Source organism: Phoenix dactylifera, chromosome 11, assembly GCF_009389715.1.
Source record: "Phoenix dactylifera cultivar Barhee BC4 chromosome 11, palm_55x_up_171113_PBpolish2nd_filt_p, whole genome shotgun sequence".
NCBI lineage: Eukaryota > Viridiplantae > Streptophyta > Magnoliopsida > Arecales > Arecaceae > Phoenix > Phoenix dactylifera.
In genome coordinates this window covers 27,392,199-27,453,146 of record NC_052402.1, presented here as the reverse complement: position 1 = coordinate 27,453,146, position 60,948 = coordinate 27,392,199, and the positions used below count along the sequence as shown (strand labels likewise).

Here is a 60,948-nt window from a genome sequence, read left to right as displayed (position 1 = left end):
GAGTCTGTAAACAAGTTAAGACACCATCACGGATACAACACTGACATTTTTGTGCAATTTGTCCATAAAGATAAGCTGTGAATGAACGACAACTTCCTATCACAATGAAACAATAATTTTAAGTAAATAACACAGCATCTTAAATCATGAATATGTACTACCTGGAACCTCCCATCCAATGCAACATTTCAGTGCAATTCGCCCATGAAGATGAACTATGAATGAACAGCAATGTCTTATCATGATGTTATAATGAACTGAAGTAAATAGCACTGCATGTGAAATAATTTGGCAATGAATGTTTCAGAAACAAAGCATATGAATCTGAAACAAAAACTAGTGGTATATGAGAGCCCAGTCATATACAAACATGAGTAAATTAAGACTGTAAAAGAAATAAAATAACAATAAAATAGAACAGTCTTGCTAGTATAAAATGTTCGGGCACCAAAGAAAGGGAATTGCAATATTTTCCAATACCTAGATCAAGTTGCCGAAACTTTTTTCAGATAACTGGCTCTCTAACTTCTGTACATGTAGAAAAACATGTGTTAAGAAAAACAGGAAGAAAAGTAATTACTCAAAAAATTTGGTTATCCAGGCACCCATACACTTAAAATGCAGTCAAGGCGGAGATCCATCTTTCCATAGATCAAATAAGGCATAAGTCAAGGATGCTACAGAAACGAGACTTTAGCTGGAACCAACATTTTGCATTTGATTTCTATTTCATATTTGTAATGGAAAAACAAATATTGTGTTTAATATGATGATAATAAAACTATGAGACCATAGGGAACAGTTAAGAGAATATACGTCAACAATCAGCAACACTATTCTAGAGAACACAAAGTGAGGATGCGAATGCAATAGTCCAACCTATTCTACTAATCCCCCCTAGAATTACCGAAGAACCTAACAAGATCAATATATAACCAACCATCCTTCCAAGATCATACAGCTGGTATCCAACAATGGCTACTCATCAATACTTAACCAAGAACCTAACAAGAATGATATTTATGCAGCATCCTACTAAGATCGGTTAATAGGTATCCATCAATTCAAAAGGAAGAGAAGAGTAATTAACTGGTGTAACTTGTCCACAAAGATAAACTGTGAATGAATGACAACTTCCTGTCACCATGATTCGATGATTTGCAGCGAATAACACTACATCTTGAAATCAGTTGACAAAATAAATGTTTCAAAGACAAAATAGGTGAATCTGAAAAGATCTCCTGTGGAATAAGAGAGCCAAGTCATATCCGAAAGTGAGTAAACTAAGAAGTTTGGAAGAAAAAAAAAAAGAAAACTGTAATTAAATAGCTCAGTCCGGTAAGTGATAAAATATTGCAGAACCAAGATTTCAGCTGGAACCAACGTTTGCATTTGATTTCTATTTCATATGTGTAATGGAAAAACAAATATTGTGTTTAATATGATGATAATAAAACTATGAGACCATAGGGAACAGTCAAGAAAATATAGGTCAACAATCAGCAACACTAAGCTAGAGAAAATAAAGTGAAGATAGGAATGCAATAGCACACATACAGCAGACAAGCCAGGTTTATTCCTCTAAACCTAGTCCCTGGAGGAAATTAATTAAAAAACTCCAGTAACAGATACCATAAAGAAGTTGATTATAGTAAAAGTGTTTACAAAAAAATGAAATTGCGAAAGGATCAGATGATTTAAGACTACTAATACCATAAACGAACTGATACAAAGCAAAATCTTTAGTAAAAGATACTAACATCAGCAATAAAAACAGGCCAACTATCAAATCAATACAGCAGAAGTTCAAACCAGAATACACCTCTAGAGAGTGCTGGTATTCCATTTCTCCAGTGTTATCAGCCAACAGAGCTTTGTATTCCTCTTCCAAGGCATCCTCATCCATTTCCATCAAAGGAAACTGCATGAACCGGCACGTCATATGATAACATTCATGAAGCAGACCAGACTTCTGTGGACTGACCTTGGAAGAAATGATAGCCAATCATCTATTAATTTGGTTTGATGGACTCCCTGGAACACTCTTAATTTGGTGCTTTACTTGCTAAACAAGCTGCTTTGACTATTAAGAAAGAAAATCATTTGCATTTTCTTATTGTAGCATGCTCGACTTATAGAACATGAGACCCCATCCATAATTGTAAATTGATTCCACCAATTGTAATCAAAGAATGCCTTGCTGCTTGATATATTAATTTCAGATTTTTTTTGCTTCTACTTCTTCAAACTTATTCTGCAACTGAGTCATCAGGTCCTTGGATCTCCCACTCATCTCATGTCCCTGCTGTTAAAGAAATTAATAACACATGGTAATTTAGAAACATAATACCAGCATCTCATGCCATATTATCCAAACTTGCTTTTTTGCAAAGCATAATGCTTCTGTTTCCTGCATATAAACAGTTAAAAACATAAATAGCAGCAGATTGCCCAACCAAATCAAGAGAGGACTTTCCGAAGAATATTACAAACATTTTCATAAGCAGCTGTTTCTTCGGTATTAACTATCAAGCATATAAACTCTGATAGAATAATACGTAGTTTTATTCTTCCTCAAAGGAGAAATAAGAATATCCAGCTACACTATTCCACCACATTCTGCTAACGACAAATTACATGTAAACCAACAAGAAAATAATATGCATCAGAAGAATCATACCATCAATATAGCTACCCATTGGCTTAGAGGAACATTCCTCGATCTACATTAGCAACATCATCAAATTAGTGGATAGAACCTGTAATATTCTTATCTAATTAATAGAATAATGATTGTTCTGTGAAAGAAGAAATTAAACTTTATTGTACAATCAATGCTTTTCACTGGAGAAAAATGAACTCATAGAAAAGATTAGCTGAGCTTAGTCCAACTTGGTGCAACAAGAACCGCAACTGAGGACTCCAACTATCATGATCTTCCTGAAAGTAGACCTTAACAAAGAAAGCAATTTGGTACTGCTCCTATTTTCACGTTAAGCCGGTACAGCTTAAGCGGTCATTATAAATAGAGAACTTATAATTCATTATTGCATAGTAGTGTATAGAAGGTCATGTGACGGGTTCGAATGCGACAACCTTTGCCATGGAAGCTTGTGAACTATAGGCACATCGAGAAGCTGTATAGGGTCATCCACTAAAGATCCCATACCTCTTGTTAGACTTCGAGGATATGATCCTTGAGAATCTACCAGATAGACTCACTCCCATGCAAACATGCAGCACGCTATTGATCTTGTATTGGGAGCTTCATCATCCATGCTATATTAATTGTAGAATGCTAATTAAATTATTATATGATAATTAAATTTTATGCTATATTAATTTGTATTCTTGAACCTATTCAGTATATTTTATGCTAATTAAATTATTATATGATTACAATTTCAAATGCAAGGAACCTTTCAAATGCTAAACTCAATATACAGGCTTGACATTTAATCATAGGTATGGTAAATTAAGATCGTGATATGAACCTTCTCACACTCAGATGAGGCACTTTGCCATCCCTCAACAACTCATGTCATTTACAAGCATCCAGTATGGATCAGGCACAAATAAAATCTATTTGGGAAAAGCTCATATTAGAAAGGAATGGTATTTAGCACTTAATAAGCAAAACATGAATGGTTACAAGGCATTTCATTGACACTACTAATTACAATAAAAAAATAAGAAAAGGACTTCACTTCTAGTGCTTCGCTGGAAAGAACATTGACTAGGGGATCAACAGAGAACTAACACCAAACTTATGCCTCAGAAACTAGGAGTGACCTCCGTTCGATCCTAATAATTTCAATTTCAGACATCAACTTAAATTTTCCGAATCTTTTCTGCCTTCACGACAGGATTTTCTTTGGCTATATACTGTCGACCAGCACTCTTGTAGTCAAACGAACATTCATGGGTCTCAGAGTACCGGTGAGCTGAGCAAAATGTGCCTCCACACCGGCATTTAAACCCAGTCAACCCAATCTTTTTCCGGCATAGCAAGCAGCGATTTGCTGGTTGCTTGTTGCAAGCATCCTCTGTTTGGTCTTTGCAAACATTCATGAGATTGCCTCCATCCAACTTATCAGACTTTTCAATACTAGGTTCCAATTGCACAGAAGAAGATGCAGTAGGAGCTGCCTTCTCAACTCCTATAACAGGCGTAGCAGCAACAGACTGTTGCATCATGATGAAGTCTCTGTAGCACTTGGAGCACAAATTATTGGTCATTGCACTCCCAAAAAAGCCACAGTTATTGGCACACAGAATCGGACCTTCCGTTGCGCAGCATTCAGTCTCCTCGGTCTCTTTGTTCCAGCTATCTTGTGCCATGCTTCACAGTTTATAACAACCTAACAGTCCAAGAATGTATCTCAATTTAGATATGAATCAACCTTGAAGGAAAAAAAAAAAAAGAAGAGGTAGTCCTTGAAGTAATTTTCTCTTTGCTTCAATGAATTCTCAAAAACTATAACCAAAATTCAAATATATCCAGCATTGAGAATTATAAGTGCAATATCAACTGTCTGTCTCTTTCGATATTTTAAATACTTATATCACCATGTAAAAATTTACAATGTAATGAAAGACTGATAACTTAGGAGCAACTTGACACCAATTAGGGAACAGAAAAGAATTAAGACAACAAATCGACATCCTTAAACCCTTTACTGATACCAAAGTTTCAGAAACTGGGCATCGATCCCATACATAGCAAGAAAGACTCAATTAATTGATCACGGAACCGGAAATACTACCCGGTTTTTCTAATAAATAGGATCAATCAGATGGAAAGGAAAAAAAAAAAAGAAAACAAGAAAAAACCAATCTTTAGGATAAAAAAAAAAAAAAAAAACTTCTTCATCTAGAATCAAAAGAACCCCTTATCTAACTCATGACAGCATCGACGGGTGCAGAAGAAAGACAAAAGAAATCACAGAGTCCCAAACCAAAGAGAGACTGGATTTTGTCGAATTAGAAGCCAAAATCCATGGATTTCTGATCATCAAATGATACCAACACAGTATTTACAAATTAACTATTTAAAAAGAATCAATCTATTAAAACAGAATTCAAGAAGAATCAAGAGAAACGCAGAGATAGAAAAACGCCAACCTCGTTTTTTATCTAATCCGGAATAAAAGCATCGGAAGCAAAACGATTGATCGAACGGGAGAGAGATAGGACTGACCTTGCTCGGAATCGAACCTATTATTCGGGGCGACGGCGGAGGAGGGACGAGACGAAAGAATTCTTGTTTCAAGTCTGGGTTTTGAGGTTGGGAGGCTGTTGTTGGGGTTTTAAATAAATAGATAGAAACTTACCAAAAATAAGTACGTAGATGCGAAGTAGGATTGAAACGACAGCTCATCGGTCGCGTCTGCCCGACCTGCCCGGGACCTCCCGATCAGCCGTCCGGGGTCTAGCCGCTTTTTTTTTTCGTTGCCGAGAAGGAATTTTTTTTCCTTTTTTTTAATATTTTTTTTAGGAGGAAGGGAATTTCTTTATTGGGCCTGGATTTGAGATTCTGGAGAAAGACAACAACTTTAGTCAATAGAATTAAGTAGGGGTGACGAGGAAATAAGGTCAATTTGAGGTAAAGTTCACCTTAGGTCCAAACATCACATGTCATGCCAATGTTGTTATTCGATTTTTCTAAGTACTAATGATCTAAGTTTGATATCAATGTAACATAGTAAATTTATAATTAAGTAATAAAACAGTAACATAAAAATAATGATAATAAAATAATGGAAAGGATAATTATTGCTTAATTTATTTTAAAACTGTTTTTACATTAGCTATGTACCCTGTTTATAGTTATGGAATCCCATAAACATTACCATGATTTTTTCCATGCTAAAAAAGGTAGAAGTCAAACTTCTTTTCTTACTGAAAAATAATCATAGAAAAAAATTTATTTTGTTAGAGATGGCAACAGGTGTATAGATTGTGTAAGCCATTACTCATTCCTATCCCGCAATTGGAAACTATATACTCATATCTACCGGGCATAGTCGGAATGTTTAGATAGGATGAGTTGGACGGATCGAAGAGGTAAAGTTATAAAACTCCTTTTTTTTTTGCTCACAAATCAAACACCAATCATTTTTTCAACTATTGCTTTTTTCATTGCATTAACAATCAAAAGAATCAAAACATAGATTGGGATGATATTTTCATGAACTAATTTAATAAGTGTTTTTGATTATAGCATGCAACAACCTTCAATTATTCCCAAAAAAAATTGCATCTTAAAAAAATAAAAAAGAACTTCAAGCTGGGATTAAGGCTGCAAATGGGTCGGGTTGACCCGTGACCCATGACCAGACGGTAAGAGTCTTAGGGTTCCTAGTTCCTTGAAGGCGGAAGCGGCTCTCTCTCTCACACACACAGTGAAAATCATAAGGGTTTCGCCGTTTCGAGCCTTCGAGTTCGAGGTGGAGCCATGGAGGCAAGGGAGAGGGACGGACGAAGAAGGCACAAGGGATAAGGGAGAGAGAAGAATGGTGGGAGAGAGAGAGAGCAAGAGAGGGGAGGGCGGTGGTCAAAGGCGGAGCTTCTCCGCCAGTGGCGCTTAGGGTTCCAGCAATGGCGCTTAAGGTACCGGCAGTGTGGGGGTCATAAGCTTCTTCAGTTCTTCTATAAAACTGTAATCCCCCCTACATTCCTCCTTATCAAATCACTCGTAGGTCTTTGCTTCATTTCCTGCATTTGATATTTGGATTTGGTTCGCTTACTTTTCTTGCTTTCACTTCTTGGAATGGTCGGGCTTTTTGTGATTTTTATTTGATCTGATGGTTTTGGTTTGTGCTATTGGTGGTGGGTGGAGGAAGTAAGATTGGATTTCGATCTTTCTTCCTCCGATGTATCTAGCTTTGCTTCCTTCTTCGATTTATAGCTCAATTTTTTTGTGTTTTCATGGCTTTTCATCCTAGATGGTCAGATGAGAGTTTTTGCCTTTGAATGGGTTTCTTGTGATCGGAGTTGCATCCCTCATAATCTAAATGGTTGCCATATATCATTTGTGAGGGGTGAGCTTTTAGATATTGTTTAGTGAGTTAGAAGATCTACTCTTTTGATGCTCAGGATTAATACCCATCTATCTATACTAATCAGGAATATCTGCTCTAGTAATAATGGTTCCGTTGAACAAGAATTTCTTCGGAGTTGAGGTCCTCCAAAATTCATCTTCCACTTCTGTTTTGTTTATGGAACATATGGAAATCATCTTGGCACAAGCAACAGATAAATGCTGCCTACAGAATTATACAGCCTTGAAGTATTTGAACTATTTGCTCTCATACAAGGGCATTTCCTCTAGTAATGTTCAAGGCTCTGGAACCCATTCCACTTAATTTGAGGTCCAAATTTCAGGGAAGTTATCACAAAGAAGTTAATGTATCAGTTTGGGCTCTTGAAGAAACCAATGCAGCACCAGAGAAGTGAAAATTTGTCTGAAGCTTGTAATGCTTGTTTAGCTAGACTTTAGGTTATGGAAAATCCAAACATCATTTTCCTAAAATTGAACCATGCACTGCATCCATTTACAAGTTTATTCTCATATGAACGTACGTTCTGAACAATTCTCATCCTTGATTTGTGAGTTCTTATGGATCATTAAAGGTTCTCTATTAGTTCTATCATGCTCTGAAAAATGAAAATAACATTCTAGATACTACATTTTTTTAGAAATTGAAAACTTGTCGAAATGTATTCTTAAGTGCTTTTGGATATAAGTTAATGTCTATGATGGGTAGCAATGAAAACACAGCTGAAGTTTCAAGTACACTTCGTTCTGAAGCTATGGAGCCCTCTAATACAGAAAGTTTCCAAGCGAGCAAAAAAAGGAGGTCAGAGATATAGAATCATTATAGTGAGGTAGAAAACCAAAACGAGAAGGCTAAATATAATTATCACCATTTTATTTTTTCAGCCGATCCTAAATATGAGACAAGTCATTTTCACAAACAAATAAAGAACTGTAAGTCCAAAAAAAGTCTTGATAGGAGGCAGAAACAGTTAATAGGTAATGTGACTTTAAAAGATGGTCTTACCATTGAATGAGTAGACTCTCTATTCATTTGATCAAAAGAGAATCCATGAGGATCTTGTAGGAATGGTAATTCTACAAGAGTTGCCATTTACAACAGTCGAGAACTCTCTTTTCGAAAATTTGTTATGAACCTTAGACTTGAATTTCGTATTGTTTCAAGGACAACATTGACATCTAACTGCTTTAAAGCATATGAAAAGAAAAAAAGAAGACTTGATGGTTTGTTTAAGGCGAACTGTGGAAGAATTAGCTTAACATTTGATATGTCGACATCAAATTAGATAATGGGATATATGTGTCTTACGACACATTACATCACTAATGATTGAAAACTTAAAAAGCACATTATCAATTTTAAGATGGATTCTTCACCACATATGGGCTTAGTCATTAGTGATTGTATAGCTAGCTGCAATTTATTTTGAAATATTAAGAAAAGGTTGGGTTCAATCACCCTTGATAATTTTTCAGCAAATACAACTATGGCCATGGAACTTCAAAGATAATTTAGAAGAGATTTACTTTTGGATGGTAAGTTCTTTCATGTGCATTGTTGTGCACATATTCTTAATTTAATTGTGAAGGATAGGTTGAAGGTAGTGGAGGGTGCTATTCATGGGATCCGTGAGGCTGTTAAATATGTAAAATCATCCCAAGCAAGATTGAAAACATTTATGGCAATTGTGAAACAATTAAAGATGCATAGTAAGAAAAGGATACGCATAGATGATGCTATACAATTCAAGAATATGTTTATGTGACTTGAGGCACGGGATTCTAATTTTGAAGATGCACCAACAAAGCGTTTCAATTTTTAATTTATAATTTTTTTTCATTTGTAGATGACCCACCTCCCTAAACTAATTATATGGTTGAAGATTACAAAACAGCTATTGTTATGAGTACTGATGATTAGCTTATGCAGGTAACAATCATCTTCATTATTATATTTATATTATTAAAAATATTGTAATTTTTATGCGTAGTTAACTATACATCTGTTACCTAAGGAAAAAGAGAAATTTTTTTGTAGCTATTTTCTATCAAGTCCATACAACGTCGGGGCGTGGCTTTGCGAACTGAAGGGTAAGAGACTCCGTTTTTGAACACTGCCATGTTTCATGTGTGCCATGTGCTATCTACTTCACTTGACTCGTTGAACTACGTTTTTTTCTCGTTTGACTGTGATGTAATTCATTTTCATAGTGTCTTGGATCGGCTCATGTCAATGTTCAAATGAACTACTGGAATATTCTCTTAGTTAAAGTGAACCGATCATTCATGGATGTCTAGGTAGTGTGTCTTTTTGTTTAGCAGTCCTATCAACTACAGAGAAAACAATTATACTGCAGATGGTCTAGGTAGTTCATTTGGTTCATTTGGTTCAGTTGCAGGTTCATAATTGACAATTGGCCCTTTATGGATGATTTGGGCTTCAGGTAGCTTGGGCTTGTGAAATGCTGCTCGCTGTGGGTGTAGATGTGGTCACTGTAAGATGTAGAATTATTAGTCAATGACAGGTTTCAACGTTGCTACATCTCTTAGATTAGTTTGCCGATGGAAATAAAGATATACACTTCGTTTGTACCCTGTCGACCCGCTCCTTTTGCCCCATAAATCATCCAGTGAATGTGCTGTGCGATGTTACAGTATTCCGTAACGAACAACCTTGCTGGTGAACGCAGACTATATCCATAGAGACGCCAAGACGTGGGAGGAGCCCGCAAAATTCAAGCCAGAAAGATTTGAGAATAGGAAAGGGGAAGGGAAGTGGATGATCCCATTTGGAATGGGGAGGAGGTGCCCTGGGGAAGGGCTTGCAATAAGAGAGGTTGGGCTAGCACTTGGGACGTTGATCCAATGTTTTGAGTGGAAAAGAGCTGGCAGAGAAGAGGTGGACATGGGTGAAGTCTCCAGATTGACCTTGCCTGAGGTCGTTCCGTTGGAGGCCATGTACTCTCCACGCCAAGCTATGATCAACGTTCTTGCAGGACTTTGAATCACTCGGATATCATTTATCTATTTTGATTTCTGAATCTCTAGAAAATAAAGCTAGATTTTTGTAAATTGTACATCAAGCGACATATACGTTGCTCATGGTGTGAAAAATTAGATATTCAATAAATAAAAGGAAGCACAGTCCCAGACCCGATCCAACCTGGATCCAAACCATATCCGAATTTTTTGGATTGAATCCGGGTTATACAAGAAACCGATGATCCAAATGATCCGTTGGGTCAAAAATTGTAGTGGTGGACCCGAACCGACCCGACCCGACCCAGGTAGGTACGTGTAGGTTTTTTATATTATTGGGTGTAATTGTAATTTATCGCTAATCTCAGGAAGGTTTTTGTAATTTACTCTATAAAAAAAGATGTCAAAAAATGTTCTTCTATCAAAAACACCGAATTTCTTTAGGTTGAAAGAATAGAAGAAATTTTGTATTTTCTTAATTTAGACCCCCTCTCTAAGATGTTAAATCCTGCCTCCACCCCCAACTCATGACCTACCTTACTAGCATTAGAACTTATTACGTCCATTTTCTCTCAAATCATTTTATAGATCCCTTATCATGGTGGTCATATGCATCCAATTGCATTGGCCATCTGCAAGTGTCTAATACCTGTAAAAAGTCAATTCTCTCCTCAGTTGGTAGAAATAAACAAATAGTGGCAAAGCCTCCTGCGTATCAACTCAAGAGGAAGGTACGTACTTCCACCAATTGTATCTTACAGATTTTTGGTTCAATCTAAAAATATATATACTAGCTACAAGATGATCCCATGGTTATTAATTATGAAAAGAATGATGCTAGAAAATTAGATGCTTGTTTATTGTATTAATGACTATATATTATTTCCTATATTTCTTAAATATTAGATTAGTTTTATTATACTTTAATCATTTGTGATCAAAAGAACTTGTTGGCCTTGTCTATTTTCACAAACAAAAACTAGAGTGTTTCAACCCTAACCCACATATTATATATTATCTAATCTAAAGTAACCTTAAATTGTACCTTGATAGAATTATATTATAAAAAGGCTAATATAAATAAGAGTAAATTACAAAAGCCCCCCTTGAAGTTTATGTTTGTTACATCTATACTCACTAGTTTGTAAAATCTATACTTACACTCAATTAAATTAACGACGTTATCGAATCCATTTATCTCATATAAAAAGTCAAAATTATCTACGAGTGATGAATTACAAAATGCACCACAAAATTAGGAGTAAATTATACTTACATTTAATAGTTTGAAAAATCTGCGCTTACCCTCCTGAGATTTATTTTCATTCAACACTTTAACCTATAACTTAATAGAATGTTAGCCAAACTATTAACTTTAATGGGACCTAAATGCCACATAAGAAAAAATTCAGGTGCCAAATCAAATAGAACCCGCCATTGATCTGATAGTTGATAAGGTAAATACCCAGTATTTGAGGATGAGATTGGACCAAAATAAAGGTTGGATAAACAACCATTCCATTCGAATTTGAATATTCAATTCTATTTGTAACTTTATTTAAATATATATAACATTTATAAATTTGGGCCCAATCTCGTCCTCAACCCTAATATCCGGATAGATTCGAACACATTTTTTTTTTGGCGATTTCAAAAAATTGTTATGTCATTTTGGCAAGGGATTGCAAAAATAAATCTATCAAGATTTTTTTTTGGGTTATATTTCACCATGACCAACAAAGACTAGTGTAGTGTTGGTTGATACAGCAGATATTATTCCCTAAATTGCATGACATGCCACCACTCACCCAGCTGCATTACTATTGGTTACATCCATTATGTGCTCATCTCAATAATTGAGCCCATAGGAATGCGTCTCAAAGATTGGTAGCATCAATAACCGTGCTGGCGCATGCAATACAGACCCATTCTTTTTATTTCATTGGGCAATACTCACACCCGTTATATGTGAGCCACCGGTGCACCCAAAAAAATTAATAATTTCAGCAAACAGCTACCAAATAACAAAAATTTGCCCACTATTTTTTTCAAAAAACAAGATGGTTGTACCATCTGGGTTGGTCGGTTGAATGGATTTTGCAACGTTTTGGGTTTAAATCAAAACTGACTGCCTGTGGATGGCGAGACAAATGGGACAGATTCCAATGGATTTATATCGTTGGGTCCAAACAAAGGGTTAGGAAAAAGCACGTTTAAATCAGCCATCGGGATCATCAAGTTGGACAGGCATCATAGGTATAAATTGGCTAAAGGACTGTCATTGCAATTTCTCATGTAAAACTCTGTAGATTATGTTGCACGACATTATGCTAAACTACAAACCATTCATATAAAAGATTATTGAACCATTTAGGTGGTGATCACAAGCAAAAACTAGTGGGTTACTCCAATCTGACAAGATAGGTTGGATGGGTGATGGATCGAAAGAGTTTGATCAGGCTTCAAACAATTGTATGATTTACGCATTTTAGAAAAGAGTTGCCAAAAACTGAAGGTTTAACCCAAAGAAACGTCAATATTATATGCTCTGCGTCTTAAAATATGACTTTATACAGTAAAATCAGTAAGATCGAACTAAATATGACTATGCTCTGCACCATCAATCTGTGCAAAACTTAAAAATTATCTACCTAATCATTAAAATCAATTCAAATTCGATTAATCAATTTTTATCTTTCCAACTTTGATCAAATTATGGTTGTGAAATTATAAATATAAAATTTTTAAAAAACATGTCTGAAGATATGCTAAACGGATCCAGAAGTAAAATGATAGCTAACTATTTAACTAAATATAAAATTTTTGAAAGTCGTGTCTAAAGATACGAACCGGACCCATACAGTGAGTCGTATAAAATACACATGATTACGTATGGTTGTTTCTTTTACAAAAGGCGGTTGAGCAAGGAACCATGGACTACGAATACCATGGATATGACTGTATCCTAAAATAATTATCACTATTATGTATTGCTTATAAAATTGATCAAACAAGTGTTCATATGCAAATAGAGTCCAAATAAAGAAGAGTCATATGCAATAGAAGTAACTTGTTGGCATTCTCCCTAAATAAAAGAGTAGTCGACCTATCCAAATATTAATATCGTCACGCCCCCGATCCGAAATCGCAAGCCGGGGGAACGCGCCAACCGCTGTACACCCATAGAAAACTCTTCCCACGAGCATGCAAGGCATCTTAACCAACATCTCAATTATATAAATCCAAAATAATTCAGCTAAATAAATGCAATCTTATTTCATTGACTAACTCAAGTCATAAAGTCTCACAGTTCTAAATACGCAGCGGAACAATAATTTACCAACATTCAAAACTTAGTTCTTAAAATAACAAAATCTTGCAATGTCCAACAATCTTAATGAATGTCCAAGATAACAGTTCAACTTAAATAACCCTAATCTAAGATAGCTTGTGCCACAATCCTTCTAGTCGCTCTCCCATTTTGGAACCTCAATAGACTAGTTCTCCAAATCTGTAAAATAACAAGAAATTGTATAATGAGTAAAACAGCCTAGTAAGTAATGAACACTCTAGCTAGATAAATCAGGCAATAATATGTAGAAAATAAATATATATGCAGTTCCAAGGTACAAGTCAAATATTTCTTAAATTTTTAAGATTCTTTTCACGGATTCGAGATTATTTCGCATATTCGATTCAAGTTGTCGATCCTAGACTATGACCATATATTTCCAGTGGCAGGGTCATCAAAACCGACTAATCTTCTTGCGGCGAGTCCTTCAGGACAATCAATTGTCAACGTATCTATCCCCATTGGCAGGGTCCTCAACATAGCCAGGTCGAAGTTTAATTAGTTCTCTATTTTATATTTCAGTTATGAAAACATGCAGTGTCAAACCAAATATCATTCATATCTTAATTTCTTTCAATTTATCATATTCAACTCAACAACCAGGAACTAAGACCACATATTTTATGTGGCAGGGTCATATCACCGACTAATCTTGCGATACCAATGTATTAGCCCCCATTGGCAAGATCCTCAGCATAGCCCGACTGCAAGTCCGAATCTATTACGAGTTATTATTATCTTTTCTTGCATTACGTTCAAGGTTCTAAACCGAAAATATGATATCGAATCAATCAAACATAATCCAAGACGAAAGCAAATACGTTCAATCGAAATTATACAATATTCTAAAAATAGACATATAACACCATGCATCGAATTTGTAAATCAAGAATAACTCGACTCAAGAAAATATTTATAACTTGCCAATAAATCTTGAAAAAGATTACATTACTTACTTTGAGAACGCGATCGACAACAAATCCAATTAATTTCGCAAATCCCTCTCAAAACCTAATATCCAAAAATCACATTCTTCTTTTAAAATTCATCACAATATATGCATACAAAAACTTAAATTTTAATATTCTCTCATGGTTGATCCTGCAGAAGTGCCTAGCACCCCGAGTTCGGATTCATACCCGTAAACCATCTCCTCTCTTTATTTATTTATTATTCTTTTCTTTTTCCTTCTTTTCTTTTTCTTTTTTTTCTTTTCTTTTTATTTTCCCTTCCTCTCCCGACTCCTCTCTTCTCCTTTGGCGAAACAGGGGGCCCATGACCCCTCTTCTTCTTCTTCTTCCCTCTCAGTCGGACTCAGGGGCGACCGTGGTGGCCGGCCCCGACGGCGGCAGGAGGTAGCGGAGCAAGCCCGACCACCCCCGGTGGCTGCCGGCAGCGAATACGCCGCGGGTAGAGCACACAGGCCGAAGCAGAGCATCCCGTTTTGGACCCAAATCCGGCGCTTGGCCGACTCCAAACCACAACACCTCATGGCCAAGCACTGAGAGAAGAGGAAAAGAAGGCTAGGGACTCTTACCTCCGCTCCGACGAAGATCCGGCACCTCTCTTCCTCTCCGACGGCAAAGGAAGAAGAAGGCTACCTGTACCAAAGAAGACCGACCCAACGGCCCTCTCTCTCTCTCTCTCTCGGGCGGCAACATGAAGAACCCCCCCTCCCTCTTCTTGGGTGTGGCGGCTCTCCCTGATACCACAAAGGAGGAGAAGAAGCCCTAAAACAGGGGCTCCTTCTTCTTCGAGATGGATCATTCCATCCTGTTGCACGTGAGGCTGAAACTTGGGACTAGGCCGGTCAAGTTGACCGGGCCCAGGTCCAAAGTCTCATATTCCCCCCCCTAAAAAAAAATTTCGTCCCTGAAATTAACTCATTTAAGGCTTCAAATTTTGAAAGTTTGGAAACATCATATCATTCCCGAGCTTCTAAACAATCTCCATCTCGAAATGCAACCTCACAAGATTTTGGCAAAATCATGGCATCTCAAAACTTAATCCTTTCCATCTATGATTCATAGCAAGTTTTTTTGATCTCTTTCAAAATAAGACTAACCTTCCAGCCTTGGATTAAAATGCCATAATTCTTTTCTCCAAGAAATTAATTTCTCTTGATTAATTCCACATAGAAATTTAATCGGTTAAATATAAGTAGGAGAAAGCTTTAGTATCAAATGCTCCTCATTTTTTCCCATAATGTAATGATTAATCTTTGTCTTAGGAAAGCCTCAAGCCCCTTTCAAATAGCCAGATTAACAATGTCAGAATTAGGAATAGAAGATCCATGTTAAAACATTTCAGTTCTAAGTCCAACCAAGTAACCATCAATCCGTTAACACTAAATTTAAGATACCCAAGATTCTCCCAAAAATTGTCAACAATAGAAAAACCCACTGATGAAAATTACATAGCTACCTCCAGATTATTCATAGAACCAACAACATTCTTCTCTACTAGAAGACTAACTCAAGTCTTCCAATAATTCTACTTATCAATACAACTTTATCTTATCATAAGAATAAGATCCAATACCTCCAAATTTAGTTCTTTTTGTAGATGATGTAAGTCAAACTTCTCTCTCATAAATAAAAATCGAAGTTTGAATAAGAACATCAATTTTTTTTTTGGTCAAAATATCAACTGCTCTTGATTAATCGATCTATCACAAGATTAGATCAAAAAACAATTCTAATCCACTCCTTATAGAATATTCATCAAAATCAATGGATAACCTTGATTTCTTTCAATCAGATAGAGGGTTGATATTAATTGAAGAAGTTCAAGCTTCAAATTCAAAAGAAAAGAGGTCTACACCAAAATATTCTAGACTGAAGGTCAAAATTGATAGCCAATTAAATCTAGTCTCAAGATGCTAAGAATTTCTTTAGCATGACATAAAATTGGAGAACCTAAAATAGTGCAGCGATATCCAAGAATCAAAACATTTGCTTTTCGTTTATCAAAAAAATCTTACTACATAAGAAAATAGATCAATTCTTTTGTTTTTAAAACTTGCCGAATCAAAAAGATAATACTTCTGACCAATTTAAAAAAAATAATTCAGACCACTACGCTTTTGCTGCGCACTCTGATTCAAACCACCAAAATTCTTTGGATTCACTAATAATTTTTGATCAAAATACTGCTTTGTATTATGAACTAAAGAGATCCAAAATTTTAATTTCCACGTAAAGCCTAAAAAGAAATCTTTGATTCTCGTCCCCTAATTTACCTCGAGCACATCCGTCTAGATTCACCCTCGAGTCAATTGATGCATTCAAACCATCATATAGGCTAGTTACTATGATTCAAGATTGATTGAATCTTAATTCTCTTATTAGTTCAGCTAGTGGATTCTAAGTCAAACTACAAGTAAAATCAACCCGAAGAATTCTCTCAATGCTCTTCCAAACTAGAAGACGTTAAATCAATATGAATGAATAAAACCGACTCAACCATCTCTCCTAAAGTTTTCTTCATCGAGATCTTCAGCATTTATCAAAAATCTTTCATCATAACCATGTAAGCTTCTAAAATTCAAATTCTTTATGCAAATCTAGATTTGATTAGCAACCGCAACAATATTGACAAAAGACCCTAGACCCGCTTAAATCCAAACATTGAATTGAAGTTTCATATACATCACATAATCTCCGATAGACATGAACAAGATCTATTATTTGGATCCAAAGACGATAATTTAAATTATTAATAATTCCACCGAGATGAATACTTTATAATCTCCAATAAAATTATTTCTTCAAGATTGATAATTATTCCTTAATTCTTTCAAAAGCATAAGCTACAAATTTAAAAGAAAAGAGATCTATGCTAAAACATTTTAAATCCAAGATCAGCTAATGCAGAAACCATTAATCCTAGACTTGGGATGCCAAATTTCTCTCTCTTATTTTCATAGCAAATAGAAGAACCTACTTATACCTCTAGTAGCCGGGGTGGTGCCAGGTGTGACGTACTCACACGTGGGACTCGAGCCAGAGCCCAGAGGGGTAGCTGAGCCGGGCCCACGGGTGGGAAGGGTATGAGTAAAACCGGTCGGGGTGCCCAACACACGGCCATTTCTGCCCGCATCGAACATTCTCCTGGCGGGGCGGAGGCCCAGTGAGAGCTGCTACGTGGGGATGGGCTTGTCCCTTCCTCCCCCCTTCCCTTCTGTTTAGGAAAAAAAAAAGAAGAAAAGAAGAACCTACTAATAATACGATAATATCCGTATCAGTCAAAATCAAAAACACTATCCTTTTCATTGACAACGAAATTCTCCTCAACAAGAAAACCCATCAGAAAATATTTCTCAATCACAGAGTTAATATCGTTGACCATCTTAAAATAATTTAAACAACCAATATTTTCATAATTTACTAAATCACTTCCAATCAAAATCCCAATTTGCATTGTAATTTGAAAAGATCTAAAATTTCAAATTCGAGGTAAAACCAAAGAATAATTCTAGAATTTCATCCCAAATATATTTTCCATCTACATACATGATCCACGTATAGTTTTCAATCCTCAAAGAATATTTCAATGAATATCATCAAATATATATATATATATATATATAGCCCAAGCCTTAAACAACATTTCGTATGTGAACCTTAACTTGTCACTGAATTAATTAACTTCAAGCTAGAAGTAACATCATAGTATTCGATATCAATCTGAACTTCCAAAATACCTACATTGCACGATAATATTCGATAACTAATACTCTTTCACTTAACTTAGTCAAAATCCAATTAATCATATCTTGGAGTACAAATTACTCCACCAAGAAAACTCTCAAAATAGCATATTCATACTTTGGCTATAAACACAGCTAGCATTCTGATTTCAGCATCACAAAATTCAGATAAGATAACACAAATTTACCACTAACAAAAGTAAACAAAGATATTTGTCTTCTTGCCCCATCTCTCAAACTTTTCGACGAATCCTAAGAATCCTAAAAGCTAAGCTCTGATATAACTAATCATTATTCCCTAGTAATCTTAAACCTAAGCTCTGATACCACCTAAGTTGTCACGCCCCCGGCCCAAAATCGCGAGGCGGCGGAACGTGCCAACCGCCGCACACCCGCAGGAAACTCTCCCCACAAGCATGCAAGGCATCTTAACCAACATCTCAATTATATAAATCCAAAATAATTTAACTAAATAAATGCAATCTTATTCCATTGACTAACTCAAGTCATAAAGTCTCACAGTTCTAAATACACAGCAGAACAATAATTTACCAACATGCAAAACTTAATTCTTAAAATAACAAAACCTTGCAATGTCCAACAATTTTAATGAATGCCCAAGATAACAGTTCAACTTAAATAACCTAATCTAAGATAGCTTGCACCACAATCCTTCTAGTCGCTCTTCCATTTTGGAACCCCAATAGACTAGTTCTCGAAATCTGTAAAACAACAAAAAATTGTATAATGAGCTAAACAGCTCAGTAAATAATGAACACTCTAGCGAGATAAATCGGCAATAATATGTAAAAAATAAATATATATGCAGTTTCAAGGTATAAGTCAAATATTTCTTAAATTTTTAAGATTCTTTTCATGATTTCGAGATTCTTTCGCATATTTAATTTATGTTGTCGATTCTGGACTATGACCACATATTCCCTGTGGTAGAGTCATCAACACCGACTAATCTTCTTGCGGTGAATCCTTCAGGACAGTCAAGTGTCAACGTATCTGCTTCCATTAGCGAGGTCCTCCACATAGCCAGATCGAAGTTCAATTAGCTCTCTATTTCATATTTCAGTTATGAAAACATGCAGTGTCAAACCAAATATCATTCATATCTTAATTTCTTTCAATTTATCATATTCAACTCAATAGCTGGAAACTATGACCACATGTTTTCTGTGCCAGGGTCATATCACCGACTAATGTTCTTGCGGTACTAATGTATTAGCCCCTATTGACAAGGTCCTCAACATAGCCCAACTGCGAGTCCGAATTTATTATGAGTTATTATTATCTTTTCTTGCATTATGTTCAAGGCTCTAAACCGAAAATATGATATCGAATCAATCAAACATAATCCAAAACGAAAGCAAATACGTTCAATCGGAATTATACAATATTCTAAAAATAGACATATAACACCATGCATCGAATTTGTAAATCAAGAATAACTCGACTCGAGAAAATATTTATAACTTGCCGATAAATCTAAAAAAAAGTTACATTACTTACTTTGCGAACGCGATCCACAACAAATTCAATTAATTTCACAAATCCCTCGCAAAACCTAATATCCAAAAATCACATTCTTCTTTTAAAATTCATCACAATATATGTATACAAAAGCTTAAATTTTAATATCCTCCTATGGCTGATCCTGCAGAAGTGCCTAGCACCCCGAGTTCGGGTTCATACCCGTAAACCATCCCCTCTCTTTATTTATTTATTTATTTTTTCTTTTTCCTTCTTTTCTTTTTCTTTTCTTCTTCTTTTCTTTTTCTTTTCCCTTCTTCTCCTGACTCCTCTCTTCTTGTTTGGTGCAACAGGGGCCCGTGACCCCCCCTTCTTCTTCCCTCTCGATCGAATTCAAGGGCGACCGTGGTAGCCGGCCTCGATGGCGGCAGGAGGCGGTAGAGCAAGCCTGACCACCCCCGACGGCTAGCGGCGGCGAACACGCCGGTGGCTAGAGCACACGGGCCGAAGCAGAGCACCCCGTTTTGGACCCAAATCCGGCGCTTGGCTGACTCCAAACCACAACACCGCATGGCCAAGCACTGAGAGAAGAGGAAAGGAAGGCTAGGGACTCTTACATCTGCTCTGACGAAGATCCGGCGCCTCTCTTCCTCTCCGGCGGCAAAGGAAGAAGAAGGCTACCCGTACCGAAGAAGACCAACCCAACAACCCTCTTTCCCTCTCTCTCTCTTGGGCGGCAACACGAAGAAGAACCCCCCCTCCCTCTTCTTGGGTGTGGCGGCTCTCCTTGATACTACAAAGGAGAAGGAGAAGAATCTCTAAAACAGGGGCTCCTTCTTCTTCGAGATGGATCCTTCCATCCCGCTGCCTCACGTGCGTTTTTGGGTGTGGCGGCTCTACCTGATACCACAAAGGAGAAGGAGAAGAAGCCCTAAAATAGGGGCTCCTTCTTCTTCGGGATGGATCCTTCCATCCCGCTGCCTCACGTGCGTGCACGTGAGGCCGAAACTTGGGACTAGGCCACGTGAGGCCGAAACTTGGGACTAGGCCAGTCAAGTGGACTGGGCCTAGTTCCAGGGTCTCACAAATATAGTGCTTATACATGTTGTCCAACTTTCTTAGGTCACTCATTGCCAACCATGCAACATACAACAATTAATATGCAAGTAAAGAAAAAGAACACATTACTGGCAAAGATTTGTTACGTAAAGTGGCCTGACATAATTTTCCATACAAGTATCATGATAGGATAATGAGCCTCATATGCAAGCATAATTATAGAAATACACACCTACACACACAACTTACTCAAATGAATATTACCAAAAAACTTAGATTTGGAAGGAATGAGAGGGCCCAAAAGGTAGTTGAACCTACATAGCGAAAAGGGGGATCCCCTTACGCACGTGAAATCCTTTTATGCCCACCCGCCTAATCGCCAGGGGCTAGCTGGCCTATAGCTCTCTTTGCTTTGGCAGAAAGCACTCTGTTAGATCGATAGATCGAATTCATTCAAGAAAGTGGAAAGCCGAACGAAACGAATACTTTCTTTTCTTGTTTTTCCTGGGACCAACTCGACCTTAAGGGAGAGGGGACCTCATAAAAGGGTAAGGAAACCAGAAAATAGAGGAGTAGAATGAAAAGAGGCGCAAGCTTGTAATCTTCGATTTTCCGCCTTTGAAATGCACTTTTGCTTTTGTTTGATGTGACAACTCAGAAAAGTTCTTTGCCAAAGCTTTCTATAAAAAAAAGGGGCAATCCAGTAAGTCAATGCAGTCAAGGTGGCCTATTCCAAACATGCCAAGGGCACCATCAAGCACTATATCCAGGGACTCGGTTCCCTTAAATTTGAAAAAGAAAAAAAAATGATCCATAGATGCACTTGCACTCCGTCTGTTCAGCTTCTCTTGGTTCACTCTGACTTTCGAGCGCTGTTTTTGACTAAAAAAGGGAGGGAGGGATTGACCTTTCTAACGCATATTCTGTCGTACCGGCATGGCCCCACTGATTTGTTTTTACGTCTTTCCCGTTGCTGAAGCGCCTGCACTCTAACACGGCGCTCTTTTTGAATCTTTTTCTCTATATTCGCGTGACACTTACTTTACGTGATGTCACAGTTCGATTAGAGCTAGCTCGACCAGCCCGTCGATCCTAACTCTTCGCTGCAGCAGGGGAGAGTCATAGATTCCCTTTTTCTTAGGGCCAGTCCAAATGCTTTTTTTTCTTGCATGGGCGGAGATCTAAGTGCGAAAGAAAACCTATGTCCGGCTAAGCGAGGAAATGGGGAATCAGATGGATTGAACCTTCTTGAGTTTCGTATATCGAGTTTCTCTTCTTTCCGGTCTCATTTGCTCTTCGCTTGGGGGAACCCCTGAGTCCCGTATGGAATCCTCTCCGTCTCTGCCTGCCCAATCCTTCCCTTAAGCCTATCGGTCAGGGCCTAATGTCTTTCATCGTGGAAGGGGCAATGCTTTTCAATCTGGTATCCTTGTAAGCCTTCGAAGCTGTCCATTCTGCTATCAGTTTGTGGATGATTTATCGTTGGAGTGATGAAATCACGTTATAGCGCGATTTCGTCTAACAAGTTATGAATCAATCAACCAGTTTTTGACCCGTGTTCTTTGATTCAGAAGATAAGACCACTGTTTGAACTCGAACTATGAATAACGGAGTACCTTTGCCAAGAGCGGAAGGTTCCTCAGTTCTTTTTCATTTCAAAATGAATTTTCATTTCGTTATTCATCTTTTATATTTATGTGGTCGAAGCACCACTACACCAGGTGGTAATAAATTGAGTGTATCGTTCGCAGCCTTCATTCCTGCCTGTGCTACCCCCCCGCCTAAGGTTTTAGAGGTTGCTGAGTGGAGCACTTCCGGGGAATGGGCCGTGGGCGGGTAGAAAGAAGAGAAGGAACCCGACTTCCCTTGATAGATAAGGGAGGGACTGTTCATGTCGCTATTAGGTAAATCGATTCATAGGTTGATTCCGGCCCGGAAAGTTTGTCCACGAAAAAAAAAAGTCGTTCATGAGACCTCGAATTCCCACATTCCAGCATGCATTATGCCAGCAGGTCCCACCCCCAATTTCGAATGATGATCGCTTTTACGCGAGAAAGGGGGATCAAAAAATAGTGGCAACGCACACAAAAACACATGCATATTATGTGCACAAGGTATGAACACTCTAGGATTAATAAGTAAATCATCATATACAGTTAATATATTTCGATTCCCTACAAAATGATAAGCTAGGAAAGGGTTAAGGATTCTTTCTTCAACGGGGAGAGCTTTTTCGGTTTCTTATCTGCTATCTCATTGTCCTCAATATCATAAATTGTTGTACATAAAACATATAGACTGGGAATCTAATTTTAATGCTTAGGGCATATTTTCTAAGTGCCATCAACTGTTCTTGTGAAACCCAAAGCATCATGCATGTGGCTAAAAGAATACTATGCTGGACAGGTGTCAAGCACTGGAAGAAGGCCTACTATGCTCTTGGGAGCGTGAGTAGATAAATAGAGGGGCAGCAAGAAATATAATCCCACCATTTCATCGTCAACGTGCCGAAGAATACCAGTTTGGCTAACAATAGCATTTAACTTCATTAACTTTGTTTTGTCCAATTAATCAAATAATAAAAAAAAAGAAGGAAGGAAAGGAAGAAAAATTGCCTAAAGACAATCGTCACGGCCATTAACTACAAAAAAACTGGGCATACCTATTAAAGGCTTTTATTTTCCATATAGGAGCCATAAATGGTAGGAGCCAGGACTATAATAACTGGACTAAGGCATTACTGAGAATTGAAGTTGCTACTAGAATTTGTCATTCTCTTGCTGAAGTGCCCTACAAAGTGTGCAGGCAGGAAAAAGTGACAAACTTTTTGAAGCAATAGGATAAATAAAAAGAAAAAAATAATTTGATCATTGTTCTAGACCAAGAAGTGAGTTTGTCTCAAACCAACTCATTTAGTAACTTCTTGTGCACGATCCAGAAAAGCAAGTTACTGGCTTTAGCTGATGTCTCGCTCAAGTTACAGAAGATCTATTTGTGATCACCTATTCTCTTACCATTTGAATGTCTAAAATAATCTTCATAAGCAACTATTGCGAGACTTGACAAGCACAGGGTTTGAAGTGATTGATGCTCTTCATGGTTATGAATACACACTTGACACCAATTCCTAAAGTATTGCCTGTGCTAATAGCGTAATACACAGTATCAGTGGATTAATGGCACGAGTTAAACATGTCTTGACTCATCCTAATTAAAATTAAGTATTAGTTATGAGATTACAATCTGCTCTGACACATTCTACGACATTCAATATAGTATATAGTAAAATTGAGAACATAAGTATGTTTTATATTGAAGTACGCCGCAAAGGCCATTCAAGACAAAGATAACATTTTTCAAAATGGAAGGTCGTGAATGGAATCAAAATCAAAAGGAGAATTAACCCGTCGTTGAAGACTACAACATCTTCTCATTGCCTGAGCATTTTACCATATAGGACAGAAGATCAAAATCAAAAAGAAAGGGGGAACAAATTTCTCATTAATCAACATTCGATACAATTGTGACAGTTGTGTTATTGATTTCAGCAATTAGGTAAAACCTAATCAATCAAGATGTGTTAAAAATCATATGATTGCAACATATTTAAATCCACTAATTAATCTAGTATCCTCTATATTATGATGAGGAATTGAGGATAATGATCAAGTTTTTCTAGGCAAACAAAAGAAAGCTAGAGCCTTTGACAAATCCTTTATTTACATAAGTATATCATGAACAATATCAGTTGTGAAAGGCAAATAAAAGTCAGCTTCTCAGTTACTTCTTCCAGTTAGAACCATTGCGATAGTCAAAAGCAAAGGAAAAAGTACCTGCACAAGCCCTTGCATTCAAGCAAAATATAAGAAATGTTATTTGTAGTGATGGGTTACTGTACCACGTGCAACATCAACTTCCATGGTTTTTCCATCGCGACACACCTAGAAAAAAAAGAAAAATCCAAATAAACTTTCAATAAGCATCACCAGTAGCACAAGTACTCTAGAACACGTACAAGAACCAGACAAAGTAAGAGGTAAAATATGTCTAAAGCACTACCAATATGGACATTTGTAGATTCATAATGTCCTTATATATGGGTATGACGAGGCATCTCTTGCCCAGGAGCCTAGTCAATAATTTAGTTCTTATTCAAAAAACTGATTTCCTAGGATCCACTGGCCTTAACAACAAAGCTATTTCAATGACAAGAAAGCTCGTAATCAGACAACCATCAACACCAAGTGCAAAAGAAAGTAGTTCCAGGTCCTCCAGGAAAAGAATCACTTCCATGAATGCCACAATAACCAAAAAGCCAACCACCAATGTTATAATTATTTTAAGATGTCTTGACGGCATCCAACTATTATGCCTTTAGAAGATTCTAAAAGTCTATCACAGAGCCGACATACAAAACATTTCTCACGTAAAATCATATAACACAGAGTGGGTACAGCTTTTTCAAGCAAAACATTAAATTCGAACAGCAGAAATATAAGGTCAATGACTCCAACAAAGACATTGATAATACCAAATACACAAGCCTTAATTTCAACTACACAAACAAAGTAGAGTTGGAAAAAAAAGCAGCTCCAAACTCCAAAGTATGAACAAACAGTAGTGCATGAGGAAAAAAACGAAAATAAGTTTTTAGCAGGCCATTGTTTTTCATTTTAACAAAGAGCACAAATGGGCCAAATAAACAAACCTTAACTTTAACTCCACACTAGCATGCATAAATAGAATTGCAAATATAAAACATGAGGTAGCATCTACAATGGGAAAAGGCATTGAAGACATCTTGCAACTTAAAAACGCTATGGCCACTTAAGAGGAGCTCCTGCACTTTCTATTGCACCTTGACATCTGGATCCCAAATTAGGAAGCCCCAAGTCAAAATACTATATATCAAACTCCAAGAATGGGTAACTGAGAAGCAACAAGCAATTTCAAAAAGCAACAACCAATTAAATTGGCTGTACAGTGATTTTTATAACAAAAAAAAAAAATTGCATGGCATTCCAGCGGAAATTGATAGAAAAATAGTACAGCACACAAAATTGAAATAAAAAGGCTAAAAGCTCATCACTTGCTTTTTTTAATTGATTTCCAAAAGATATGGGTCATTTCATCCCCTGCACCCCAAAGCTAGCAAAAAAGAATGATTTTAGGCTAAAATATCTTTACAAGAGTCTGTAAACAAGTTAAGACACCATCACGGATACAACACTGACATTTTTGTGCAATTTGTCCATAAAGATAAGCTGTGAATGAACGACAACTTCCTATCACAATGAAACAATAATTTTAAGTAAATAACACAGCATCTTAAATCATGAATATGTAGTACCTGGAACCTCCCATCCAATGCAACATTTCAGTGCAATTTGCCCATGAAGATGAACTATGAATGAACAGCAATGTCTTATCATGATGTTATAATGAACTGAAGTAAATAGCACTGCATGTGAAATAATTTGGCAATGAATGTTTCAGAAACAAAGCATATGAATCTGAAACAAAAACTAGTGGTATATGAGAGCCCAGTCATATACAAACATGAGTAAATTAAGACTGTAAAAGAAATAAAATAACAATAAAATAGAACAGTCTTGCTAGTATAAAATGTTCGGGCACCAAAGAAAGGGAATTGCAATATTTTCCAATACCTAGATCAAGTTGCCGAAACTTTTTTCAGATAACTGGCTCTCTAACTTCTGTACATGTAGAAAAACATGTGTTAAGAAAAACAGGAAGAAAAGTAATTACTCAAAAAACTTGGTTATCCAGGCACCCATACACTTAAAATGCAGTCAAGGCGGAGATCCATCTTTCCATAGATCAAATAAGGCATAAGTCAAGGATGCTACAGAAACGAGACTTTAGCTGGAACCAACATTTTGCATTTGATTTCTATTTCATATTTGTAATGGAAAAACAAATATTGTGTTTAATATGATGATAATAAAACTATGAGACCATAGGGAACAGTTAAGAGAATATAGGTCAACAATCAGCAACACTATTCTAGAGAACACAAAGTGAGGATGCGAATGCAATAGTCCAACCTATTCTACTAATCCCCCCTAGAATTACCGAAGAACCTAACAAGATCAATATATAACTAACCATCCTTCCAAGATCATACAGCTGGTATCCAACAATGGCTACTCATCAATACTTAACCAAAAACCTAACAAGAATGATATTTATGCAGCATCCTACTAAGATCGGTTAATAGGTATCCATCAATTCAAAAGGAAGAGAAGAGTAATTAACTGGTGTAACTTGTCCACAAAGATAAACTGTGAATGAATGACAACTTCCTATCACCATGATTCGATGATTTGCAGCGAATAACACTACATCTTGAAATCAGTTGACAAAATAAATGTTTCAAAGACAAAATAGGTGAATCTGAAAAGGTCTCCTGTGGAATAAGAGAAACAAGTCATATCCGAAAGTGAGTAAACTAAGAAGTTTGAAAGAAAAAAAAAGAAAACTGTAATTAAATAGCTCAGTCCGGTAAGTGATAAAATATTGCAGAACCAAGACTTCAGCTGGAACCAACGTTTGCATTTGATTTCTATTTCATATGTGTAATGGAAAAACAAATATTGTGTTTAATATGATGATAATAAAACTATGAGACCATAGGGAACAGTCAAGAGAATATAGGTCAACAATCAGCAACACTAAGCTAGAGAAAAGTGAAGATAGGAATGCAATAGCACACATACAGCAGACAAGCCAGGTTTATTCCTCTAAACCTAGTCCCTGGAGGAAATTAATTGAAAATCTCCAGTAACAGATACCATAAAGAAGTTGATTATAGTAAAAGTGTTTACAAAAAAATGAAATTGCAAAAGGATCAGACGATTTAAGACTACTAATACCATAAACGAACTGATACAAAGCAAAATCTTTAGTAAAAGATACTAACATCAGCAATAAAAACAGGTCAACTATCAAATCAATACAGCAGAAGTTCAAACCAGAATACACCTCTAGAGAGTGCTGGTATTCCATTTCTCCAGTGTTATAGCTTTGTATTCCTCTCCCAAGGCATCCTCATCCATTTCCATCAAAGGAAACTGCATGAACCAGCACGTCATATGATAACATTCATGAAGCAGAACAGACTTCTGTGGACTGACCTTGGAAGAAATGATAGCCAATCATCTATTAATTTGGTTTGATGGACTCCCTGGAACACTCAGTAATTTGGTGCTGTACTTGCTCAACAAGCTGCTTTGACTATTAAGAAAGAAAATCATTTGCATTTTCTTATTGTAGCATGCTCGACTTATAGAACATTAGACCCCATCCATAATTGTAAATTGATTCCACCAGTTGTAATCAAAGAATGCCTTGCTGCTTGATATATTAATTTCAGATTTTTTTTGCTTCTACTTCTTCAAACTTATTTTTTGCAGACTGCAACTGAGTCATCAGGTCCTTGGATCACCCACTCATCTCATGTCCCTGCTGTTAAAGAAATTAATAACACATGGTTATTTAGAAACATAATACCAGCATCTCATGCCATATTCTCCAAACTTGCTTTTTTGCAAAGCATAATGCTTCTGTTTCCTGCATATAAACAGTTAAAAACATAAATAGCAGCAGATAGCCCAACCAAATCAAGAGAGGACTTTCCGAAGAATATTACAAACATTTTCATAAGCAGCTGTTTCTTCGGTATTAACTATCAAGCATATAAACTCTGATAGAATAATACATAGTTTTATTCTTCCTCAAAGGAGAAATAAGAATATCCAGCTACACTATTCCACCATATTCTGCTAACGACAAATTATCCAACAAGAAAATAATATGCATCAGAAGAATCATACCATCAATATAGCTACCCATTGGCTTAGAGGAACATTCCTCGATCTACATTAGCAACATCATCAAATTAGTGGATAGAACCTGTAATATTCTTATCTAATTAATAGAATAATGATTGTACTGTGAAAGAAGAAATTAAACTTTATTGTACAATCAATGCTTTTCACTGGAGAAAAATGAACTCATAGAAAAGAATAGCTGAGCTTAGTCCAACTTGGTGCAACAAGAACCGCAACTGAGGACTCCAACTATCATGATCTTCCTGAAAGTAGACCTTAACAAAGAAAGCAATTTGGTACTGCTCCTATTTTCATGTTAAGCCTGCACAGCTTAACTGGTCATTATACATGGAGAGCTCATAATTCATTATTGCATAGTAGTATAGAAGGTCATGGTGAATGTTAGTGAAAGCATACTGGCCAAGCATCTTGTACCATTTTCTGCTTATGTGAGTCAAACCAATCCTACACACACAAGACAAAGGAGGAAAAAACATGGAAAATCTTTGTTGCACATACTTGCAAGTTAGAAGCACAAGGCATGCCAAGGGATGATATGATAGTTCAAAAGAACTTTGGAATATTTCATTCGAGCCTAGCTGCTGTTCCTTTAGTTTAACATTCAACTCCTCGGTGATCTTTGAGTAGTAAGATCTATTGAAGACAAAGTACACAAAATTCACTGATCTATATGACGAAAATGTGATTGAACTCTCACTCTGATGCATAGCACTTTCTTTTATTTTTATTGAAAGGATGACCATTTCTTGTTGAAGAAGCTCCGGTGTCTGCAATCAAGCAAGAATGCAACTACAAAAATATCAGAATGACTACCGATTGCACACAGAACATGATATTTCACAACATTAGCACACATACAGAAGGTAAGCCAGGTTTATTCCTCTAAACCTAGTCCCCGGAGGAAATTAATTGAAAATCTCCAATAACATACATATACCATAAAGAAGTTGATTGTTCACAAAACAATGAAATTGCAAAAATATCAGGCGATTTAAGACTACTAATACCATAGACGAACTGATACAAAGCAAAATCTTTAGTAAAAGATACTAGCATCAGCAATAAAAACAGGTAAACTATCAAATCAATACAGCAGAAGTTCAAACCAGAATACACCTCTAGAGAGTTCCGGTATTCCATTTCTCCAGTGTTATCAGCAAACAGAGCTTTGTATTCCTCTTCCAGGGCATCCTCATCCATTTCCATCAAAGGAGACTGGATGAACCAGCACATCATATGATAACATACATGAAGCAGAACAGATTTCTGTGGACTGACCTTGGAAGGAATGATAGCCAATCATCTATTAATTTGGTTTGATGGACCCCCTGGCACACTCTCAATTTGGTGCTTTACTTGCTCAACAAGCTGCTTTGACTGTTAAGAAAGAAAATCATTTGCATTTTCTTATTGTAAAATGCTCGACTTACAGAACATTAGTCCCCATCCATAATTGTAAATTGATTCCATCAATTGTAATCAAAGAAATGCCTTGCTGATTGATATATTAATTTCAGATTTTTTTCGCTTCCACTTCTTCAAACTTATTTTTTGCAGACTGCAACTGAGTCATCAGGTCCTTGGATCTCCCACTCATCTCATGTCCCTGCGCTTAAACAAATTAATAGCCACATGGTAATTTAGAAACACAATACCAGCATCTCATGCCATATTCTCCAAACTTACTTTTTTGGAAAGCATAATGCTTCTGTTTCCTGCATATAAACACTTAAAAACATAAATAGCAGCAGATTGCCCAACCAAATCAAGAGAAGACTTTCTGAAGAATGTTACAAACATTTTCATATGCAGCTGTTTCTTCGATATTAACTATCAAGCATATAAATTCTTATAGAAGATTACATAGTTTTATTCTTCCTCAAAGGAGAAATAAGAATATCCAGCTACACTATTCCACCATATTCTGCTAACAACAAATTACATGTACACCAACAAGAAAATAATAAGCATCAGAAGAATCATACCATCAATATAGCTACCCATTGGCTTAGAGGAACATTCCTCGATCTACATTAGTAACATCATCAAATTAGTGGGTAGAACCTGTAATATTCGTATCTAATGAATAGAATAATGATTGTACTGTGAAAGAAGAGATTAAACTTTATTGTACAATCAATGCTTTTCACTGGAGAAAAATGAACTAATAGAAAAGAATAGCTGAGCTTAGTCCAACTTGGTGCAACAAGAACAGCAACTGAGGACCCCAACTATCATGATCTTCCTGAAAGTAGACCTTAACAAAGAAAGCAATTTGGTACTGCTCCTATTTTCATGTTAAGCCTGTACAGCTTAAGCGGTCATTATAAATAGAGAACTTATAATTCATTATTGCATAGTAGTGTATAGAAGGTCATGTGACGGGTTCGAATGCGACAACCTTTGCCATGGAAGCTTGTGAACTATAGGCACATCGAGAAGCTGTATAGGGTCATCCACTAAAGATCCCATACCTCTTGTTAGACTTCAAGGATATGATCCTTGAGAACCTACCAGATAGACTCACTCCCATGCAAACATGCAGCACGCTATTGATCTTGTATTGGGAGCTTCATCATCCATGCTATATTAATTGTAGAATGCTAATTAAATTATTATATGGTAATTAAATTTTATGCTATATTAATTTGTATTCTTGAACCTATTTCAGTATATTTTATGCTAATTAAATTATTATATGATTACAATTTCAAATGCAAGGAACCTTTCAAATGCTAAACTCAATATACATTTAATCATAGGTATGGTAAATTAAGATCGTGATATGAACCTTCTCACACTCAGATGAGGCACTTTGCCATCCCTCAACAACTCATGTCATTTACAAGCATCCAGTATGGATCAGGCACAAATAAAATCTCATTGGGAAAAGCTCATATTAGAAAGGAATGGTATTTAGCACTTAATAAGCAAAACATGAATGGTTACAAGGCATTTCATTGACACTACTCATTACAATAAAAAAATAAGAAAAGGACTTCACTTCTAGTGCTTCGCTGGAAAGAACATTGACTAGGGGATAGAACTAACACCAAACTTATGCCTCAGAAACTAGGAGTGACCTCCGTTCGATCCTAATAATTTCAATTTCAGACATCAACTTAAATTTTCCGAATCTTTTCTGCCTTCACGACAGGATTTTCTTTGGCTATATACTGTCGACCAGCACTCTTGTAGTCAAACGAACATTCATGGGTCTCAGAGTACCGGTGAGCTGAGCAAAATGTGCCTCCACACCGGCATTTAAACCCAGTCAACCCAATCTTTTTCCGGCATAGCAAGCAGCGATTTGCTGGTTGCTTGTTGCAAGCATCCTTTGATTGGTCTTTGCAAACATTCATGAGATTGCCTCCATCCAACTTATCAGACTTTTCAATACTAGGTTCCAATTGCACAGAAGAAGATGCAGTAGGAGCTGCCTTCTCAACTCCTATAACAGGCGTAGCAGCAACAGACTGTTGCATCATGATGAAGTCTCTGTAGCACTTGGAGCACAAATTATTGGTCATTGCACTCCCAAAAAAGCCACAGTTATTGGCACACAGAATCGGACCTTCCGGTGCGCAGCATTCAGTCTCCTCGGTCTCTTTGTTCCAGCTATCTTGTGCCATGCTTCACAGTTTATAACAACCTAACAGTCCAAGAATGTATCTCAATTTAGATATGAATCAACCTTGAAGAAAAAAAAAAGAAGAGGTAGTCCTTGAAGTAATTTTCTCTTTGCTTCAATGAATTCTCAAAAACTATAACCAAAATTCAAATATATCCAGCATTGAGAATTATAAGTGCAATATCAACTGTCTGTCTCTTTCGATATTTTAAATACTTATATCACCATGTAAAAATTTACAATTTAATGAAAGACTGATAACTTAGGAGCAACTTGACACCAATTAGGGAACAGAAAAGAATTAAGACAACAAATCGACATCCCTAAACCCTTTACTGATACCAAAGTTTCAGAAACTGGGCATCGATCCCATACATAGCAAGAAAGACTCAATTACTTGATCACGGAACCGGAAATACTACCCGGTTTTTCTAATAAATAGGATCAATCAGATGGAAAGGAAAAAAAAAAGAAAACAAGAAAAAACCAATCTTTAGGATAAAAAAACAAAACAAAAAACTTCTTCATCTAGAATCAAAAGAACCCCTTATCTAACTCATGACAGCATCGACGGGTGCAGAAGAAAGACAAAAGAAATCACAGAGTCCCAAACCAAAGAGAGACTGGATTTTGTCGAATTAGAAGCCAAAATCCATGGATTTCTGATCATCAAATGATACCAGCACAGTATTTACAAATTAACTGTTTAAAAAGAATCAATCTATTAAAACAGAATTAAAGAAGAATCAAGAGAAACGCAGAGATAGAAAAACGCCAACCTCGTTTTTTATCTAATCCGGAATAAAAGCATCGGAAGCAAAACGATTGATCGAACGGGAGAGAGATAGGACTGACCTTGCTCGGAATCGAATCTCTTATTCGGGGCGATGGCGGAGGAGAGACGAGACGAGAGAATTCTTGTTTCAAGTCTGGGTTTTGAGGTTGGGAGGTTGTTGTTAGGGTTTTGAATAAATAGATAGAAACTTACCAAAAATAAGTACGTAGATGCGAAGTAGGACTGAAACGACAGCTCATCGGTCGCGTCTGCCCGACCTGCCCGGGACCTCCCGATCAGCCGTCCGGGGTCTAGCCGTTTTTTTTTTTCGTTGCCGAGAAGGAATTTTTTTTCTTTTTTTTAATAATTTTTGTAGGAGGAAGGGAATTTCTTTATTGGGCCTGGATTTGAGATTCTAGAGAAGGACAACAACTTTAGTCAATAGAATTAAGTAGGGGTGACGAGGAAATAAGGTCAATTTGAGGTAACGTTCATCTTAGGTTCAAACATCACATGTCATGCCAATGATGTTATTCGATTTTTCTAAGTACTAATGATCTAAGTTTGATATCAATGTAAGATAGTAAATTCATAAATAAGTAATAAAACAGTAACATAAAAATAATAATAATAAAATAATGAAAAGGATAATTATAGCTTAATTTATTTTAAAACTGTTTTTACATTAGCTATGTACCCTGTTTATAGTTATGGAATCCCATAAACATTACCATAATTTTTTCCATGCTAAAAAAAAGGTAGAAGTCAAACTTCTTTTCTTACTGAAAAATAATCATAGAAAAAAGTTTATTTTATTAGAGATGGCAACAGGTCGGTATAGATTGTGTAAGCCATTACTCATTCCTATCCCGCAATTGGAAACTATATACTCATATCTACCCGGCATAGTAGGAATGGTTAGATAGGATGAGTTGGACAGATCGAAGAGATAAAGTTATAAAACTCCTTTTTTTTTCTTTTTTTGCTCACAAATCAAACACCAATCATTTTTTCAACTATTGCTTTTTTCATTGCATTAACAATCAAAAGAATCAAAACATAGACTGGGATGATATTTTCATGAACTAATTTAATAAGTGTTTTTGACTATAGCATGCAACAACCTTCAATTATTCCCCCAAAAAATTGCATCTTAAAAAAATAAAAAAGAACTTCAAGCTGGGATTAAGGCTGCAAATGGGTCGGGTTGACCCGTGACCCATGACCAGACAGTAAGAGTCTTAGGATTCCTAGTTCCTTGAAGGCGGAAGCGGCTCTCTCTCTCTCTCTCTCTCTCACACACAGTGAAAATCATAAGGATTTCGCCGTTTCGAGCCTTCGAGTTCAAGGTGGAGCCATGAAGGCAAGGGAGAGGGATGGACGAAGAAGGCACAAGGGATAAGGGAGAGAGAAGAATGGTGGGAGAGAGAGAGAGAGCAAGAGGGGGGAGGGCGGTGGTCAAAGGCGGAGCTCCTCCGCTAGTGGCGCTTAGGGTTCCAGCAATGGCGCTTAGGGTACCAGCAGTGTGACAGTCATAAGCTTCTTCAGTTCTTCTATAAAACTGTAATGCCCCCTACATTCCTCCTTATCAAATCACTCGTAGGTCTTTGCTTCGTTTCCTGCATTTGATATTTGGATTTGGTTCGCTTACTTTTCTTGCTTTCGCTTCTTGGAATGGTCGAGCTTTTTGTGATTTTTGTTTGATCTGATGGTTTTGGTTTGTGCTATTGGCGGTGGGTGGAGGAAGTAAGATTGGATTTCGATCTTTCTTCCTCCGATGTATCTATCTTTGCTTCCTTCTTCGATTTATAGCTCAATTTTTTTGTGTTTTCATGGCTTTTCATCCTAGATGGTCAGATGAAGGTTTTTGCCTTTGAATGGGTTTCTTGTGATCGGAGTTGCATCCCTCATAATCTAAATGGTTGCCATATATCATTTGTGAGGGGTGAGCTTTTAGATATTGTTTAGTGAGTTGGAAGATCTACTCTTTTGATGCTCAGGATTAATACCCATCTATCTATACTAATCAGGAATATCTGCTCTAGTAATAATGGTTCCGTTGAACAAGAATTTCTTCCGAGTTGAGGTCCTCCAAAATTCATCTTCCACTTCTGTTTTGTTTATGGAACATATGGAAATCATCTTGGCACAAGCAACAGATAAATGCTGCCTACAGAATTATACAGCCTTGAAGTATTTGAACTATTTGCTCTCATACAAGGGCATTTCCTCTTGTAATGTTCAAGGCTCGGGAGCCCATTCCACTTAATTTGAGGTCCAAATTTCAGGGAAGTTATCACAAAGAAGTTAATGTATCAGTTTGGGCTCTTGAAGAAACCAATGCAGCTCCAGAGAAGTGAAAATTTGTCTGAAGCTTGTAATGCTTGTTTAGCTAGACTTTAGGTTATGAAAAATCCAAACATCATTTTTCCTAAAATTGAACCACGCACTGCATCCATTTACAAGTTTATTCTCAGATGAACGTACGTTCTGAACAATTCTCATCTTTGATTTGTGAGTTCTTCTGGATCATTAAAGGTTCTCTATTAGTTCTATCATGCTCTGAAAAATGAAAATAATATTCTAAATACTACATTTTTTTAGAAATTGAAAACTTGTCGAAATGTATTCTTAAGTGCTTTTGGATAAAGTTAATGTCTATGATGGGTAGCAATGAAAACACAGCTGAAGTTTCAAGTACACTTCATTCTGAAGCTATGGAGCCCTCTAATATAGAAAGTTTCCAAGCGAGCAAAAAAAGGAGGTCAGAGATATAGAATCATTATAGTGAGGTAGAAAACCAAAACAAGAAGGCTAAATATAATTATCGCCATTTTATTTTTTCAGCCGATCCTAAATATGAGACAAGTCATTTTCACAAACAAATAAAGAACTATAAGTCCAAAAAAAGTCTTGATAGGAGGCAGAAATAGTTAATAGGTAATGTGACTTTAAAAGATGGTCTTACCATTGAATGAGTAGACTCTCTATTCATTTGATCAAAAGAGAATTGATGAGAGCACAAAAGTGCGACCTACATATCACCTAAATTAGTATTATTGCTAACCGATAATGATAAATTCACTGGATTAATATTATATTTGGGTCTGGCACAGATTTTCATAAATTAGAGATAAAATGCACATTAAGTACAAATTTGACTAAAGAAGGATCCCTTCCCAGATCCGACCCGGTTGAAGATCGGGTCGGGTCCGAGTCAGAGTCGGGTCCGAATCGGGTCCAATTTTTCTGTGCTTTTGGGAAAGAATTTTAGGAAAATCTAATTTGGCCATATCATAACTATGAGGTGCTAGGTGACCCATGACTTGAAAGACTTGAAATTGACCTCCAATCAGAATAGATGACCTGTGACGAACTCAGTCCATCCGTCTACAAGCCAAATTTCATATCATACTATTTTTTTTATTATTATCCATATGACTAATTGGACGGAACTTGGTGTCTCCCAGCTCCCTCTCAGGAGGGCAAAGAAAGGCCCAGATCTTCTTCCAAAATTCAATTCCATTGCAGAAACCGGCACATGACACATGGCGAGATCCAAGCGCCCGATCGAACGCAGCCAACACCCTTCCTCTTCCGTGATCCCAGCCGTGGCATCCGTCCCATCCCTTCCGCCCGTTTCAAGTGCAGCCCGGATCCGCGTCCCCACCTTCCATCCGCGTCGTGCCAGCCACCGTGCCAGCGAGCAGCCGCGTCCAAGCTTCAGCCTCCCGCGTCCGCTCCTCCCAGCATCGTCCACGTGCGTCTCCTCCCTTCCGATTTCAAGCCGTGATCACAGCATCCCGTAATCCCCGCGTCCGACTGCAAGCATCCCGTGATCGGCTCCTCCCAGCGCCCGGATCCACGTTCCTCCCAGCCGATCCCTCCATCCGTGCCTTCCTTCTGTGCACCCTCGGATCAGCCCCTCCTCCTCCGCATTCATCTCCCTCCCAGCAAGGAAAATCCCAGCAAGGAAGATCCCAGCGCCTCCCTTCCGCATCAGCGACACCCAAAGAAGGGAAGAGCACCCCAGCATCCCTCCTCCTCCGCGATTCCTCCCAGCGCCCGGATCTCGTCCGTGATCGACTCCTACCCGCATCCTCACCGCGTCTGCCATCTCCCTTCCGCATCAGGCATCCGTCCGCGGCTATAAAAGGAGAAGGAGGAAGAGAAGAGAGGTGTGCTCGATTTTGGGGGTCGGGTCCAAAGAAGAAGAAGGAAGGAGGAGTCGGCTGGGTGTTGAGAAGAAGAAACAGAGCAGTGCTCTGTTCTTGGGAAGAAGAAGAACATAAAAAAAAAATATTTTATGTTGGAAGTCCACCGTGGGAGTGGGAGAGAAAAAAAAAGAAGATATTACTTATTTTTATTTTCTTGTTATCTGTAGAAGAAAGAAGCATTAGGCCTCATCTTCAATCTTTTTACTTTTTGTGATCATTTCTTTTTATGAAATCTTTTAATGCAATCCATTAATTTTTCTTTTATGCAATTCATGTTTTAGGTTAAGTTTAATTCCTGCAGTTTGTTTTATGCATTCAAAAATTCTCGTTTTTGTTGCAATTTATGAAATCTTCTTTCATGCAGTCTATGTTCCAGGCTTTAATCTCCCTAAGCACTGTTTTCATCCATTTTAATTTATGCAAAAACTCTTCTTTGATTAATTAAATAAATGCTTTTCGAATTTAAGTAACTGTCTTTCTGTTAATTTCAATTAGAAAACATTCTCTGGTAGTCCAGGGAATCATTCAACATCCTCAAGATAATGTTTTCCTTTTATCATTCAAAAATCGATTTCAAATCCGAGTGAACGTTCTAATTTTTAAGCAACTCCAATCGCCTCTATGTGGATTGACCTCTTACAACCACTATTCTTCGAGTAGAACAGGTAAGAGTAAATTAAATTTAAACTTTGTTCGTCGGTTCTAACGACGATCTGTTTAGCATATTTTTAGTTAGACAGGAATCGGTCGAACAAAATTTTGGCGCCGTTGCCGGGGAGGCAAATCGAGAAGCAAGAACGATCACGAAGATCAAATCAAATTTTGGATGCCCAGAGTGAACGTACTCCGGTAGTAAGTTTTTATTTTTATTTTTATTAATTTTTCTTATTTTGATAATTTTTAGTTAATAATTTCGTAGTTATTAAATTCTGAAATTTGAAATTTGAAATTTGAAAAAAAATAAAATTAAAAAAAATTCAAAAATTCAAAAAAAAATTTAAATTCAAAATTTGAATTATGAGATTCGAAATTTGAAGTTTAAAAAGAAAAAAAAATATTTAATTAAATCAAAAAAATATAAAAAAATTATTATTTTTGCTAGTAATTGATAGGGTGCAATCCTCCGAGGTTATCATACCTCTATTGGGACTCCTCACGGAGTAATCTTCAGAGCTTATTCAACGGGCATTCGGAGATTGACTGACGTATAAGGATTAGTTTTAGTTTACATTCAAGTTATTGCTATATAAAAATTTAAATATTAAAAAAAAAATTAAGAAAATAGTAAATATAAAAAAAATAAAAAAAATAAAAAAAATAAAAAAATTTGCTTGCTCATTTAATCAATACAACTTAATGACATTGCATAAACTTTAAAAAATATATTGATTATTTGCTGCATTTAGTATTAAGCATTTGCATAAAGTAATTAAGGGCAAAACCCACTAAAAAGATAAGGTCGGGAAGTCATTACCTGTCCTTAGCCCAAAAATCACCACCTTGCATACTTATCCTAAGCCAAATTAAATTAAAATCAAATTAGACATTGGCCTTAGGGTTTTCGAGCTCAATTAGGCTCTTGGAAAGAAGCGGCTGAAAGCCACTCCAGTGAGAATTTAGTAATTGGTGATGTCTAGGAAAGTTTTACAACAGTGAGAACTGTTACGGGTATTGTGGTATCGGTGTATCCCTTCTGGCACCACCACACACCCCGGGACTTTTCTGGTCACTGATTACTGGATTGCTTAACTGGTAAGCTCAAGCTTAATCTGAAAGGGAGATTAGGAGCTGTCTAATCTAGGAGAGAATTTCAGGAACTTTTTAACCTGATACATCTCTGTGCAACTAGATTTAAGAAGCTACTAAACCTCACTTAGTTCTAAGACTAATAGGGTCAAATTGTTGTGTGGTATTGGTTGTGGTCATCTGTGTCTAGCCCTTCTCTTCTTTTAGGATTTCGTTCATTGTAGGAGTCAAATCTAATGAAGTGTTGATAATGTATGCATGGTAGAAGGTCATTAAGGGATAAGTTAACCCCATTTGATCCTGAGATTGACAGAACTTTTCATCACAACTTGCGAACTGTAAACCAACTGTCAATCTCTACAATGGGTGAACATATTAGAACTTTGAATGAGTTATTCGCACCCGCATTCGCTAGTCCCCCTACTTGCATAGTATTACCAATTAATAATGCAGTCCAATTCGAGATTCGGGTTGCAACAATAAACATGTTACCCAAGTTTCATGGGTTCGAGAGTGAACAACCCTACATTCATCTAAACAAATTTTTGACAATCTGTCAAATGTTTTGAAACCAAAATTTAGATGAAAAGAGTATTAAATTAAGGTTATTTCCCATGACTTTAGAGGATCGTGCTGCTGCATGGCTGTATTCCCTAGCTTCAAATTCCATCACATCATGGGAACAACTATCTAGGAAGTTCATGGCTAAGTTCTATCCCATGGTAAAAACTGAAAAAATTAAGGATGCAATCAGAACTTTTAGAGAAAAATCTGAGGAGAAATTTTCCCAACTATGGGAAAGATTCCATGATCTTTTGGTCAAGTGCCCCCACCATGGGCTTGACAAGGCTGATCTAGTACATTTCTTTTACAAAGGACTACCTCCGGCACATAGAAACATGATCGAGTCCATGCACAAAGGTAGGTTCATGGACCAAACCCTAGATCAAGCCTATGAATTTCTTGTTGACTTAGCCGAGAACGCCCAAAATTGGAGTAGCTATGGTGAGGAAGTAAATAGAGATGAGTTCGGATTTAGAAAACCAGGTAATTATGAAATGAAAGCAGACCCAGAACTCAAAAATATCATGTCCAATCTGGTGACTGGAATGAACAACTTAAGCAAAAAGTTTGATGCTTTCACTATTTCCACTAGTCCGAGTTCATATAAAGAGTTAAATCCCATCATGAAAGTGGATTACGAGTCACATAGTTTATGTATCTTGTGTAATAGTTCTGAGCATCTAGTGGAGTGTTGTCCTAGTTTACCCAACATTAAGACTGAGCAGGCAAATGCTCTTAACTCATATAGTGCCTTCAAGAAACCCACTCCCAATTCATTCAGCCCAGTCTACCACCCTGATAATAGGTTCCATCCAAATTTCTCATACAAGCAAAATGAACCTATGCAACATCAAGGTGGTCCACCAGGTTTTCAGAAGAATTTTTCCAGGATAGGTCCATCACAAATAAACCAATCATTGGCTCCACCTATTCCTACTTATAGTGCCCCTATCCCTCAGCAAACTACATCATTAGAAGCCATGATGGCTAACATGATGAAGCAGCAACAAGACTTCATCCAACAGCAACAACAGACCAACATAGCTCAAACCCAGACTAATCAATTCCATGCGCAAGCAATTGCAAAACTTGAGGTTAGTCTGAGCCAAATAGCTAACTCTCTAGGGGATAGGAAGAGAGGTGAATTGCCAAGTCAGCCAATACCTAACCCTAGTAGGCAACAGATCAAGGACCGAGAGGCCAGTTTCAGATTGATTCTAATGAAAACCCTAACCATGACGTCCAGGCAATTACCACTTTACGGTCTGGCAAGCAAGTGGACAACAAAGTCCAACTTCCTGTATAAGAAAAAGAAGAAAAGCATGAGCCCAACCCCACCCAGAAAAAGACACAAGAACAGGGAACACAAGGAATAGAGGAGAAACCAATAGAAACTTACACACCTAAGGCTCCCTTTCCTAGTAGACTACAAGACTCAAAGAAAAAATCTCAGTATGATGAAATCATGGAAGTCTTTAAAAATGTCCAAATAAATTTACCCTTCCTAGATGCCATCAGACAGATCCCCTCCTATACAAAATTCTTAAAAGACTTAACTGTTAGATGTATGCCCTAGAAGCCAATCTGGCTGACACATTGTTAATTTTAGGGACATAATTTTGTACTTGACTATTTATTATTGAATAAATAAAAGGCATCTTTTCATTCATATTATTTATGTGTCTATGAATCGTCCAAGAAATTAATAAGATGATGATACATATTCTCAAGAGTTGAGAATTTGAGCCATGTATCATTGGTGATTAATTTCTAAATGCTCCTGATCAATGGATCATCACGAGGACGGTGATCAATCCGATCAGTGCACAGATCACTTTCCTTCTGGATGGACGAGACTTGAGTCCACAGTGTAGGGACACTGAAGTGATAGTGCAGGTGCTTGTTAGAGAACAAGGGTACTGAGCGTGACCAAGACAAGAAGTCACTTGGATGTCTATCCACTCGTCAGTGACTTGCTTGATGTTGCAGTAGTGTGACTGGTCCTTTGACCTGCGGTGCTTCGGCTACTCACAGTGAGGTTATTGTAGTTTGACTGCACACATACATGGTCTCTAGCCATATGGGTCCATGCAGTGTAGATTGGCTGCAGTAGGTTCACTGTAGGAGTAGGGTATGCACCTACAAGGAATCTATCGACCTTGATAGAAGAGGAGTGATCCTATGTGATTTGTTAGACTGAGTTCTAAGACCTTGGCCAGGGCAGTAATATAAAGTGGAGAAAGAGTTTTCCACTATCGAACTCGAGTCGAATAAATTTTGACATATGACAGACGATGGGGTTTGACGAGTTGTCCATGACCTCCGTCCTATAGGAATCCACGATAGTAGGACTGTCTCACATGGTAACTGCACCTAGAGGTTCATCTTTCTATTCTACTGGGTAGCCACTACATGCTGCTAGGTGTCACTGGTGGATGGTGGGACTCACAGGGATTATCTCGATGATCGATAAATCCTAATGAGTTGAGTTGGAATCGTTCTAACCTATTGAAAGGAGTTTTCAATGATATAGTGATAGAGATCACAATATATCTCACTACCAGTCAGAGTAGAACCTATGGGGTCACACACACTAGAAGTATTGACCGATCTGATGGTTGAAAAGTGATTATGAATCACAAGTAATCAATTCGATTGATATTCAGTTGAAGAAGGAACAAAGGGAATTAATTAATTGGACTTGAGACAAGAGTCCTACTTCGAGTAGGATTCCTAGAGTCCTAATTGGATTAGGACTGAGAATCCTAGTTGGAGTAGGACTGGGATTCCTACTTGGAATAGGATTCCTGCAATCCTAATGAGATTAGGAGTTTTGAATCAAAATTGGATTCCTACTTGGAGTAGGATTCCTAGAGTCCTAATCGGATTAGGACTTCGGATTCAAATAGAGTCCTAATTGGATTAGGACTAAAATTATATATGTCCTAATTTGGATTAGGGTTTCTTAAGTCACAATTAATTATTAATCTAATGAATCAATAAGACTCCTAATTGGATTAGGATTGAAGAGTTCAATTGAGTCAAAATTGATTTAAGTTCTAATTGGATTAGGACTTACCTAGATTGGATCCAAATTGGTTCACCCTTGGGCTAAGCCTAATTGGATTAGGGCTTGACCACATTAGGGCATTCCAATCCCTACCTAATATGGATTAGGGTTTACCATGAGGAAGGGGATAAGCCCCTCCCCTTTCCACGTGGAGAAGGGAGAAGAGACGGCGCCCCCTCTTAGGAAAGACATCAAGAACTCCTAAATGTTAGGAGCTCCACATGTCTATAAAAAGGGACTTGTGGGCGGCACCTAGGGCATAGAAGAAGTCCTCTTCCTCCTTGCCGTACGCCTCCCTCTCCTCTCCTCTTGGTTCAGCCGCAAGCAAGGAAGATAAAAGCCAAAGGTGTTGGCGGCATCCTCTTCCTCCCTTCTTCCTTCCAACGCAGGGAAAAGAAAGAAGGCTGTGTGGGGATTCTTCTTCTTCCTCTTCTTCATCCTTCTTCTTCCTCCTCTCAAGCACAATCAAGGGTTGATTGAAAGAGAGGAAATCAGCCATCAAAAGAAGTCTTTGCAAGGGAGCTAGCACCCCGGGAAGACAAGAGAGCTTTGATCGGATCACTGCTTCGTGTGGATACCCGTAGAGGCCGGACACTTGAACGGCTTCAAGCAAACCTTCATCCTAGACCACGAACTTCAGTTTGCGGTGATCATCTACCCGCACAAGGTGAAGATCTGATCTTCCTAAAGGTTTAAAAAGTTTTAATTCTTATCTAACTACGAACGATTCATGAAACAACGTTCATGCGATGAACGTCGATCCCGCTTATGCCGATTCCGCTGCCATCTGAATTTTTTTAAAATATCAGCGGCATGGGCGGGTTCCCAACATTAACCACGGTGAAAAAAAAAACCAGTATTCCTAGGCAAGCTGTGATGGCTGCACAAGCCTCATCTCTTATTCAACAACAGATTGCCCCAAAATACAAGGACCCTGGTTGCCCCACTGTTGAAATTAAAATAGGAGAAACCATCATTCGGAGAGCCCTATTAGACTTAGGAGCAAGTGTGAACCTATTACCCTATTCTGTCGACACCGAACTAGGTTTGGGGGAATTAAAACCCACAAACATCACTTTGTCATTAGCAGATAGGACTGTGAAGTATCCTAAGTGAATTGTAGAGGATGTAATTGTAAAGGTAAATGAGTTTTACTACCCTGTGGATTTTGTAGTCCTCGAAACTGAACCAGTAAAAAACCCAGGTAGCCACATCCCGGTAATCCTTGGTAGACCATTTTTGGCCACTTCAAATGCTGTGATCAGTTGCCGAAATGGGATAATGACCTTAGCATTTGGAAACTTGACCGTCCAACTCAATGTCTTTCACAGTAGTAATCAACCATCTGAGATGGACGATTTAGAAGAAATTCACATGATTGAAAACATAATCAGCAAGTCCTTCGAGGAGTCAAGTTATTCTGATCCACTAGAAAGATGTTTGGCCCAATTCAGTCAAGATTGTGAGGAAGGAGAGTCGAATCAGGAGGTTAATGCATTACTAGATTCCATTCCTGTAATGGATACTAGCAGATGGGCTACTAAATTTGAATCATTACCTATACCTGAATCCCAGCTAGTACCTTCAAGTGTCAAACCTCCCCAGTTTGAACTTAAAGATCTGCCTGAAAACCTAAAATATGCATTTCCAAGGGACAACAACACCTTACCTGTTATTATTGCATCAAATTTAACTGAAGAACAGGAAGAAAAGTTGTTAAATATCCTTCAAAAAAATCAAGAAGCGATCGGCTGGTCTATAGCTGATATTAAGGGGATTAGCCCTTCTGTGGTCCAACATAAAATCCATCTAGAAGAAGATGCAAAAATTTCTAGAGAACCACAAAGGCGACTTAATCCAATCATGAAGGACGTAGTTCGAGCCGAGGTCATCAAGCTTTTAGATGCAGAGATTATATACCCTATTTTTGATAGCCAATGGGTAAGCCCAGTTCAAGTCGTACCTAAAAAGTCTGGCATCACTGTGGTGAAAAATGATCACAATGAGTTAGTCCCTACTCGAGTCCAAACGGGATGGCGAGTATGCATCGACTATAGGAAGCTTAATGCCGTGACTAGGAAAGACCACTTTCCTCTACCCTTCATCGATCAAATGCTAGAACGGCTAGCTGGCCACTCCCATTACTGTTTCCTCGATGGTTATTCTGGATATAACCAAGTCCCTATCGCACGTGAGGATCAAGAGAAAACCACATTCACCTGTCCTTATGGCACTTTTGCCTATCGTCGCATGCCTTTTGGGCTATGCAATGCACCAGCTACATTCCAACGGTGTATGATGAGTATTTTCTCCGACATGGTGGAGAAATTTTTAGAAGTTTTCATGAATGATTTTTCTGTATTTGGATCCAATTTTGAGGAATGTCTACACCACTTGACACTTGTTGTAGAACGCTGTAAACAGAAAAACTTAGTTCTTAACTGGGAGAAGTGTCATTTCATGGTAGAATCAGGTATTGTTTTAGGACACATTGTGTCACAAAGGGGAATTGAGGTGGATAAGGCCAAAGTAGAATTAATTGCTAAATTGCCACCTCCCAAAACTGTTAGGGAAGTCAGATCCTTTTTAGGGCATGCGGGTTTTTACCGCCGCTTTATCAAGGATTTCAGTAAATTGTCGAAACCCTTATGCGATTTGTTGGCGAAAGATGCTACTTTTAATTTTTCGCCAATTTGTATAACTGCTTTCGAAAGACTAAAGTCTGAACTAACTTCAGCACCCATCATAAGGAGTCCTGATTGGAGTCGTCCTTTTGAAATCATGTGTGATGCATCCGATTATGCCATAGGTGCCGTCCTAGGTCAGCGAGTGGGGAAGCTTCCCCACGTGATTCATTATGCGAGCAAAACTCTGAATGATGCCCAACTTAACTATTCTACAACTGAAAAAGAGTTGTTGGCTGTTGTCTTTGCTCTTGACAAATTTCGTCCCTATCTGATAGGATCCAGGGTCCTTATTTATTCTGATCATGCCGCCCTTAAGTACCTTCTCACAAAAAAGGATGCCAAGGCAAGACTCATTCGTTGGATCCTATTGCTTCAAGAATTTGATCTTGAAATACGAGATAAAAAGGGATCTGAAAATGTTGTAGCTGACCACTTGTCCAGATTAATTTTCGAATCATCTGGAGAATCCATGCCTGTGTCCGAGACCTTCCCTGATGAACAATTAATGATGATTTCCCATACCAATGTTCCATGGTATGCTGATGTAGTCAACTATCTAGTTACTGAACGAATGCCCCGTTCATGGACCCAACAAGAGAAATTCCGCTTCCTAGCTCATGTAAAATGGTATTTTTGGGATGAACCATACTTGTTCAAATACTGTCCTGATCAAATCATCAGACGATGCATCCCTGAACACGATCAAAGGAATGTCCTTTTCTTTTGTCATGACCATGCTTGTGGTGGTCATTTTAGTGGGAAGAAAACTGATGCAAAAGTTTTGCAGTGCGGATTTTATTGGCCCACACTTTTTCGAGATGCGCATGACTATTGTAAATCTTGCGATCGATGTCAACGATTAGAAAAACTTTCGAGAAAGAATGAGATGCCCCTGAACCCTATCTTAATTATAGAAATTTTCGATGTTTAGGGTATTGATTTTATGGGTCCTTTTCCTATGTCGTTTGGGCATCAGTACATTCTTGTGGCAGTTGACTATGTATCAAAATGGATTGAGGCTATCGCGTGTAAGACCAATGATCACAAAGTGGTGATCAAGTTCCTTAAAGAATCTATCTTTGCTCGTTTTGGCACCCCTCGTGCTATCATTAGTGATGGGGAAACATTTTTGTAATAAAATCTTTAAAGCCCTTATGAGAAAGTACAACATTAATCACAAGGTCAGTACACCATATCATCCACAAACAAGTGGACAAGTCAAAATTTCCAATCGGGAGATCAAGACCATCCTTGAAAAAACTGTTCATACATCTCGGAAGGATTGGTCTCTTAGGCTAACAGATGCACTGTGGGCATATCGGACGGCTTACAAAACACCAATTGGAATGTCTCCATATAGAACTGTCTATGGCAAGGCCTGCCATTTACCTGTTGAGTTAGAGCACAAGGCCTATTGGGCTATTAAACATTTAAATTTCGATCTTGACAAAGCAGGAGAACATAGGAAGCTTCAACTCGATGAGCTTGAAGAAATTAGAAACGATGCTTACGAGTGTGCCAAAAAGTACAAAGATCGCATGAAGATCATGCATGATAAAATGATCATTCGTAAGGAATTTCACCAAGGACAAAAAGTCCTTCTATATGATTCTCGATTACATCTATTCCCTGGAAAACTTAAATCTCGCTGGACTGGCCCATACGCAGTAGAGAAAGTGCACCCGCATGGTGCAGTAGTAATATGCAATACCAAGGATGGTAGGTCCTTTCAAGTCAATGGACATCGTTTAAAACCATACCTTGAGTATCTGAGTCCAGAAGTTGAGGAGACACTTCTGACCGACCCTGTTTATCATGAATGAATTAGAATTGTCTGGCTGAAGACATAAAACTTAGCGCTCTTGGGAGGCAACCCAACATATAAATATCTTCTATAAAAAAAAAAATACTAATATGCAGGTTTGGGGGATTTTGCCCCAACTTTCAATTAACACACCCATATCAGGTACTTCTCCTCTGTCCTCTTACTGCTTTAAATTTTCTTTAACATTGAGGACAATGTTAGATTTAGGTTTGGGGGTATTTTTACGCATTTGAAATTTTATAAAAAAAAATGTTTTTAGTTAAAATTTTTGAAAAAAAAAATATACAACACACAAGGTATATAAAATCTAAGAGCCCAATAATTAGTTGGAAGTAGTGCAAAGTGAGTTCTTTTTATTAAGTTCCTTTTAGTGAGTTGTAAGCTAATTAGTACTTTGAATTTCACAACACATCTGGCCTGCATTTTCTAAGGTATAGGTTCGACATTGTGTTGAGAATATGGTAGCAACCTCGAATCCTGATGAACCATCTTTTTCAGATCCAAAAAAAAAAAATGGTGGATTTAGTCAGGTACATCGAAAAGGGCTACCTATTGTCAAAGGTCAGCGGGCTTGTGATGAGGAACCCGAGCATAGGTCCGTAGGAGAGTCTTGATGCCCGACACCTCATGCCAACTGGTGTGAGAATTGTCGACTAATTGCTCGCTACATAGAAGAATCATCACAGGAGTAAAAGTGCACAATATATACATTATCATTTCTCTTTAATGCAAAAAAAAATTGAAAAAAAAATGTATACTGACCTTAAGAAAGACAATAGTGTGAAAGCCGTCGTTGTAAAAATTCGAGTAAACTGGAATATTACAGATAAAGCCCATGAGGTATTAAAGTAAACATCCACAGCTCTCGAAATCCTGCAGAAAAGATGATTTTGAATCAGCAAATAGGTCTTGTCCGACCAATTCTTGGAAACTACTAATATTAGCGATATTTTGGAGATCCAAAACCTTAGCTTGTGCATGGTCCAAACTTCACTGAGCACTCAAGTATAAATAAGTCTTACAACTTCCTAATGGAAAACTTAATAACTTCAACTTAAATTGCATGCTAACCTAGAAATTGGGCTACTTAGTAATTAAAACCTTGTGTGCTTTTCAAATTCTTATCAGTTATTTAGTTGAAATTAAACTTTCATTTCACAAACCAAATTTTATTTTGGGATCGAAGTTTGTGGGTAACTTCACTGCAAACCCTCACGAGACAACACTCGTCCACTAGGGTAACCTAGGGGTTTAACGGCTTGTTGCACGTGCTAAGTGCAGTCGTAATGCTCTACGAAAGTGAGTATTTATCTTAGTTCATGTATATTTATATATATATAATAAATAAAACTTTTGCACTCTTATTTTATCATTGTCGCACTAAATTGCTAGAGACTAGCAATAAGCTGGTTGGGGGGTGTGATGAGAGCACAAAAGTGCGACCTACATGTCACCTAAATTAGTATTATTGCTAACCGATAATGATAAATTCACTGGATTAATATTATATTTGGGTCTGGCATAGATTTTCATAAATTAGAGATAAAATGCACATTAAGTACAAATTTGACTAAAGAAGGATCCCTTCCCAGATCCGACCCGGTTGAAGATCGGGTCGGGTCCGAGTCAGAGTCGGGTCCGAATCGGGTCCAATTTTTCTGTGCTTTTGGGAAAGAATTTTGGGAAAATCTAATTTGGCCATATCATAACTATGAGGTGCTAGGTGACCCATGACTTGAAAGACTTGAAATTGACCTCCAATCAGAATAGATGACATGTGACGAACTCAGTCCATCCGTCTACAAGCCAAATTTCATATCATACTATTTTTTTTATTATTATCCATATGACTAATTGGACGGAACTTGGTGTCTCCCAGCTCCCTCTCAGGAGGGCAAAGAAAGGCCCAGATCTTCTTCCAAAATTCAATTCCATTGCAGAAACCGGCACATGACCCATGGCGAGATCCAAGCGCCCGATCGAACGCAGCCAACACCCTTCCTCTTCCGTGATCCCAGCCGTGGCATCCGTCCCATCCCTTCCGCCCGTTTCAAGTGCAGCCCGGATCCGCGTCCCCACCTTCCATCCGCATCGTGCCAGCCACCGTGCCAGCGAGCAGCCGCATCCAAGCTTCAGCCTCCCGCGTCCGCTCCTCCCAGCATCGCCCACGTGCGTCTCCTCCCTTCCGATTTCAAGCCGTGATCACAGCATCCCGTAATCCCTGCGTCCGACTGCAAGCATCCCGTGATCGGCTCCTCCCAGCGCCCGGATCCACGTTCCTCCCAGCCGATCCCTCCATCCGTGCCTTCCTTCTGTGCACCCTCGGATCAGCCCCTCCTCCTCTGCATTCATCCCCTCCCAGCAAGGAAAATCCCAGCAAGGAAGATCCCAGCGCCTCCCTTCCGCATCAGCGACACCCAAAGAAGGGAAGAGCACCCCAGCATCCCTCCTCCTCCGCGATTCCTCCCAGCGCCCGGATCTCGTCCGTGATCGACTCCTACCCGCGTCCTCACCGCGTCTGCCATCTCCCTTCCGCATCAGGCGTCCGTCCGCGGCTATAAAAGGAGAAGGAGGAAGAGAAGAGAGGTGTGCTCGGTTTTGGGGGTCGGGTCCAAAGAAGAAGAAGGAAGGAGGAGTCGGCTGGGTGTTGAGAAGAAGAAACAGAGCAGTGCTCTGTTCTTGGGAAGAAGAAGAACATAAAAAAAAATATTTTATGTTGGAAGTCCACCGTGGGAGTGGGAGAGAAAAAAAAAAAAGATATTACTTATTTTTATTTTCTTGTAATCTGTAGAAGAAAGAAGCATTAGGCCTCATCTTCAATCTTTTTACTTTTTGTGATCATTTCTTTTTATGAAATCTTTTAATGCAATCCATTAATTTTTCTTTTATGCAATTCATGTTTTAGGTTAAGTTTAATTCCTGTAGTTTGTTTTATGCATTCAAAAATTCTCGTTTTAGTTGCAATTTATGAAATTTTCTTTCATGCAGTCTATGTTCCAGGCTTTAATCTCCCTAAGCACTATTTTCATCCATTTTAATTTATGCAAAAACTCTTCTTTGATTAATTAAATAAATACTTTTCGAATTTAAGTAACTGTCTTTCTGTTAATTTCAATTAGAAAACATTCTCTGGTAGTCCAGGGAATCATTCAACATCCTCAAGATAATGTTTTCTTTTATCATTCAAAAATCGATTTCAAATCCGAGTGAACGTTCTAATTTTTAAGCAACTCCAATCGCCTCCCTGTGGATCGACCTCTTACAACCACTATTCTTCGAGTAGAACAGGTAAGAGTAAATTAAATTTAAACTTTGTTCGTCGGTTCTAACGACGATCTGTTTAGCATATTTTTAGTTAGACAGGAATCGGTCGAACAAGAATCCATGAGGATCTTGTAGGAATGGTAATTCTACAAGAGTTGCCATTTACAACAGTCGAGAACTCTCTTTTCGAAAATTTGTTATGAACCTTAGACTTGAATTTCGTGTTATTTCAAGGACAACATTGACATCTAACAGCTTTAAAGCATATGAAAAGAAAAAAAGAAGACTTGATGGTTTGTTTAAGGCAAACTGTGGAAGAATTAGCTTAACATTTGATATGTCGACATCAAATTAGATATTGGGATATATGTGTCTTACTACACATTACATCACTAATGATTGAAAACTTAAAAAGCACATTATCAATTTTAAGATGGATTCTTCACCACATATGGGCTTAGTCATTAGTGATTGTATAGCTAGCTGTAATTTATTTTGAAATATCGAGAAAAGGTTGGGTTCAATCACCCTTGATAATTTTTCAGCAAATACAACTATGGCCATGGAACTTCAAAGATAATTTAGAAGAGATTTACTTTTGGATGGTAAGTTCTTTCATGTGCATTGTTGTGCACATATTCTTAATTTGATTGTGAAGGACAGGTTGAAGGTAGTGGAGGGTGCTATTCATGGGATCCGTGAGGCTGTTAAATATGTAAAATCATCCCAAGCAAGATTGAAAACATTTATGGCAATTGTGAAACAATTAAAGATGCATAGTAAGAAAAGGATACGCATAGATGATGCTCTACAATTCAAGAATATGTTTATGCGACTTGAGGCACGGGATTCTAATTTTGAAGATGCACCAACAAAACGTTTCAATTTTTAATTTATAATTTTTTTTCATTTGTAGATGACCCACCTCCCTAAACTAATTATATGGTTGAAGATTACAAAACAGCTATTGTTATGAGTACTGATGATTAGCTTATGCAGGTAACAATCATCTTCATTATTATATTTATATTATTAAAAATATTGTAATTTTTATGCGTAGTTAACTGTATATCTATTACCTAAGGAAAAAGTGAAAAATTTTTTGTAGCTATTTTCTATCAAGTCCATACAACGTCGGGGTGTGGCTTTGCGAACTGAAGGGTAAGAGACTCCGTTTTTTGAACACTGCCATGTGCCATGTGTGCCATGTGCTATCTACTTCACTTGACACGTTGAACTACGTTTTTTTCTCGTTTGACTGTGATGTAATTCATTTTCATAGTGTCTTGGATCGGCTCATGTCAATGTTCAAATGAACTACTGGAATATTCTCTTAGTTAAAGTGAACCGATCATTCATGGATGTCTAGGTAGTGTGTCTTTTTGTTTAGCAGTCCTATCAACTACAGAGAAAACAATTATACTGCAGATGGTCTAGGTAGTTCATTTGGTTCATTTGGTTCAGTTGCAGGTTCATAATTGACAATTGGCCCTTTATGGATGATTTGGGCTTCAGGTAGCTTGGGCTTGTGAAATGCTGCTCGCTGTGGGTGTAGATGTGGTCACTGTAAGATGTAGAATTATTAGTCAATGACAGGTTTCAACGTTGCTACATCTCTTAGATTAGTTTGCCGATGGAAATAAAGATATACACTTCGTTTGTACCCTGTCGACCCGCTCCTTTTGCCCCATAAATCATCCAGTGAATGTGCTGTGCGATGTTACAGTATTCCGTAACGAACAACCTTGCTGGTGAACGCAGACTATATCCATAGAGACGCCAAGACGTGGGAGGAGCCCGCAAAATTCAAGCCAGAAAGATTTGAGAATAGGAAAGGGGAAGGGAAGTGGATGATCCCATTTGGAATGGGGAGGAGGTGCCCTGGGGAAGGGCTTGCAATAAGAGAGGTTGGGCTAGCACTTGGGACGTTGATCCAATGTTTTGAGTGGAAAAGAGCTGGCAGAGAAGAGGTGGACATGGGTGAAGTCTCCAGATTGACCTTGCCTGAGGTCGTTCCGTTGGAGGCCATGTACTCTCCACGCCAAGCTATGATCAACGTTCTTGCAGGACTTTGAATCACTCGGATATCATTTATCTATTTTGATTTCTGAATCTCTAGAAAATAAAGCTAGATTTTTGTAAATTGTACATCAAGCGACATATACGTTGCTCATGGTGTGAAAAATTAGATATTCAATAAATAAAAGGAAGCACAGTCCCAGACCCGATCCAACCTGGATCCAAACCATATCCGAATTTTTTGGATTGGATCCGGGTTATACAAGAAACCGATGATCCAAATAATCCGTTGGGTCAAAAATTGTAGTGGTGGACCCGAACCGACCCGACCCGACCCAGGTAGGTACGTGTAGGTTTTTTATATTATTGGGTGTAATTGTAATTTATCGCTAATCTCAGGAAGGTTTTTGTAATTTACTCTATAAAAAAAGATGTCAAAAAATGTTCTTCTATCAAAAACACCGAATTTCTTTAGGTTGAAAGAATAGAAGAAATTTTGTATTTTCTTAATTTAGACCCCCTCTCTAAGATGTTAAATCCTGCCTCCACCCCCAACTCATGACCTACCTTACTAGCATTAGAACTTATTACGTCCATTTTCTCTCAAATCATTTTATAGATCCCTTATCATGGTGGTCATATGCATCCAATTGCATTGGCCATCTGCAAGTGTCTAATACCTGTAAAAAGTCAATTCTCTCCTCAGTTGGTAGAAATAAACAAATAGTGGCAAAGCCTCCTGCGTATCAACTCAAGAGGAAGGTACGTACTTCCACCAATTGTATCTTACAGATTTTTGGTTCAATCTAAAAATATATATACTAGCTACAAGATGATCCCATGGTTATTAATTATGAAAAGAATGATGCTAGAAAATTAGATGCTTGTTTATTGTATTAATGACTATATATTATTTCCTATATTTCTTAAATATTAGATTAGTTTTATTATACTTTAATCATTTGTGATCAAAAGAACTTGTTGGCCTTGTCTATTTTCACAAACAAAAACTAGAGTGTTTCAACCCTAACCCACATATTATATATTATCTAATCTAAAGTAACCTTAAATTGTACCTTGATAGAATTATATTATAAAAAGGCTAATATAAATAAGAGTAAATTACAAAAGCCCCCCTTGAAGTTTATGTTTGTTACATCTATACTCACTAGTTTGTAAAATCTATACTTACACTCAATTAAATTAACGACGTTATCGAATCCATTTATCTCATATAAAAAATCAAAATTATCTACGAGTGATGAATTACAAAATGCACCACAAAATTAAGAGTAAATTATACTTACATTTAATAGTTTGAAAAATCTGCGCTTACCCTCCTGAGATTTATTTTCATTCAACACTTTAACCTATAACTTAATAGAATGTTAGCCAAACTATTAACTTTAATGGGACCTAAATGCCACATAAGAAAAAATTCAGGTGCCAAATCAAATAGAACCCGCCATTGATCTGATAGTTGATAAGGTAAATACCCAGTATTTGAGGATGAGATTGGACCAAAATAAAGGTTGGATAAACAACCATTCCATTCGAATTTGAATATTCAATTCTATTTGTAACTTTATTTAAATTTATATAACATTTATAAATTTGGGCCCAATCTCGTCCTCAACCCTAATATCCGGATAGATTCGAACACATTTTTTTTTTGGCGATTTCAAAAAATTGTTATGTCATTTTGGCAAGGGATTGCAAAAATAAATCTATCAAGATTTTTTTTTGGGTTATATTTCACCATGACCAACAAAGACTAGTGTAGTGTTGGTTGATACAGCAGATATTATTCCCTAAATTGCATGACATGCCACCACTCACCCAGCTGCATTACTATTGGTTACATCCATTATGTGCTCATCTCAATAATTGAGCCCATAGGAATGCGTCTCAAAGATTGGTAGCATCAATAACCGTGCTGGCGCATGCAATACAGACCCATTCTTTTTATTTCATTGGGCAATACTCACACCCGTTATATGTGAGCCACCGGTGCACCCAAAAAAATTAATAATTTCAGCAAACAGCTACCAAATAACAAAAATTTGCCCACTATTTTTTTCAAAAAACAAGATGGTTGTACCATCTGGGTTGGTCGGTTGAATGGATTTTGCAACGTTTTGGGTTTAAATCAAAACTGACTGCCTGTGGATGGCGAGACAAATGGGACAGATTCCAATGGATTTATATCGTTGGGTCCAAACAAAGGGTTAGGAAAAAGCACGTTTAAATCAGCCATCGGGATCATCAAGTTGGACAGGCATCATAGGTATAAATTGGCTAAAGGACTGTCATTGCAATTTCTCATGTAAAACTCTGTAGATTATGTTGCACGACATTATGCTAAACTACAAACCATTCATATAAAAGATTATTGAACCATTTAGGTGGTGATCACAAGCAAAAACTAGTGGGTTACTCCAATCTGACAAGATAGGTTGGATGGGTGATGGATCGAAAGAGTTTGATCAGGCTTCAAACAATTGTATGATTTACGCATTTTAGAAAAGAGTTGCCAAAAACTGAAGGTTTAACCCAAAGAAACGTCAATATTATATGCTCTGCGTCTTAAAATATGACTTTATACAGTAAAATCAGTAAGATCGAACTAAATATGACTATGCTCTGCACCATCAATCTGTGCAAAACTTAAAAATTATCTACCTAATCATTAAAATCAATTCAAATTCGATTAATCAATTTTTATCTTTCAAACCTTGGTCAAATTATGGTTGTGAAATTATAAATATAAAATTTTTAAAAGACATGTCTGAAGATATGCTAAACGGATCCAGAAGTAAAATGATAGCTAACTATTTAACTAAATATAAAATTTTTGAAAGTCGTGTCTAAAGATACGAACCGGACCCATACAGTGAGTCGTATAAAATACACATGATTAGTATGGTTGTTTCTTTCACAAAAGGCGGTTGAGCAAGGAACCATGGACTACGAATACCATGGATATGACTGTATCCTAAAATAATTATCACTATTATGAATTGCTTATAAAATTGATCAAACAAGTGTTCATATGCAAATAGAGTCCAAATAAAGAAGAGTCATATGCAATAGAAGTTAACTTGTTGGAATTCTCCCTAAATAAAAGAGTAGTCGACCTATCCAAATATTAATATTGTCACGCCTCCGGCCCGCAACGCGCCAACTGCTGTACACCCATAGAAAACTCTTTCCACGAGCATGCAAGGCATCTTAACCAACACCTCAATTATATAAATCCAAAATAATTCAGCTAAATAAATGCAATCTTATTCCATTGACTAACTCAAGTCATAAAGTCTCACAGTTCTAAATACGCAGCGGAACAATAATTTACCAACATGCAAAACTTAGTTCTTAAAATAACAAAACCTTGCAATGTCCAACAATCTTAATAAATGTCCAAGATAACAGTTCAACTTAAATAACCCTAATCTAAGATAGCTTAGGCCACAATCCTTCTAGTCGCTTTTCCATTTTGGAACCTCAATAGACTAGTTCTCGAAATCTGTAAAATAACAAAAAATTGTATAATAAGCAAAACAAACACTCTAGCTAGATAAATCAGGCAATAATATGTAGAAAATAAATATATATGCAGTTCCAAGGTACAAATCAAATATTTCTTAAATTTTTAAGATTCTTTTTATGGATTCAAGATTATTTCGCATATTCGATTCAAGTTGTCGATCCTGGACTATGACCATATATTTCCAGTGGCAGGATCATCAAAACCGACTAATCTTCTTGCGGTGAGTCCTTCAGGACAGTCAATTGTCAACGTATCTGTCCCCATTGGCTGGGTCCTCAACATAGCCAGGTCGAAGTTCAATTAGTTCTCTATTTCATATTTCAGTTATGAAAACATACAGTATCAAACCAAATATCATTCATATCTTAATTTCTTTCAATTTATCATATTCAACTCAACAACCAGGAACTAAGACCACATATTTTATGGGGCAGGGCCATATCACCGACTAATCTTGCGATACCAATGTATTAGCTCCCATTGGCAGGATCCTCAGTATAGCCCGACTGCAAGTCCGAATCTATTACGAGTTATTATTATCTTTTCTTGCATTACGTTCAAAGTTCTAAACTGAAAATATGATATCGAATCAATCAAACATAATCCAAAATGAAAGCAAATACGTTCAATCGAAATTATACAATATTCTAAAAATAGACATATAACACCATGCATCGAATTTGTAAATCAAGAATAACTCGACTCAAGAAAATATTTATAACTTGCCAATAAATCTTGAAAAAGATTATATTACTTACTTTGAGAACGCGATCCACAACAAATCCAATTAATTTCGCAAATCCCTCGCAAAACCTAATATCCAAAAATCGCATTCTTCTTTTAAAATTCATCACAATATATATATACAAAAACTTAAATTTTAATATTCTCCTATGGTTGATCCTACAGAAGTGCCTAGCACCCCGAGTTCGGGTTCATACCCGTAAACCATCCCCTCTATTTATTTATTATTCTTTTCTTTTTCCTTCTTTTCTTTTTTTTCTTTTCTTTTTCTTTTTCCTTCCTCTCCCGACTCCTCTCTTCTCCTTTGGCGAAACAGGGGGCCCATGACCCCCCTTCTTCTTCTTCCCTCTCAGTCGGACTCAGGGGCGACCGTGGTGGCCGGCCCTGACGGCGGCAGGAGGTAGCGGAGCAAGCCCGACCACCTCCGATGGCTGTCGGCGGCGAACACGCCGCAGGTAGAGCACACAGGCCGAAGCAGAGCACCCCATTTTGGACCCAAATTCGGCGCTTGGCCGACTCCAAACCACAACACCTCATAGCCAAGCACTGAGAGAAGAGGAAAGGAAGGCTAGGGACTCTTACCTCCGCTCCGACGAAGATCCGGCGCCTCTCTTCCTCTCCGACGGCAAAGGAAGAAGAAGGCTACCTGTACCAAAGAAGACCGACCCAACGGCCCTCTCTCTCTCTCTCTCTCTCGAGCGGCAACATGAAGAAGAACCCCCCTCCCTCTTCTTGGGTGTGGTGGCTCTCCCTGATACCACAAAGGAGAAGGAGAAGAAGCCCTAAAACAGGGGCTCCTTCTTTTTCGAGATGGATCATTCCATCCTGTTGTACGTGAGGCTAAAACTTGGGACTAGGCCAGTAAAGTTGACCGGCCCAGGTCCAAAGTCTCACATTCCCCCCTCCTAAAAAAAAAATTCGTCCCCGAAATTAACTCATTTAAGGCTTCAAATTTTGAAAGTTTGGAAACATCATATCATTCCCAAGCTTCTAAACAATCTCCATCTCGAAATGCAACCTCACAAGATTTTGGCAAAATCATGGCATCTCAAAACTTAATCCTTTCCATCTATGATTCATAGCAAGTTCTTTTGATCTCTTTCAAAATAAGACTAACCTTCCAGCCTTGGATTAAAATGCCATAATTCTTTTCTCCAAGAAATTAATTTCTCTTGATTAATTCCACATAGAAATTTAATCGGTTAAATATAAGTAGGAGAAAGCTTTAGTATCAAATGCTCCTCATTTTTTTCCCATAATATAATGATTAATCTTTGTCTTAGGAAAGCCTCATGCCCCTTTCAAATAGCCAGATTAACAATGTCAGAATTAGGAATAGAAGATCCATGTTAAAACATTTCAGATCTAAGTCCAACCAAGTAACCATCAATCCGTTAACACTAAATTTAAGATACCCAAAATTCTTCCAAAAATTGTCAATAATAAAAAACCCACTGATGAAAATTACATAGCTACCTCCAGACTATTCATAGAACCAACAACATTCTTCTCTACTAGAAGACTAACTCAAGTCTTCCAATAATTCTACTTATCAATACAACTTCATCTTATCATAAGAATAAGGTCCAATACCTCCAAATTTAGTTTTTTTTGTAGATGATGTAAGTCAAACTTCTCTCTCATAAATAAAAATCGTCTTAAGTTTGAATAAGAACATCAAAATTTTTTTTTTGTCAAAATATCAACTGCTCTTGATTAATCGATCTATCACAAGATTAGATCATAAACAATTCTAATCCACTCCTTATAGAATATTCATCAATCAATGGATAACCTTGATTTCTTTCAATCAGATAGAGGGTTGATATTAATTGAAGAAGTTCAAGCTTCAAATTCAAAAGAAAAGAGGTCTACACCAAAATATTCTAGACCGAAGGTCAAAATTGATAGCCCATTAAATCTAGTCTCAAGATGCTAAGAATTTCTTTAGCATGACATAAAATTGGAGAACCTAAAATAGTGCAGCGATATCCAAGAATCAAAACATTTGCTTTTCGTTTATCAAAAAAATCTTACCACACAAGAAAATAGATCAATTCTTTTGTTCTTAAAATTTGCCGAATCAAAAAGATAATACTTCTGACCAACTTAAAAAAAAATAATTCATACCACTACACTTTCGCTGCGCACTCTGATTCAAACCACCAAAATTCTTTGGATTCACTAATAATTTTTGATCAAAATACTACTTTGTATTATGAACTAAAGAGATCCAAAATTTCAATTTCCACGTAAAGCCAAAAAAGAAATCTTTGATTATCGTCCCCTAATTTACCTCGAGCACATCCGTCTAGATTCACCCTTGAGTCAATTGATGCATTCAAACCATCATATAGGCTAGTTACTATGATTCAAAATTGATTGAATCTTAATTCTCTTATTAGTTCAACTAGAGGATTCTAAGTCAAACTACAAGTAAAATCAACCCGAAGAATTCTCTCAATGCTCTTCCAAATTAGAAGGCGTTAAATCAATATGAATGAGTAAAACCGACTCAACCACCTAAGTGGCCATAGCACCCGAGTCATCGCTATCAACTAACACCCGGTCCTTCGAGGACGATCACCGATGCACTACCTTCGTCGGCTTCTGCCACCCATTCGAGTCCGGTGATGAGCTAAGAAAACTAGGACGGTTGGAGGGGAAGCTCGGTCGTGAGGACGAGGAACTCGACCCTGACAACTTCGGGGTTACACGATCATCTTCCTCATCCTCAACAACCCCTTCAAAGCTATGATGGACGGATTTTCGCAATCGTCAGGCAAGGGCCAAAAATAGGCCTCCAACCTTGCTCGTCCACAGCACCCGAGTCATCGCCATCAACGATCACCCAATCCTTCGAGGGCGATCGCTGATGCACTACCTTCGACGGCTTCTGCCACCCATTCGAGTTCAACGACGAGCTAAGAAAACTAGGACGATTGGAGGGGAAGCTCACCCGTGAGGAAGAGGAACCCAGCCTTGACAACTCCAGGGTTACTCAGTCATCTTCCTCATCCTCGGCAGTCCCTTCATAGCCCTTTACGGCCGGATCCTCGCAATCGTCAGCCAAGGGCCAAAAATAGGCCTCAAACCTTGCTCATCCAAGCTGGTATCAGGTTCGCCACCAATCCCCTAGCCTCCGCCTACCTCCACCACCATTGGAGCCATGGATCTTGAACGCTCCTGCAAATCTTACAACTCCACCGCTAGCTCCGGCACTGGAAATTTCACTCTTCATCTGCATGCCCTATTCACGCACAATGGTAGCAGAAATCCGGAACATTCTCGTACATGAAAGGCTACCCCAAAACCTTATTCCTCCTCTTAACTTGAATCTCCGGCATCAACAGCTCATTGGCATCAATGGCCACCTTAACCCTAGCTCCAACTTCTTCAACTAGTCGGTGAAGCCATCCATGACTAACAATTGAACTACAGCTGAGGTGATCTGCAAGATTATATCCTTGTCTCAGTACTCCACCAGGAGCTTCAACATCCACAGCCACACCTCCGCCGATTTGACAATGTCCAGGCTAGGGATGAAGTCAGGAAACTATGGCTCCACCACCAACAGCTCACCCGCCACCACCTAAGGGCCACCGAATAGAGTGTGTCCTGTTCGTCCTCTAATTTGAACCTAACCACCAAATGGTCGTCGGCAAGGGGAGACACCTCCACCTCATACTAAAGCTTTCCGTGCGCCACCACCTCACGAGGCACCCACTTCAACAGAACCCATCGACCAAGGCTCCAAATAATGACTGCAACTTTCTCCCAAGGCTGCCTACCGGCTTTGATTGGTCCTCCGACAACTTGAGGACCATCGCGAAGTGCCTCCGAAGGTTCTCCACCTCCTCCTCCTCCGAAGGTTCTCCACCAGAGCACCCTTGCAACTCTATTGAAAAGCTGCGAGCTAGATTTTATGATCAACTATTGAATGGAAGGTTGGTAACTAAGCCTTGAAAAGCAAGACAATTCATCAGCCAATAACATAAAAACTCTAGAATACAACTCTAGAGTACGCATAGCAATTATCAAAGAAAGCAAGTCACGGTTACCAAACCTAAATGCTATACTAGCTTAAACACTATGGATCTGTTTGATACTATTATCATTTTTGTGACTTTCTTTATCCACAAATTAGCAAAAAGTAGCATGGAGCTTGATGCGGCTGACAGCATTTCCATGAGACTCAAACTATACGTTCGTTATGTTTTCATTTATTTTCGAAAGCAATAAGTTTATGTTTCCAAAGTCTGAGAAAGTTTTTATCAAACAAATTTGAAAATGCAAAATGGTTTCTATCATGCAGGTTGTTTGTCTATTGTGCTTTCTT

At 37.8% G+C, this 60,948-nt stretch overlaps 3 protein-coding genes and 3 long non-coding RNA genes across 13 annotated transcripts in view; 1 reads left to right on the top strand and 5 right to left on the bottom strand.

Moving 5' to 3' along the window:
• Positions 1-206: 206 nt before the first annotated feature.
• LOC120112481 lies at positions 207-3,168 on the bottom strand. The gene is made up of 3 exons (XR_005514127.1): positions 1,985-3,168; positions 1,823-1,921; positions 207-528 (listed from the first exon to the last, which is right to left on the bottom strand). It is a non-coding gene; the product is annotated as an uncharacterized LOC120112481 (long non-coding RNA).
• A 417-nt stretch (positions 3,169-3,585) lies between these two features.
• LOC120112480 (zinc finger A20 and AN1 domain-containing stress-associated protein 9-like) lies at positions 3,586-5,436 on the bottom strand. Of its 2 annotated transcripts, none has more exons than XM_039132007.1 (2): positions 5,334-5,436; positions 3,586-4,361 (listed from the first exon to the last, which is right to left on the bottom strand). In XM_039132007.1, the coding sequence occupies exon 2, from the start codon at positions 4,339-4,341 to the stop codon at positions 3,832-3,834; it is 510 nt and encodes a 169-aa protein (XP_038987935.1). In that variant the 5' UTR covers positions 4,342-4,361; positions 5,334-5,436; the 3' UTR covers positions 3,586-3,831. The 2 variants fall into 2 exon arrangements, with proteins under 2 accessions (XP_038987935.1, XP_038987934.1); XM_039132006.1 differs by lacking the exon at positions 5,334-5,436 and adding an exon at positions 5,201-5,326.
• Positions 5,437-11,445: 6,009 nt separating this feature from the next.
• Positions 11,446-26,686, top strand: LOC120112479. Its single transcript, XR_005514126.1, has 3 exons — positions 11,446-11,507; positions 18,863-18,866; positions 26,677-26,686. It is a non-coding gene; the product is annotated as an uncharacterized LOC120112479 (long non-coding RNA).
• LOC120112478 lies at positions 18,571-31,075 on the bottom strand. Of its 5 annotated transcripts, none has more exons than XR_005514122.1 (4): positions 26,313-31,069; positions 25,994-26,104; positions 24,477-24,584; positions 18,571-18,824 (listed from the first exon to the last, which is right to left on the bottom strand). It is a non-coding gene; the product is annotated as an uncharacterized LOC120112478 (long non-coding RNA). The 5 variants fall into 5 exon arrangements; XR_005514125.1 differs by lacking the exon at positions 18,571-18,824 and having other exon boundaries at positions 23,932-24,584; positions 26,313-26,360; positions 27,649-31,075; XR_005514124.1 differs by lacking the exon at positions 18,571-18,824 and having other exon boundaries at positions 23,932-24,584; positions 26,313-30,123; positions 30,204-31,074.
• Positions 31,076-31,389: 314 nt separating this feature from the next.
• LOC120112476 (zinc finger A20 and AN1 domain-containing stress-associated protein 9-like) lies at positions 31,390-33,123 on the bottom strand. Its single transcript, XM_039132001.1, has 2 exons — positions 33,004-33,123; positions 31,390-32,169 (listed from the first exon to the last, which is right to left on the bottom strand). Exon 2 carries the CDS (start codon positions 32,147-32,149, stop codon positions 31,640-31,642), a length of 510 nt encoding a protein of 169 aa, XP_038987929.1. The 5' UTR covers positions 32,150-32,169; positions 33,004-33,123; the 3' UTR covers positions 31,390-31,639.
• A 22,463-nt stretch (positions 33,124-55,586) lies between these two features.
• The window catches only part of LOC120112477, an 8,936-nt gene continuing 3,574 nt past the window's right edge, over positions 55,587-60,948 (bottom strand). Inside the window, exon 2 of one of the 3 annotated variants that reach the window (XR_005514115.1) lies at positions 55,587-55,841. Coding sequence is in view for 1 of the 3 variants with exons in the window: in XM_039132002.1 (XP_038987930.1) it covers positions 55,779-55,841 (63 nt within the window). In the remaining 2 variants the exon portion in view is untranslated. The remainder of the gene's footprint in view (positions 55,842-60,948) is intronic. The other 2 variants (XR_005514120.1, XM_039132002.1) reach the window with 2 other exon arrangements.

Excerpts from the sequence above, each read along its gene's own strand:
- LOC120112480 (XM_039132007.1), bottom strand. The coding sequence starts at position 4,341 with ATGGCACAAGATAGCTGGAACAAAGAGACCGAGGAGACTGAATGCTGC.
- LOC120112476 (XM_039132001.1), bottom strand. The coding sequence starts at position 32,149 with ATGGCACAAGATAGCTGGAACAAAGAGACCGAGGAGACTGAATGCTGC.